The sequence below is a fragment of the Toxotes jaculatrix genome, chromosome 7 (assembly GCF_017976425.1).
Source record: "Toxotes jaculatrix isolate fToxJac2 chromosome 7, fToxJac2.pri, whole genome shotgun sequence".
Taxonomy (NCBI): Eukaryota; Metazoa; Chordata; class Actinopteri; family Toxotidae; genus Toxotes; species Toxotes jaculatrix.
The window spans coordinates 16,310,819-16,382,907 of record NC_054400.1 but is presented as its reverse complement, the minus strand read 5'-3'; the positions used below and the strand labels follow the sequence as shown (position 1 = coordinate 16,382,907).

The window sequence follows — 72,089 nt, the reverse complement described above, 5'->3', positions numbered from 1 at the left end:
TGCATCTCCCTCCTCAGTCACTTTCAGTTTTGCTGGGCTGCATGGAGATGCAGTATGGGTTGGCAGCGGTTTGCACAGCCTTCACTGGCCAGTGTGAGTAAATCTCACCAATTTGGTTCACATTAGTGCTTTTTAAGAACATTGACAACCACTGCTGCCACTAGTCCTTAAGATAACGAACTGTATTCTCTATGTGTGGTGATGCCTTGACCCCCAGATCTCTATTTCACATTTTCCTGACTGTGTAAAGGTGCATTTCTGTTCTTCCCTGTGTCTCTATAAATTAGGGTGAATAGTGTTATCCAGTGTGTGAGGTGGCCAAAAGAATCCTTTTATATTATTTATAGAAGTGTTCCTGCCATACAAGCACGCTGCTGAAAAAAAGGAACCTGCCATTTATTTCACAATTCCCCATTTCCATATATATATATAAAAATATAGGTGTGTGATTTGACTATGCATGTAGAAATGGGTGGTGACAGTTCCCTTTCCTTCTTCTTAGTAAATGGAGACTACGCGCTTGGCTGTGCCCTCCTTCTGCGCTCACACATACAGTGCACCACAGCCATTGTTGTCACGTGATTAGTTGAGTAACAAAACCATGGCGACCATGGAAGGCGTTTTCATATTCATTGGACGGGCAATCAGCATATTTTATGTGAGCGTGCCCGGAGTTTTCATGTGCTTCCTGTGTGCCTCTGTGCTGCGTATGGCAGGTGCAGTAGCAGGTTTATAATACGTGTCAGCCCAGGGAAATTTCTGTTCCAGACAAAGGATGTGAATATAGTCATCATACAGGTGCCATTTGTTAATGTATGAGTTGCACGGCTGTATTTTTTGTTGCTCATTGCGGCCTACCCCTAGATTATTTTGCAATAACAAAGTGGTGAGATATATGGCTTCTAATTTCAAATTATTTTATCCGGGTTCACTGAGCAGAAATGCAGGGCTATTTTCATGCTGCTGGGGCTTGTAATGGAGTGAGAGGCTCCATGTGCATCTATGTATGTATGTCTGTGTTTGCATGTGTGTATGTTTTTCCTGTGCATTTGTCTCCGCGATTAACTGACCTAGGCATCTTGGATAGCCAGTGAGGCTACTACATCATGTTAATGAAAGGGAACAATAGCTGTGTCTCAGTCAACAACGTCTGTCTGTCTGGCTTGGGCCATGTCTCTCTCTCTTTCTGTGTGTGTGTGTGTGTGTGTGTCTCCTGGACATGAACTTGAACTTGAGACAGGCAGCCAGACACCATCTGTGCACCAGGAGTAATGAATTCAGTGCATTCATGGCTGTGGAGCAAGCCTAGGCCACCGCCACCCATTGATGAGCAGATGACCCCTATAGTCTGAGTTAGCTCTTCATCACTAATAGAATTCAACAATACCAGCTGGTAGTAGGGCGGTTTATCTTGGCTGTTTGCCTAAAGAGAAATAAGAGTGGTGGTGTGCCAGTAGTGGTGGAGCTTTACATGAATGCGTGCTATATATGTGCTCACATGCATCTGTATGCTTGTCAGTGTTTGAGCATGTATGCATGAAGCCCTGCATGTTTTCCCTACTGTCTATCTTTGTCACAATATAGCTTATGCAAATTAATTGACATACAAGCTTTTCCTTCCTACATACTGACCCTTTCCCTATTAAAGCACTGGCCTGCGATTTTAAAGACACAGCCATGCCGAATTTATTGCCTTGATAATTGAAAGGGCCAGTTCAGTATTTCCCCTGGTAAAAGGTAGTAAGTGAATGAGGCATAAACCTTAAACAAGCGAGGCACAATGTGAATTCCTGCAGGCCCTCCTTCTCCTCCTCCTTCTCTTCCTCCAGCTCAAGCTTCTGTCACAATCACAGGCACACACGCACACACATACACGCATGCGCACACACAACAAGGCTTTTCCCTCTGGTTGGTGTCGCCACGGCAACGGTAGGTGAGATCACCGTGCGCATGGCAGCATCAGCCCCTGCCAATGCAGGACAGGTTCCTGGTTTCTGTGAGCGTGTGTGTGTTTGTGTGTCTGTGCATGTGTGCGTAGAGTGCTCTATGCAAGAAACTAGAATGCCACCTTCACTCTGTCTCCATGGGCCAATGTAGACACATATTATGGTGTTAAAATGTGTTTCCTGTCAGGTGACCTCATATGCATTGGTTAATTGATTTAGTGTAAGTTGCTTCAGTTTTTTCTATAGATTGAAATCATAATGTTCATCTAGCTGTTTAATCAGCTGTGAGTCTTAGGCAAAACAAAGTTTGAGATTGTACATTGGTCTTGTACACATACACATGCTGACACACAAATACTCAAAAAGTGTCACTGGCTTCATTAATGGTGTCATTGCCAATTACCGGTGATCTGATCGATCTCTCTCCACAACAGACCAGCCAGCCATAACTTGCCAATAATCCACTGAGGAATGTCATGGTTAGGCCCTTTTTAATGACATCATGCATGGCCACTTGAGCGTCTTGTGGGGAGCAGCGGGCATGCTGTGCTCTGCCACGCTGTATGGCCCTCCCCTTCAGCTAACTGCATAGATATGCATGGTCGACATGTTAGGCAGGCACCTTGCCCTGTTACGTATTGTCACAGAACTATTCCATACGTAACATAATGTGATTGTGTTTGAAAGTGCCAGAGTTCTGTTATCTGTGTGCTGTGGGTTTGTTGTCATCTGGCATGATGAAATTATCAACTCTTGTGGGATTAAAAATCATCTCTTTCGTAGTTATGACACAGAATCATATTTCAACTAATACAAAATTACAGTTTTAGCACTAAGTGAAACTGAGTGCCAGAGAAATTGTCAGTGAAACACTACTTTCATGACACAGATAATGCAGGACTAATTTTATGAGTCTCTGTAAATATAGTTAGCCTATTTAAAATTGTGAGCTTGTTTTTGTTCCCCTAATTGTCCATCAAACTGACAGCTGCAACATGTAAAGCAGGAACTAACGTGAACAATTTGGTTCTCCCAAAACTGATACCGTTAACACCTTAGTCCTTAGTCCTCAGTCCATGTTCTGCCCAAACCTGCCTTATTAATCTAAAATCTCCCTATCAGCATGCCTGCTAGTCTGCCACAGCAGTTCCCTTCATTTCTTTATTATTTTCACCACAGAGCCTGATCACTGTTTGGAAAAAAAAAGTCTCAATCTAAAGGTAAGAACAGAAAAAAAAGAGAAGAAAAGAACAGAAAAGGAAAATTTTGAGATAAGTCAAACTATCCTACACCTCTGGAGCTATTTGGATTTGTGGGGAATAATTGGCCATTTTATTATTTGAAATGCATACATCTGTAATAACCTCTAGACATCATTAAGATGATGTAGTTATCTTGTGTTGTTTCTATTTTCATTTTCTTTTTTTTGAGTCCAGATTATTAATATTGTTGAAATAATTTGTTGAATCCCAGTGTGTAATGCAACAAATTCTGTGTGCGCTGATAATGATGTTCTGTAAAACCCCCAAAATTTAAAATTGTGATTGTTGCTGAAATCATGGACGAATACAAATTATCATTTGATGATACTTGCAGTACACATACAGTATATAGTTTTTATTTTGATACAAAATGTAACTGAAAGTTCTTGGACTTTAGGTATAATACAATACAAATGCCAAAGTACCTATATTGCCAATCATAATAATTCTAACTGCCAGTACAGCATACATCATAGTTAGATATCAGTACTGTGGCAGCAGCAGTGCACAATAGGGCTGTGTACATAAATGCTATTTTTGCACTACAGGTCTAAAGCTGGCTGTCAGCCTGGCTTCTAGGATATCTGTGCTCTGCTGGCTTTTGATTATGCAAATACTATGCACTATAAATAAATTAGTATAATTGCATCTGAAATATGCTTTGAATCTTCCTCGAAGATGAAAGGGTATAAATAATAGATTTCGTGTCACTGCATTATTCATTCTCTATTAATTACAAACATTGTGGCCCTCGGTGTCAACGTGCTATATACTATACTTTACATTTAAGTGGTCTGGATGTTATTTTTTATGTACAATACACTATTATGTCTGTCCACGATCTGTCAGTATCAAGATACTTGCTAAATTATAATGCTAATTGTCTCTCACTGTATTTACTCTGTTTTCCATTAGTCAACTCCTAATACAATCCGCATAATGTAGTTTCCAAACCTTAATTACCTTTTATTGTTCAAATGGCAATTAATGTTTGAACAAGCTCTGACTCGGTAAAACACAAAGTCCTTGTGTTCACTGTCCGAACATCCAGATGTTTTCTTTTTCATATTATGCGTAAGCACAATTTGTACTACGTACGGATTCATAAAAAGGGAACGTCTTCAGAAAACATTAAATAAGCATAAATACTGAAGACTCGCCACCACTATAATTAAAATATGCCCATCGTCCCACTCTTTGTCAGGCATGGTATTGAGGCCTAGATGCAATTTGAATACGGCGAACCATTTGAAAAATATATGCTGTTCGGCAATTAAATTATATGGGCTCTCGGACTAGAGAGCTAGTACCAGTGCATATAGAATAGTGAACAGTAGTTGCTACGCTCGCATTAGCATCTGGCCCTTTTATGTAAATTTGATGAGAAAGGACTCATGCATATATGCCAAGGCTGGGGTGTACTCGCCTAATATCCTTATTAGAGAGGGGTGAATTAAATATTTATTAGGGGGGCTAAGGGTTAGGAAGGGGGGCCTGTCCTGTGTTGTCGTGAGGACCTGAGGTGGAAGAAGGGGGAAAGGGAGGAGGAGGTTGGCTTTCTCTATGAGTGTCTCTCTCTGCCTCAAGGTGCCACCATCTTAAGGCGTTTGGCAGTAGTGAGAGTGTGAGGAGGGTAGACTTAAAATGTCCGCTGGCATAGACACGCGCACGCATACACATTAATGCATACAAATTTCTGTGCGGTATGTGGACAAGAACACAGAGCTCGGAAAGTCAATTATTCAGTTACTGTCAACAGCAGCTATGCATGCTGAGCATTTCATTTGCATGTATTAATTCCCTCGATTACTGTCACCTATGAGATCGCCCTGCGTTTAGCTTTCTATTGCACGCCGTTTATTGGGTAGGAGCGCTAATATGATCATCATCAGAACTGAACTGGTATTTGCTAATGTTTTAAGAATTTCAATGTACCATTTCCAAGTATTTTCAGCCCAAGAAACAGCATGTACGTTGGCTTTTAGTGAGTTCAGTTTGATAAAACATTGTAATGGGACACACTCAGCATTTCTCCTTGAAAATATTTCAGGTTACAGGTAATGCAATGTTATGTGTTTATTCACAGTGTTAAACAGTTAATTAAATAATTTTGATAGCACTTATTTTCAACCAGAGTTTGCCACTTTGCCACACAAAGTTCCAGAAATCACAGAAACAAAAGTCAGCGTATTGTGTATATCACAAATGTATCAGCTTTCATTACCTGAACCTGAAGAATAAAGGTGAGACATTTCACCTTCTGTGATAGGTTGCATAAAAAAATGGTTCTTGTTGTGAGTATATAGATGATACCTGTAACATCGAAAATGGCAGTACAAATGCAATAGAAGCAAAGAAAGGAAGTTGATGGCAATATTGCCAATTTATGTAAATCAGCGCTATACTGATCTCCCCATCATTTTCTGTCTCCTCTCTTACTCACTCTCACTGTCACATACACACACCATTGCTGACCTCTTCTATCTGTTAATTATCACGAATGTGCATAGTGAGGCGGCATACACACACACACACACACACTCCCACATACACACACACACATACACGTACGATGCACAAACACACATTGTTCAGTGAGATACAGACAGAGCATTAGCATTCCCTTTCATCCTGAAGTGCTCCTGAGGCATAGCATGAAGAAGAATGCGCAGGAAATGATTCAAGATGAATTATACCACACATCATCCCCGTTTTTCGTGCATCCACACACACACGCGCGCGCGCACAGAAATATATATATATGCGGTTCACCAGTTTTGGAAAGTATGTTATATGAGGTATTTGACTATTGTCACAATTAGAGTTTTGCATTAAATTTGTAGTTGCAGTGTGAATTTGTTTCTGCAGATACATGTATATTGCAGCGTACGCATTCATCTGGAAGCCATCGTGTTTATATACTCAAAGTCTGTGAATGAGTGTGTGGAAATTACGTCTATGTGAGCTGTGTCTCCTTGCACAGTCAGCCTCTTGTCCCTTTATACATGCATAAAGTATGTATACAATATCAGCTGTTCTCCTTCCCTACCACCCTGTTTCCTCTGATGATTGGTACACCCCAGCGTGCTGCCAAAGAAGTGAGAATAATTAAACGGCTGCGTGTTTGAGCCTGGCGTTGGCTAATGGATTGTTACCGGTAGGAAATGAGACAGGCAGCATGGGGGAGCTGGGTGGCAAAGCAGACCTCGACTTTGGATAATGAAACACTGTAAGCCACCGGGGTGGAGAGTAGACACACCTCTCATAAAGGAAATGCTTTTGTTCTATGACTACTTCTTTTTGTCATATAGGCAGGTGCAGTTGGTGAGGAGTCACACAAAATGAGATCGGTGCAGTTAGTGCAGCATCCCTTAAGTCAAGATAAATGTAGTTTTTCCATTTTTTAAAATTTTCTTGCATTATAGTTCAAATCAGTGCAGCACACTTAAATTTAATTTCTATTTTGAAAATCTATAATAATAATCCTTGCAGGTCTTGTATATGTTTCTCTTCAATCAATCTTATATTGCATGTGTGATTGTGTGTGATATGTGTACACATGCAATTTGCATGCGTAAGATTCAGCAACCTCTGCATCACCACACTGCTGCTTTAGAGAAACCAGGGGTTGGTTCTTGGCACTGTCATCGTCAGTGTAGCCCACCACCCCCACCCACCCAACACACACGTAGGCTAGAAGCAGAGTAGTGGTGGGGAGAAGGGGGCAAGCGGAGCGGAGGAGGAAGATAGAGGAGCAGGAGGGAGATGGGATGAGACAAGCCACACAAGCCGCAAAGGGAACGGGGTGAAGGTGGAGGGGGAGAGTGCTGTATAGTTACCCTAAACCCTGCCGTAGGGCTAGAAACACACACACGTGCTCACACACACACACACATTGGTTTGCCACACAACCGCAAAACACGCTCACAACACTGTAGAACATTGCAATGGGGAATATGAGAATATACCCTGTATAAAGGTATCCTAATTGTTTTTACTGGTTCTTCTCATGTTTCCTGAGGTGTTAATTGAATATGTAGGTTATGGCTGACATTCACGTCTTTTTCAGGATCCTTGACTTTAATGAATTTTTGTAGTTTTGAAAAAATAAAAAATAAAAGAATTAAATCATAAGAATCTTGTGTGGTTGTATTATTATTATTATTATTATTATTATTATTATTGCCATGCAGCATCCTGACAGTGTGTGTGTGAGTGCAAGTACAAGCATGTGGTTATGTATGTGTGTGCTTCGATATGAAGCTCTAATAAAATGTGGCATCTGTCAGTTTGATATTGACATGCCAGAAGAGCCTCACAATTACTTGGGAACACAGCCGGAAAGAAATGCAGGCACAAGAAACTACATACAGTATATACAGTATATTCCTGTGTATATACTCCTAATGAGTCACAGCACACACACCACATGAAAATACCATTGACCGTACATTTTTTTTTTTTTTTTTTACCAAAGCACACAAAAAAGTAGAGGAATGATCTGTGTAATGTCAAAAGTGCACTTTTTGTCATTCTTGTTCAATGACAGTATTTTTGACATCTGCCCAGTTTCTGACTGGATTTTCTAAAATATATCTTCCCATGTGGAGAATGTCAACAGTCACATCTATTTACATGGTTAAAGAATCAAAATGTTTTTTAAAAAAATGTTTGAGGGCACTTTCACGTGCATCGGCACATTGCTGTGTGAGGTCAACAATTAGGTCTCAAACAAACCATAAACTTCTACAACCTATAATAGTTACCTTTGACCTCAAATGGACTTGTCCTTTGGCCTTGACATTTGACATCTGACCTGTGAACCCTCCAGTGAGAGGAGGCAGAGGTCAAGGGTGGCTGGGTTCAACAGCATGGCTGCTGAAACAGTGACAGCACACACCAGAATTCTTCTGGAAGACTTTACTAAGGAGCAAAATTATGATTCAATTTTAGAATCCAAAGTTAACATTTAAACAAAGTTTCTTATTAATATTTTGAAGTAAAAAAACACACACCCCCTGTGACCTTCAAATGATCTATAAACCAGCTGCTCATGTGCCATAAAGGTGCCAAGTTTGACTTGCTATTTGTGGCAAAGTGGAAAGGTTGAAACGACATTTGCACAAAGTTATTGCCAATTTCAATTCCTGCAAGTAAACTTAGCCATGGTAAATGCTACCTCTGTTTCTGTCTTCCACCATATAACTGTGCATTTGCTTTCCTTCCTTTCTTTTTAGTGGAAACATGTTAATTGTGATTTGCTCAAGAAGAGTTATTCAACATGTAAAGGTTACGTCTTGGTAAACGTACTCACTCCCTGCCTGTGTGTGTGTGTGTGTGTGTGTGTGTGTCTTCTTATGGTGCAGTGTTGGAGAAAGGGAGCTGTGGAGGACTGCAGGCAGCAAGAAGTAGAGGTCAACATGAGATCTCTGGGATTTTGCTCTCCACTGGACCCACATGAGGTGAGCTTGGGTTAATAAACCTAATGTGTGTGTGTGTGTGTGTGTGTGTGTGTGTGTTTGTGTTTGTGTGCATACAGCATTGACCTATATGGGCTGCATGTATAGGCATGTGCAATACCATGAAAACTTAGTTTTTGTGTATTTTCCTGCTATCCATTGTTGTATCTGTCAGAAACAACACAAGAATTTAGTCTAATCACAGCTAGACTGTACTATCCCCTATTTCTGTGACCTTTGGTAATTTAAGAACAAAAAACCTGAAAAAATGAAACTCACCCAACAAATGTTTTGCTATGTTTTGAATCAGTAGTGTTTTATTTTAATTTGTTTTTCAAATTTGCAAATTACAATTATGTATCTCTGAATTATTTACTGAACACAGTAAACATGATCTTCTGATTTGAAGATTTTGATATTTCTCAAAATTTCCAAATCCTTATACTGAATATTTTACACAAAGTGTTGAAAGATTTGTCAAATGCAGCTAAATTTCTTTGTTGGCAGGGATTTTGACTGTTTTTTTTTTTTTTCCCCTCTGAGCCCATCTCTGCTGATGTGTGTGTCTGTTTGCCTGCAGCAAAGTTAGCCCATGTGTGTGTTTGAAAAAGGCATAGATGTTAGTAGTGGTCCAGAGGACACAGTAAACAGAATAGCATTGGTTTGAAGGGAGTTCAGGCGATGTGATCATGGGCAATATCAAATCCCATGACCCATTCTTTGCCCTGTGGTCCATACCAAAGACAAGAAGCACAGGGGAAACAGGGGTTACTGTTCACGGTTCATCGTCACAACAACACAACACACACACACACACACACGCACACACGCACACACACACACACACACACACACACACTAACAGTAGCTACAACCAGGAAGTGATTGCAAAAATTTCTTCCAGCCATCGAAATCCATGCGGTAACAGTAATTGCCCTCCGCCCTGGCGTTGTTTGCATTGTGTGCAGGACATCTTGCTCTATCAATTAGGCCTCCAGCCATTATTACACATGACATTTTATGTTATGGAAGAGAGACAAACATTTTAATGAGCTGAGCGGGCTCTCATGACTAGGAAATGTTTATTATATTAACTGGCAGCAGATTTCAATCTGCGCTTTCTTCATTTTAACTTTGACCTCATTGTCCTTCTCTCTAGGTGACCTCTTGAGAGGTGGTGTAAAGTGTTGGGATATTAAGCATACACACTGTGCACAACTAGCTGCAATGACTGACATCTGTCACTGTCAGCAGAAAATATACAGCAGCACTTTGTACCTGTACCATGCTCGTGCTCTTGATGGTTACAATCAATACCACACACACAGCACACCGCTGCTATGACAGACTTTAAACAAATGAAAATGCCCCACATGTTCCATGTTGAGATTTCTCAGTGTTAAAAGTTTATTTCTCGGTGTTGCTAAAAAAAAAAAAAAAAATTCAAAAAAGGGGCTGAAGAGGAGAGGTGGTATGTCAGCGCCCATGGGCCTTAGTGTGTGGTGGCGTTACTCGTCCTAATTACTCCCAATACTCTCACACATTTGGTGTACTGCTCAGAAGGGCCAATTAGAAGGGCAGGGCAAGTCACTGGGTAGGAAAAGTCAGTGCTGAAGTCTGTAGCCATCTAGACTATACCACAGAGAGATAGTGTCTTATGGCAATCTCTGCAGTAAATTTCCATAAATTACTTTTTTTTGTATAGAATTAATGCTTTTGCCTCCATGGCACTGTTTCAAAAGGAATATCTTATAACTTGAGCATTGGTGTTTTTCTGTATTTACTGTGTATATATTGTCCAACAGAAGCTCAGCACAGCATTTAGGAATTGTGTTTTCTGTGATATTGATAATGTGTTAATCAGGTCAACTGAATACTTTAAAATATAAAAAGAAAATCATTGGCCCTTTGTGAAAAAGCAGGTTGTTTTTGCGAGAATTCAGAATTGTGTCACAGCATAATAAAGGTGGGTAAACAGCTTTAAATGTCATACACTTTGCTGAACAGCATTAAAAAGCTGACTTTTGACTTGAAAAGTTTGTTTTCATTAGTTTCAGTGAGTTTTCACCATTTGATCTAATGTGATAAAGACAAACTCTGTGGAGGATCTTTGCAAACATTTCTCTACATACAAAATTGCCTTAGATAGACCTCACTCTGAGCTAAAAGCCCAGCCCCTAAAGTGTGTCAGGGTTATCATACCCCTATATCTGACTTTGCATTATTTAGTTTGAAAGGTAGGCTTTTTTATGAGTAACATCTAAACCCCCATCAGCCATTGCCTGTGTACAGAATATGGCAAGGTCATGGGTTTGAAGCTGAAACAGGAAACCAGGACAGCTTTCCGTCTTTGCAGATACAGATGTACTTTGACAATATCAGGAAATGTTCCCTCTTGAAATGAGGACAAAAATCTTTTTTGTAGGGTTACCTTTCTCTCTCTCTCTCTCTCTCTCTCTCTCTCTCTCTCTCTCTCTCTCTCTCTCTTTTTTTTTTCTCTCTCGCTCATGATTAATATTTTCATAGCTCAGACAATACAAAAACATTTGCACTATGAATTTTGCCTTAGTACCATTTGCTGAATATGAAGATAAGCACCCACAGAAACCTACAATGTTTGCTGTACAGTATAGTTTGTTTACATTGCATCACCTAATTTTCTATGCTATACTCATAATCATCTATCAGACATGCATATTTGCAGTACAGCTGCTTACTATTAGGGCGCCAGAGGGAGTAAGTATTTATAATGTGGACGCTCGCATTTTGTGAATATAAACCCTCCAGTCTTGTAGGCCGGCTTCTGTATCATCAGTGCTAGCCCACAGCGATTAATGAAGTCGTCTGCTTGTGTCTGCATGATTAAGGAGTGCTAAAGCATCAGCTTGTGTCTGTGTGTGTATGTGTGTATGTGTGTGTGTGTGCATGTTGTCTGCCCAGATAAAACAACAACAGAGAACAAAAGATGCCAGCAAACAGGAAGAAGGCTTTGCAGTCGGTCCATTCACAAATGTCAAAATGACAATTTTGCACAGTAAAGATTGCTTAGTAAATGCAAAGGCTTCATTCTTTCTGATTAGGTAAAACAATAGCAAATAATTATAAATGATCACTAAAACCAGGGATTCAACTGAGGGAAAAAATAGTAAATTACTGATGAAAATAATGTACAATATGTGAAAGGTATTTTTTTTTTCTTTTCAGTGAATTAGTTTCCATCTATAATTTTTCCTCCTTCCTATTTGTCAAGTAATTCCATATTTCATGCTTGGATGCAATCCTTTCCCCGTGCTATACATTGCAGATGCTCATGCCTCTTAGCGATAGCACAATATGTCTTTTCCATGGTTGTTCAAAAATTCCACAAAACTACAACATAGTCATCTTTTTTTTTCCCTCATTCTGATGCACTACATTATCATGGGTGCACCGGGAAATGAGTCTGGTATTTGTGGAAATCTGGCTTTTTCAATTTATAATTAAAACAGATAAAACTACATGTTTTTTTTTTCAATTTAATATCCAAGTAGATTTCAGCGGGCTGTGTAATAGCGCTGCGTAGGGAGGGTTTCTTCTGCATCATCATACAGTCAGAACAAAGGATATGCACATCGTAAAATCATGCAAATGAATGCAAATCGCTGGTAGCAAGGAATAGCGAGGTGGCAGGAGGAGAGTTCGAATAAGCAGAAGACTTTGTATACAACACTAGCTGGACAATCTTCTGTTAAGTTGGGGCAGATAACTATATTGGTTTTGAATCTGCTTCTAAATCTCGTCTCAAGACTTTGTGGAGTTTTCTCTGCTTATAAATACAGGATACCTCTGTTTACCCACAGTGCCTGAGTGATATGAAGCTTTGTATAGTTTCTTTTTTGATGGATATTGTTCTTATTTATTTATTTATTCATCACTGATGCAACAAAATGCTTAGTGCTCATTAAAGAGGTGATTCAAAAACTGTATGTAACTGTGATACAGTGACTACTAACAGCATTGCAGTGTGTAAGTGTGTGTGTGTGTGTGTTTGGATGATGCAATACTTTGACTGTATCGCCACGGAGAAATGCAGACCAGATATTAGTAATTTCGACACTAATGAAAGTCACACCTGTCCTGCTCGCCTTCCCAGTAAAAACTTCAGCTTAATCAAACATGTGACATTTTTATAATTATGTTCAGTAACTGGGGGATTAGGTAATGACAGCCCAGGTCAGCCACAATGTTCCTCTAGAACTAAAAGAGAAAAATATGCTTGTATTATTTTCCTTGATATTTGATTTGGTTCTCACATGGATATTTAAAGCACCAGTAAGGTTACAGGATTATCACCAATGCATCAGCATAGATTGTGCAAAAAGGTTCACTTGAATACTTAAATGTTAAAAGCCACTTTGCCTTCATCCTAAATTATATATCATTATTTTCATAATTCATAATACAGCACAGTCCTGCACAGTGTTTCAAGTGCGTGTGTGGTGTAAAAATATGCCAGTGTGTGTTTCATCACAAATTAATTCAAAACTTCCATTCCATAATTTGTAGATAAACTCTGGAATTATGCAGTAAAATCCTTATACATAAACTGAATAATTTTGCAAAGCATGTATATTTTTCCATGAAATTAATTCCTGCTCCATCACTTCCCTTGACAAAATGCTGATATTAATGTGGACATGGTTTAACAATATCACATTCAGAGAGTCTCATGGCCGTCCAACAATCAGTAATTTGTCTCAACTTGCATACAGAAAAATCATATTTAAATAATGCCTCTCTCTTTCACACACGGACACACACACACATACAAGTGGACTAAACCGCAGACACAATATGGTAGGGGAGAAAAGGGGGAGGGCTCAGACAGACATTCACAATTGTGCATAATGATGTTAACATTCCTGCATGTCTAATGCAGGGGATATTGAGACAGACACTAGCTGGTCGGCGGTCTTGCTGCGTGTTGTGTGTGTTCATGGGTATAAACTGTAGCAGTGCATAATGATGTATTAATTGTGGCCCGCTCTCGCTTGTGGTGTTTGGGCTCCTTGCCGAGGTTACCACGAGGCCTTTGATGCGATCGTTAATCTTATCAAACATATGCAAGATCACACTGCACTTTATTTTCTAGTCTGCTCGCATGAAATTGTAGGCACACCCCAGTGGCAACAACTGTTGTTATTGCTCGGTACAAAATTGCAACCAGGACAAATGTTTATTGTTTCTTTTCTCAACTAATTGTTAATTTTAGAGTGATTAACCCAGATTTACAAAGGTGTTTCAAAATAATATTCTCAACAATGGAATATTAGTGCGCATCACTGGCCAAGATTTTAGAAGGTAAATGCTAAATTGGAAGAAATGGCATGGAAGCAATTTAAGTCATCCTCATCCTCGCAAAATGAAATTTTGTATTCAGTAGGAGTGGCTTAAAGGGGGTGCCTTCATTTCATACACATGTACCATCAAATGAGTCTCCAATACTGTTCTGTTTTTTTTTTTTCAACTTCCTCCCAAACAGAAAGACACAAACAAGGGAAGGGAAGTGGATATGAAAATGGAGTGCCTGCATCATAAAAGATGGAAACAAAGAGGGACAGACAGCATACACTGAGAAGGACAGGCAAAAGATGAAGCTCATTTTTCCGTGGGCACCCAGTGGTGTCTGCATTGCAGATCGCTGAAATCCCCCTCGAATGCGTCCCTGGGCTTAAGGGGGGTGGGGTGGAGAAGGGTGAACAAGGGATGGGTTTATGCTCTGCTTTGGTACACTTTGTTTTTTTTTCTCCCCCCACCGAAATATATTTTTTCTGTCTGCATCAAATGTCAAGTTAATTTCCTGGGTGCTATGAGGGATGTGTCCTCCCCTTCGGTATGTGTGGCAGGGTGGTGGATTGTGTCAGGGTGCTGTGCGTGCCGGTGTGTTTGTGTGTGTGTGCGTGTGTGTCTGTATGGGTGAATAGGGAAAGGGAAAGGGGCATGGCAAGGCAAAGAGAGAGACGAGAGGTGGTTGGGGGGGGGGGATTCAGTACAGTATCTATAAATTGGCTCTCTCTGAAGAGCTAGAGAGGTGTGTGGTTTTGTGCACGCATATATGTGTGTGTGTCTGGTTGTGTAAGAATATGATCCAATTGTTAATAGATGCTTTTGTCAGGGTACCTATGCCCATGTGTCCATCCTTATTTGTGCATTCACATGTTCAGCTCTTTTGAAGGTTCGTCCAAATTGAATACTAATGCAAAAAAGAAAGAAAGAAAGAAAACACATACTATATATTATAATAGATGCTTGGTAATTCAGTGCTGAAAAAAAGCAAAAAAAAAAATCTTACTAGACTTCCAGGTATTTCTCAACAGTATGGTTAAGTGTGGAGGGAAATTTGCTCTGACTCTCTCATTAGCTGTGCTGCGTTTCTTGGTCACTAACAACAACATCTAAAGCTCATTACCAACTGATCCAGTAGCATATTATGTTAAACATTCATGTGTATCAGTCCTCTTATAACCTTGTTGCTTGGCAATAGCAGTCTTTGTGTCTGCCTTTCAAGGCCGGGCCATATTTTATTTTAGTTTTTTATTTATTTCAGTTTTCCTCTGTTATCAATGAGTAATTGTGTCTCTCTCATATTCTCATGTCTACTACTTTTAGACACAACTCAACCTTTATTTTCTCCCTTTTTTGATAGTAAACACAAATGTACACTGCCCATCTGTCTCTCTGTTGATATAATAGCTGTAAACAGCTTTTAAAACAACTGGAATGTGATCCAGAGTTTACATTTATGTTCAAATGCACAGATTTCTTTTAGTGCCATATGCACAGAGCCAACGGTGCATGTCTATGCATGTGTGACTGTGCGTATGCATGCCTGTATGTGTATGTTTATCTGGAGGATTTTGTGCATTTTTGCATGCGGCTGTTAAGCGTATGAAGGCAAACTGTATATTTTGTATTGCAAAGTGTAAAATGCCTCATTGCAGAGAAAAGGATTATGCATTTGTCAGTCGTGCTTACGCTGATGTATGCTCCTGCCCCACAAATGTCACATCCCATAACCCAGAAAAATTACACCAGTCCCACCTAATTACGCATATTCATGATGCTGTTTTGCATAGTGCTGGTAGCATACTTCTGTTACAAGCCACAGAGCTGAGGGATATGGCTGAGTGAAAAGGCTTTCAATCCACTGATTCAGTGCATCTCCGCCACAAGCATCAGCTTGATAACACTACCTCCATGCCAATTTTTTTTTATGATCTGAGACCATTATGGAAAGAGAGTTTTCTCTTATTTCTGGCAGTCAGTCATATTGCCACTGCCTGCAGCATGCTCAACCCTTGTGGGAATTTTTAATAAAGAAATTAGCTTTGTCCTAGATTATGAAGGTCATTTTGAAAATAGACCAGATTCAGGGAAGGATTTTTGAGATATTTACTTTGTCATTTATACTCCATCTCTTCTCTGTTTCCTTTTGCATTTCTTTCTCTCTATCGTGCATCTCCTATAGTAAATGTGATTTTCCTGGTGATTGAGGATGAGCAATATGTAAATCGGAGGGGGGGGGGCATTCCTTGCAACTGGAGGCAATGGCGAGAATATAGAGAGAATCCAATTGAAATTATGACTGCAGAAGACAGACAGTGGAAGAAGTGTTGGAGAAAGAGACAGAGGTAGAGGGAAAAGACAGTGGAGAGTAGATGAGTTGCAGTGGCCAGCTCAGTGGCTTATTGTGGCACTTGTGGAACAGACTTAATCAGACCTGGCCCTGCTGTAATGAAGGAGAGGGTCCAGGCTGTGCCACTGCTTGGGTAAACAGCGATTGTTTCAGTCCAGGGTTCCCAAACACGGGCAACAATGGTACTATTGTCCCGCCAGCTCTCATTAAGAGGCGAACCAGAGATGGGGTGAGTAGCAGAAGCAGGGAAGGGAGGTGGGTGAAAAAGGGGCAAGAGGGGAGAACGGGGGGTAAAAAAAAGAGGTGTGGGGGAGAGCAGGAACGGCTGGGAACCTGACAGGAGCAGAGGATAGGATGGGAGGGGGAAGAGGAGAAAAAGAGAGGGATGGAGGGAGATGGCAAGAGGTTCTTCTCTGATCCTCATCTTTTTTTTCCACACTTTCATTGCGCCTTCTTTTCCCACCATCTTGTTTCCATATCCTTCTATCTTCTCAGCCATCATCTCTTTCCCCTGTCTTTTCCCCTCATCCTTTCATCCGTACTTCCTTCCTTCATCATCTTACCAGCCACCTACTCTCTTCCCTCCATCTGTCCTTTGTTCCTTTTCGTTTTTGCATTTGGGATGGTGAGGGATGCTTTGCCTGTCATACCATCTTTGCATCACCTTTCCCCATCCTGCGCGGGAGAGAGCGAGAGGCAGAGAGAAGAGGAGAAACAGAGGATTGGGAGGGGGAACAGGAGGAGCAGGGGGAGAGAAAGGGGGCAGGAGCGAGACAAAAAGAAAAGATCACGCTGCTTCCTGGCTTAATGAACATGGGCGAAGGATGATCACAATAGAATACATTATGCTCTTGTTAGTAGAGGCAATCAATTAGCAGAGAGCACACCACTGGCACACCATCTTTCCCGCTTGGGCACTGGCTCATTCACAGCCCAAACGAGTGACCCGGAGAACCCTGTCGCCTCGCCGTTTTTCCCACCCTCAGTGCCCAGCGGCCACAAAAGATTTGATTTTGTTCCTCAGTGTGAAAGGGGACAGTGCTGAATTTGCATTTCCGCCACATTCACTCCACGTTAGTTGGAATATTAGTCAGTTTCCGCTACAGTCAAAGGTCCTGGCTCAATGTAAAATGTGCGTCTTGTGTTTGAATGAGTGTATACATGTACTGGCATATATATTAACCAAAGTTAATCCCCCAACCCCCATTTAGTCCCCATCAGCTACACCACTAAAAATGATGTGATGCTGATTGGACTTCCTCAATTGAAAACTGTCCTCTGTACCCGCTAAAGCTTGGCCCCACAAGATGGGAATCAGACATGACAATCTCTCTGTGACCGGCCCTGGCAATTGCATACCAAATTGTCACTCAGGTCCCATCAGCAATTCATACAGCGGTTGGGTGAAATTCCTTCATCCTCCCCCCTCATGTTTTCTTCTTCTTTTTTGTGTCAGCTAGAGGAATAGCTCCAGATAATGGCAGCAATCTATATTGTGAAAGAGGCAAGGAGTAGTTCTGCCTTAACACAGGCACAAATCACCGCTGTCTGTCTGAGGATCTGTAAAAGTGTCGGTGATGAGTAGAACACACTGCTTTCACTGAGGAACTTTGCTGTGATTCCAGGCAGAGGCTGGAAATGGAGGAAACAAAAGGAAATGAAGGAAAAGGGGAGAAAGGAAAAATTGTATTACAAGTCAGGATGTAGGTCTTTTTTTTTTCTGAAGACAGTGCATGCTGAGAGGAAGATGGCCTCGGGTTTGGGTTCAAGGAATCTGTTGTTGCTGTGTTTGCCAGGGCATTCACACTCTACACTATGGCCATCTGGAGATTGTGTGTATGTGTGTATGTTTGTGTGTGCATTTCAATCACATTTCCCCTCTTGCCACAGAACATAATGCCATGTAATGTTGAACACATTTTGTTTTTTCAATCTGTGTACACATTTCCATCAGAATGATGTTTGATATTTGTCACGGTTTTCCACATTTTTACTTTTCTTACCTAAAAGTTGAAACAATGCATTTAAAGAATCATTTGATTTGATCAGCGAAACTGAAATGAATGCCACTAATAAACCACAAATGGCATTTGATTTCAATAATGAGGCATACAGTATTTACTGTACAGGACATTTTGTAGCGAAATTTAAGTAAGCTGGCGAGAAAAGCAGCATGACTGTTTTCTATCCAGTGCTTCCCTGATCAAATGTCTATCATATACTAATTTTGTAGTGCTGCTGTCTTTACAGATCCCAGTGATCTAACCTTAACCTTATATTTCACTTAAACTTGTACTATCATATTTGAACACGCACTCTCTACGGCTGATTTCAGATTAACATTATCATGTGCCAGTAATAGAATCTAGTTGTGTTAATTTGTTATGCAGCGAACTGAATTTTTTGAATAAAAAGGGCAATTTTATGTCAGCAGAAAAATGAGAGAAGGATGTCTCTCCACCTGCATTTACCTTGACAACAAGGCAAATACTTTGAATGCCACTGTACAGTGTGTATCTTGTGTTATGTACTGTGTGTAGACAACAATTGCAGTATTTACAATTTGAATAGAGAACAGAAATTCTACAAATACTATAATCTTCCTCGTCCTTCTTTGTGTGCAATAGATGTCTTCCTTGCCCCTCATCTTGCATGCAAAACCTTTGCCTTCCTAAGAGCATAAAGACCTTCTTTACATGTTACAATGCAGACCTGAAGTCAACACCACATTAAGCTCACGTCATTCATCCTTCCTCCATTGTATAATGAAAAGCTAATATTAAACAAAAAATATTTTCAGTATCATAATGTCGGATTTTGCCCCTTTAATTAGTCTTTGGGATATGAGCTTTTATTGCTAATGTCAAGTTGTCTGTTTAGCTGTGTGTAACCTTGAGACTGTTTATAAGTTTGTGTCTTCGTGTTTGCTTAAGTGTATTTGTAGTTCCGATGTGGTGTTTGTACCTATACAAAAAAGTGAAAAAAAAAAAAAAAACATGTTGATTGTATGGTACATGAAATCCAAGGCTCCTGGTTTTACAGTCCACATGCACCGTCTATAAGAGCCTCTTCACTAATGCATGGATGAATAGAAAATGTGTCTTACTGTGTATATATATATATATATATATATATATATATATATATATATATATATATATATATATACAGCACTTTCTGTTGTTACCTGAGGAGCTATGAAGTGAATTTTAACATTTTAACATTGAGTGCACATGTAGAATTGTTTTGTTGGTCTTCAGAGTGCCTGGGAATGATGCAGGGTTGTGTTTTGACCTTTCAAAGAGAGAGAGAAAAAAAATTATATTTTCCTCACAATCGCAGTGTATACTGTATGTGTGCTTGTATGTTTGTATCTGTTAGAATATTCAAGTGGAAGTGCAAAATGCTTATAATGTATTCAGTGTTTTTTAGGCTGCAGAGGGCATTGTGTCTCTCTCCACTTTGAAAGTTGAAATGTTCAACATCTAATGGATGGGGAGCAGGAGTGGTAACAGAGGGCATGAGAGGGAGGGGTGCACACAGTATTGCATCTATTTGAGTAATACATCTGGCTGTAGGGTGAGATTTTGGGAAAAAAAACACAAGTGTTGATGTTGCAAAGAGCTTTGCTTTAATGAGTAAAGTCAGATCAATTAATAGTCCACTAGTATTCAAATAAGTTAATAATAGTAACTTGTGGAAAAATGGAAAGACGTTGCTTTTATCACATCTTTGTCCCTTTCTGAAACTACACAAAACACGAAAGATGAAAAGACACAGTTTGTGTTCTGTACTGTGTTAGATCTTTTGGTTTTGGTCTTCTTTAAATCATTTTATTTTTAAGAAAAAAAAAATTCTTATAACCTGGTCTCAAAATACGTTCTCTGTATTGTTAAGATTTTCTCTCTTCCATAGGTAGTTCCATTTGTTTTGGCCTGTAATGTCTGTTCCTCTCATCTTTATCTGCTTCTTCTGATCATCTCCTGTGCTGTCACACCGCTGGGTCTCCATGTACAGGCAGTCATGCTGCTGACATTTGTGTCCAAGCAGGACCCAATGACATGGCCTTTACCACCCCTCGCTGGGTCTCCTTTCGCCATCCGTACCCCCTACCGCTATTCTTAACCCACCAAGTCCTCTTCATCAGTGTGCACATAAATGTGTGTCTGTTTGTGTGTGTGTGTTTGTATGCTTTGGGACCATCCTGTGTGTACAGTGTCTGTGTGTTTAAACCATGTCCAGATCAGCCACGTTCATGCCTGCTTGTAGCCCTGTGTGCACAGTAGGAGACATAGTATGGAACAAGCCTCTTTCTCTGCTGGATGCAGGGTGAGCAAATACAGTCGCTGCAGGTTGGGAGGTAGTGGGACACACATGTGACAGTGGATAGCTCAGTTTATTACAAACATATAAGGTCTATCCTAATGAGGACAGTAATTTGAAAATCTGCCTTAAAATGTCCATCTTGCTATGGAGTGTTTTTTTTTAACAGAAAAATACAAACTTTTTCTCAAATTTCGTGGCCATAAAATCTCACCTACATTATTCGCCATGGATTATTTGGAAATATTTTGACCCTGACTGTCTGTGTTATAGAATTTTGGAAGAGCTATTATGTGCGCAGACAAAGTGCAAAGGCTCATTGTTCTTCTTCTCAAACACACACACATGCACAGACATACAGACATGCTCACCGTCCCTGCAGCCATGGGAATGGAGAATGCTGAGGTTCAAGGTCATTTCAAGTATTCAGCAGCCTGGGGCTCTCCATTGTCAGTGCACCACATCCTTTTGCTCACACACGCACTCATACGCACACACAACACGCTGTAGGTTGGCGTGTATTCTACACACCGCATCTCACTAACACTCGCATCGGAGACAGCAAAGTGTCTGTCAGGTGAGAACATGACACCTCGTAAGTCCACTCACATACACAAACAGTCACAGGTGTGAATCTTCAATGGAGACACAATTATCCATGTTTCTGTAGCACAGACTGTCTAGACACAAAGGAATGAAAGGTATGACTATTGGAAAATTGCAGTTTTTTGTCATCATTTAGCTGTTCTATAGCACTTTGCCGTAATTGTTTATGCGGCGTGCTCTACGTCTACAGATTGCGTTATATTGTATAAATTTTGGTTGACAGTTCCTATTGTTTGGCGCCAACTGATTGCATACATTTGATTTGATTAAGTGAAGGAAACTTTGTGGAAATGGCAGAGATCAAGTTTTTACAAACAGAGTGAAGGTGAGGAAAAGAGAGAGAGAGCAGCAGTGGGTGTGATTAGCTCCTTTGTTGGAGGTCTGTTGAGCTTCATTGGCTCCAGAGAATAGGTTCCTAATGAACCCAGCCAAGCTTGGACCAAACTTTGTGCTGAAGACAAACTAAGTTATGGTGGTCTGGCAGAGCGCTGGGGGTGAGCCGACTGATATACAACGCCTGGACATATGGTCCCCCCATCAGGGCCTCTCCCAGCCACTTTCTCATGTCATGGCTTCTCTGTGTGTGTGTGCTTTTGTGTGTGTACATGTCAGAGGGGATACACACAAGAAGAATATTTATAGTGTGAATTTTTATATTTTGTTTGATAACTCATTGGACAGAGAAACAGAAAACTGGAGAAGAAACAGAGGGAGTGGGGGGGGGGTTGGGGGTTGGGGGGTGGAAGGGAGGCTGGTTGATGCTTACTGAAAGCGACAGAGGAGAGAGGGCTGCAGGCTTTGTCTTTCCAGCTGACCCCAATACAGAATCCTTTCTGACACGTCCTACAAGACATGGAGTAACTGAGTAAATCAGGCCAACATGGCTGTGGTGTGGCAGATACTGCACGGTAACAGATGTAATATGGAAACGGTGTGTGCATATGTCCATGCAAGCATGGCAGCATTTAAAGAGGAGGTGCAGGTGATCCTGAGTGTGGTTTGAGGCTAATTGTTTGGGTCAGGGTGGGAGCGTGGGGACGGATGGCTTCCGTGTCCCACCAACAAGGCTCTTGGTAACTGAGCCGGCGAGGGGGAGAATGGGCCCACTACAGGGCCACACAGCAGGCTCAAACAACACTTATTCTACTGGCCAAACTGTCAGCCAGAACAACTTCATTGTGCCCAAAATTCGAGTTGAAAGCAAGGCAGAGACTTGGGAGGGGGGGGGGGGGTAGTGGGAAGGTACGGAGAAAGAAGGGGAGGATGCAAAGAGAGAGAGAGAGAGGGAGAGGGAGAGAGGGGGTCTGTGGGAAACCGGGGGACTGGAAAAGGGGGAGTCCCAGAGAAAGTGCAGTATTGGGGATGAATAGGGTCAGACGGTGTGAGTTCATTTCAGTGAGGAGAATTCCCATAGATCCTACACAAGGGGCAGACGGCCAGGAGCAAGGCAGTGGCTCGAATGGAAATTTATTAAAATGCATTCTGGGATAAAGGGAGAAACTGTAGCAGTTTTGTATTCTACTGTCTGTTTTGTCACCACATTTGCTCATACTATCCAGCCACGATAAACACAGTTTTTGAGACAATGACCGTTGATAGTGCTACACATTTGACAAATGCGCATGTAGTGTGCAGTCACTTACCTACTGTCCCAAAGTTTTTATTTTGAAATTGTCTGTTTTTGTAGAGATGAGTACAATCGCAGTTTATCTTTTAAGTACTGGTTCTCCTTTTGTGTTGCCATTCTTTGCAGCCCCTCCCCCTTTATCTCATGCCAATATTTGAGAAATGTCTCGAGCCTCTGTAATAAACAATTGCACCACACACACAGTCTACCCACAAGTATTATACACTTTCCTTGCAGGATTTCCCTGTGTTGGACCCCAGGAGGGAGCCCAGCCACAGGCTTTGAACTGTGATTTGTATATAGTACAACAGAAAGCCCCTTTAGACTGACACTAAACCAGTTTAAATCAGTCCAACTCTGATTTACGTCACCATTCTCCTCTTTGTCTCTTGTCTCTTCTCCTGCTGGCTATTTCAAATTCATCTTCCTGCCCTCGGTAACTACTGCAAAAGGGTGAAGAAGTTTACTTAGTCACACTGAGTTTAGGGAGATGAGGAAAGTCTGTGATTCAGTGTGTGTCTGTGTGTGTGTGTGCGTGTGTGGGCGAAGGTGTGTGTGTGCACTCTCGCGTGTCAGTCCCATTTACCAATGTATGTGTGTGTGCATGCGCATGTGCGAAATGTAGAAATGTACACACACACACACACCCCTGTTTGATCCAGAGCTAGCCCTGCAGCTCCCAGAGACTCAACAAAAGGCCTCCTCTATCCATTGTATGAGCTGTGTGTTTCCCAGGAGAGCTTGGGCTCAGTGAGAGAAGGGCCCCAGATCGCTTTCTCCTGACATGGATGTTTATTCGCTCTATGGTCCAGCAGAACACCCTCAAAAGGACTGGCCTTAGCATTTTGACGTGCATGACACATAGTTTTGGAAAAGAGAAGAGGAGCTAGAGGTTGTGAAAAAGAAAAGGAGAGAGTGAGTGTCTTGACAGATGAACAGACATATAAGACAGACAGATAGAGAGCAGTGCTGTCTATGAAGGTGTTCTCGGTGCACTCATATGAAAAAGAATATTCAGGGTGTTCTCCACCATTTTATTTGCTCCTTGTCTTTACACTAGTCAGCTTTCTTGTCAACCTTGTTCATGAATGTAGATCCACCCAGTAGGTGGGTAGATTTCCCCCCCTGATCTTGACAAGCTCTCCCATCCCTGACTGCATACTAATTTCTCCAGAACTACTGAACCAATGCAAAACAAATACAAATTGTCAGGGCTGCTGTTCATTGCTTAAGAAGCAGGGTCTGAGAAGGTTAGCAGATAGTAGCTGTCTATTGTTGGGTCTGTGATTAATCAGATTGTCTGCTGTGGACAGAGAAGCTTACAGGGACGGCTGTTGTGGTTGGCTATGTGATATCTTTAGGAATCCGTCAGTATGTCAGAGCTTAAAATCCCGAGGTAATGAATGGAAGTGTAAAAAAAACTGACTTATTCATTCTCCAGTCAATTAAAAGTCAATCATATGTTCAATGCGATCAGTGGGACAATAACCGATTTTGAGAATGGCAGGTTTGCAGGTTTTAAAGATGTCTCAGTGTTGGTAGACAATGATCTGTCCTCAGCTGCTCTCTTGTCACCAGTTGTCTTTATCTAAGAGTTTTGAATGCTATCTATCACAGTGCTTCACTTTCTCCAACAATATCTAAAGGTTTCCTTGAGATTGAGAGTGCCTGCGGGGTTGACCATAGATCTCAGCAGAGCTGCAGTAGACGCTGACAGTTGAAAACAAACATGGTAGGCTGATACCATCTAATCTGCTGAACACCATTATCGTCTAAGATATCGCTATACTTCCCTCCATACCCACATACACCCACCCTCCAAACCAGACTTAGGCTACTCTCTCCCTCCACACTCTTTGAGGTAAAAGCTTGTGTGTTGAGGCTGAGAGTGAATGTAAGCCATTGTTATGGTGTAACTGGACTCTACAGCAGGTTGTTTGATCCTGTTTTGGGCCTGAAAAGCCGTTTTTTTTTTTTTTTTTTTTTGCTTGAATCACCACATCAGCTGAGAGGGTCAGACAACAGACTCTATTTGTAGAGTCCTCTGTCTGTCTGCTTCTTTTTATTTCTTTCTCCCTTTTCATCCTCAATTTTGTCTCTCTTTGTCAGTCTAAATCTCTCACCCAGACTCAGATTTGAGTCTGAAGCTTTAATTACCATAAAGAGGAGTGTGCGCTCATTCACATACTGTATTTAGACACGAACTTATGCTTTTAGGCACACGCTGTCGCTCTCGATTTCTCCCTCATTCTCTCTCCATTTCTCTTTAAACAGGATCTTCTTGTTCCTCTCTCTCTGTACAGACACTAGGATTATATTTCTCGCTTCCACCTCTGGTATGGCAACAGCAAAAGAGAATGTTACTGGGAAGTGTTTAGATGACAAAAGCTTTAATAAATTGTTTTGTCGGACCACAATGCTTCCCATGATACAGCCAAGCTCTTGTTGTGTTCCTGTTTACCCAACATCATTTCATTATTTACATTACAACATAGAACCATGCCTGTGTACTGTCGAATGTTTTGGGCGCTGACTTGCAGTTCTACACCTTTGTTACTGTTTTTGCATTGTACTCTCAATATATGATCGGTTTGGCGTTCGGTGTGGACAATGTGCATGCAGATATCCTCATCCCATTATGCCAGCTGTCTTTGTATGTCAGCTTTCTTCCCTAAGAGGTATAGATGAAGAGTTGGGAGGGGGGTGGAGGTGGGGGGTTGGGGTTGGGGGGGTGGGGGGGGTGAGTGGAATAGCGCTGTATGTTTTGGGAGGGAGATTTGTGCATGCACACTCACACAGAGACATAAACACACGCACGCCATCTGTGCCCCCAGCCCATTTCAGACGTGAGAAACTGTAACTGTATTTGCATAAGAATAATTGACACTTCAAATTAGCCTTCCAATCAAAGAGGATTATTTTTTTCAGCATATGTGCAGGCAGTGAGCACTGCCATACTGGAGAATATGAAAGGGAGGGCAAAAGAGAGCACGGGCGGGAGGGGACACGTCATAAAAGATTAACCCTTTCATTTCCTCATCTTGGAGCAGAGGATTTGATGTGCCTTTTTATTGCAAATATAACTTGATATACAGTAAAACAGACTTTTGTAGGGAAATAATAAATGATTTCTTCTCTAAATCAAGGGATCCTTTGCCTGCCCGGTAGGGCGAAATGGTGTTTCTGATTGATAGGTATTTTACCTTTGAAAGCTTTAGGTGCAGCGACTGTGTTATGTGCACGTTTACACATCTATATTCACCTCAGTGGCACTGGGCGCAGGCCAAGAGACTGAGTGCTATTAAGTAGAGTGTGTGAGTGTGTGTGTGTCAGTGTGGATGTGTGTGGATTGAGGGTTTGCCCACATTAAACCATTAAAGCAAGTGCAATGTTGAATTATTGATAACGGCTAATGAAAAGGATCAGTTCAGGATGAACTACAGGCTTAACCATTGCCCTGAGGGCTAAGACACACAAACCCATAGACACACGTATACACACAAGATGTCATTTATTTTCCCTGTTCAACATCTATTTTAGCTTTTGTTAGACCAGCAAGAAGGCATGACATTCTCTGTCAGTATCTCACTGTTGATTGTTCCATCCATGTTCCGGTTACATTATAACCCAGTTAAGAGGAAGGAAGACCCCAACACTGGACAAGATAGCTGCTGTGTGCTGCCAGGTCTACCCATCTGACAAGCAGAGAGCCTTTTTGAGGCTGAGGAGGTTTTCAGGGAGAATAAGGGACAAGGATTCAGTTTTGGGGGAAGGGGATAGAGAATAGGGGTTGAGGGTTTGGGGTTGGTTGGGGGTGAGGGGGGCGGTATTCGGCGCCAGCCCCTCTGAAGCGCTCAGCATCCCCCCGCTTATGGGATGGCGGATGTGTCTGGGGGTATCCATGACAACACTGCTGCATGCCAGGGACATACCACGGCAACATGGCCAAGTAGAGTTGGTGTCGCTGTGTGTGTGTGAGTGTGTGTGTAGATCCATTAAGGCCCACATATCTCTGTGACATTAATATTCACTCACTCAGACGGGGAGCTGCTGCAGCCTCAATCAGTTTGCAGTTAGACAGACATGTATCTCAGACACCTTTATTTCAGCCTTTGACTCAGCAGCTCAACATGAATATGTCCACTGAATACATACCTCTCTTGTAAGTGAATGTAAGCCAGTTTGTGTAGTTTGACACAGTTGTCAAGGAAAATGCCTTCTTGCTAATGGTTCGGCATGGCACAGTTTTATGGTTGTACTATACAATATATTTTATGCTTTCACAGACACAGAGAGGTGCACCCTCACATTCACTCAGGTCATGAAGCACAGGTCAGGACCCGCTTACTGTCTAACAAACATGCACACTCACTAACACACACTCTCACACACACACAGCCTCACACAATCACACTCCTAGCTCTTGCACAGATCAGGCTGTGTTATAATAATCCCATCTGGGACGGCCTGGATTCTCACTCAGAAAGTACCCACATAATGATGCTCTGATGAGTTCCTGTGTGTGTGTGTCTTTGTGTGTCTGCAAAAGAGAGAATGGAAGATGTCTTATGTGTCATGGATTATATACCGTTTTATATTTTAAACCCACATCCCTGCCCACACACATGCACGCACACACATAAGCTCTCACACACACACACGCTCGTATGTAGAGTCAAACTCAGATCCAGTGGGAGTGTATTTTTAACCCCGACTGCCTGTGCATTTGCTGAGGGGTTAAAGGGCTGAACAGTGAATCAAGTAAATAATTCACAATAGCTGAAACTCTTTCGATGTAACCTCTGAATGAATGAGGGGAGGGAGTCCAAAGAGACTTAGTTACGTAGTAGCACACTATAGTCCAATTTTACCCTCTGTTTTGTTTAACTGTACAAAATATAGCAAAACAAATGGTCAAAAAACAATACCCAATAAGACAGAGAAGATGCTCATCGTACAATAAAGTCTGATTCTACGCAGTGTAAAATGTAAAATGTACACAATGATACATATACCTTGTATGTTTATCCACTGTATAAGTGCATGCTTGAGTGTATACGTACATCTACAGCTTTAAACATTATGTCTATCCTGTGTTTTTAGGTTGGATGGAGACCTCATACGTTGTGACCCAGAAACAAATGGCATAATGACTGGAGTCTCCAGGCTAAAGACGTCAAGGATATTCAACTGATCTCAGAGGTGACTGCGCTCTCTCCTTTCAAGCATAACTGTTTCTGCCCTCTTGTTATATGGGCTATATTTCACAAATTCTTTGCTAGGGATCAGCAGTCTCTGCGTTCCTTTCTCAAAGAATTCTATATGAAAGTGTCTGTAAGACATTTTGAGTGACATTGCTTCTGTCAAACGGCTGATTGAAGAAGACACAGAGAGAAATGCTGTGCTAATGAAATCGTCTGACCCACATCCTTTAGTGCTATCCATTTCTCCAAAGACACAGAAAGGGCATTTATACAGGTAAACCATGACTGGTCCCTGAAGTGAAAAAGGGGTTTTTCAGAAGGAAGGGGAACATCCATTATTTACTATACTGGGGTTGCTAGACACTTAGGAGATAATGCAGTGCTTCAAGCATACAAAACATAGAGCCTCCTTGGTGCTGGTGCGGCCATTGTTGTGTGTTTTGAACATGTCTGTTTCTATCCATACTGACAGATGAAAAAGAATATGTCTCCCCAAGGTTCAGAAGCATGGACAGAGATAGATAGAGAAAGAAGGAGAGGGAGAGAAGGGGATGGCAGAGAGATGTGTTTGTGTATGTGTCAGTCATATCTTTGTGCATCTGTGCATTTTTGTACATGTGTGTCTATTTATTGTTGCAATCTGTATGTACAGTGTTAGGTGTCCAAAACTACCCAGTCCAAGATTATACAATGTAAATTAAGGAGTCCAACACATCGTTCAACCATGTGTTTGTATCTGCATGCATGTGTATGCATCATATTTCTCCTGCACACAGTCTGTGTAAATAGTTTCTTCCAGATCCGAAAGGCTTCAGTCAAGGCTTATTCTCTGCAGATCAGCTGTAGCATCAGTTGCCTTCTCATGGAGAGTGGAGGCATTGGACTGCAGTCTACTGGGAGTAGTTAGCAGAAGGAGAGCAAGGCATACAACTCCTCCACCCTGTTATCAGACTTGGGGCAACACCACACACTACTTTCCGCCTTTGTCAATTTCCTAAGGGACACTTTGACATGAAATCCTTTTTTTGTGGATGAAGGGAGACCACTCCCAAAAATTCCTGTATTTTTCCACATAAATGCACATTGTGATGGAGAGTATGACAACTATCCATGTTTATGGATCTGGTCTGAGAAAATCTGGGTCTACTGGCATTGAAGAATCCCTCAGATTAATTTTTCTCATTCAGCTGTGGCTCAGGTGGTAGAGCGGGTCTTCCACTCATCTCTGGGTTGGGAGTTTGAGCCTCAGCTTCTCGTGTACACATGCTGAAGCGTCCTTGGGCAAGACACTGAATTCAAAGTTGCAGCACCTTGCATAGCAACTCCGTCACCATTGGTGTGCGAGTACTTCACATCCATTATCTTGCTCTGAGATGGCTTGTGTAAGGCATCTTGTTTATACCAACATCTTTTTGTAACATTTTTAAGTACTTTGAGAGGTAGTATGAGCTGCGTGTAAGTCTGAAATACATGAACACGTTACATTTCAGACCAGATATTACAAATGTTAAAGCAGATGTTTTGTTGTTGACACATGATGAAAAACTACAGTATTATGCTTACATGTCCACTGTTCTAGGTGAGAAGCTAGTTGAGCAGGTTTGAGAGCAAGAAAACGTAAGAAAAAGAAAAGCTAAGCATGGACTCAGTGGGCAAAAATAACAACTACTTGTTGTATGTATGTTCCAACTTTGTTTCCAGTGATTTTTCTTGTGTCTCGCCCAACATATCTTTCTAAATATAGAACATTTGTCCTGAATTGAAGTAATTTCCCACAAGCTATCCATGGTAAACATGTGCTTTTACATCTTTGACTGATGCATGGCCAAAAATGTCATATCCTTAAAATCTGTTGTTACAACTTTTTCATTTTGCCAGATAAACATCAGGCTATAATCTGTCTGCTCAGTTGGTGAACTGACAAATTCTTTGTCTGATGTAATCAAAGTATCAGAGATATTGAGAAATATCATCAAAGCTCTGGACCCACATGCATGCACACACACACACACACACACACACACACACACACACACACACACACACACACACACACACACACTGCGGACATCATCCTTATATATAGGCATTAAACTGCAGTGTCAGCAGAGAAGATGAGGAGGATGCAGAGAGAGGCACATGTAGCTTTGACTAAGATCAGCTGCCACACATAGACAGGCAAACCAGGCAAGCAGTGTGTGCCCTTGAGGTGCTCTGAGCAGGCAGGGTGGTGTGCTTGAATTGTCTGAATCCACCTCCCCTTCATCTTTTGGAGTTGGGCTGAGATTGGCTGTTGATGGCCCAGGGACCCGCTGCCAACCCCAAACTGTTCTGTACTTTTCTGCCAAAGATCAGAGAAATTTGTTGTAGAAGACATCCTGGCCAAACCAGTACTTTTGTTCACCGTGAATTCCCTGGAAAAACTTAAGGGAGTTGCTGACTTGTAGCAACTTGCAAGGGACTCGTCCCCTTTTAAGACATTTCAAGTCTATGACAAGATAAATCAGCAAATACACTTAGAGTAAACCTTTAGGAAACACCTCGGTTGAAGTCATGGGATGCTGGGATGTCTTTGTTGTCGGATGCAGACAATGACACTATACACTGAGGATATAACTGAGTCAGTCAGGCATCCTTACTTTTTCAACTGACCCCAGCTGTTCTGTACAGCCTATACATTCATATTGGGTCCCAGAATACCTCCCATGCTTGTCAACGAGCTCTATAGTTTCGTGGAAATGTAATACCATAATGTCTGTGTGGAGGAAGGGAGTGTCAGGTATGGCGGGAGTAATAGAGGAAGGGCTGGAGGTGCAGGTAACCCAGGTTAGGCTGGGTGTAAAGGGGATCCGATAAGGCGTTCCCTAGACCCTACAGTCTCCCAGTCTCTTCTATGAGAGAATAATAAGCAGCTGTAACCCTGAGACACTCCCAGGCCTGTGTCCTCAGCTACAAAAACCTTCACTGGGCGTCTTATCAGGTTCTAAGGATATCATGTAAGACAATACATGTGAGAAGTGCAGGGGGAACAATGGGAGGAAAGTGCAGTGTGATATGAGGGGTACTAATGTCAGCGACTATTGTTGAGGTCTTTGTCGCCTTCGAGTACACTGGGAACTCACAACTCACTGAACTCCTTTCATTCAAGGATCTTGCATTGGGATGTGATGAAACTCTACAACAAGTGCTGTCCCTCACGTTTTACCAAGGACAAACTATACACACAGAGGTTATGTGTTTGTTGTGGATGTGTGTAACTAACAGGTTGCTGTGAGGTGTCAGCTTGCCCCCTCTAGCTGGGAATATGAGATAAATTGTTATGCTAATTGCAAACTAGGCTGAACTGTATTCCTTAGAACAAAGTAGTTGTTGAAAGTTTTCTGTCATCCAGCATTTGGTGACATTTTCCATTAAGCATTGATGTCATAAAATGTACCACGATGATGAACATGACAATGATAATTTTCATATTTCTCTTTTTTAGGTCAGTAAGTCTTCAACTAGAGAGGGGAATGCATTTCACCAGGAGGAGAATTTCAAGTTGTCCACCCCACAACATTTGGACCTGCACTGTATTGTCTATTTCTGTATTTCTGTCAACTGGTTAAATAATGTTGTTGACCAAACTGACAAATATGAATAGTGACTGGAAAAAGTAGTTCCAACACTTACTGTGACCTTGCACTAATAGGCATCTATATATATATATATATATATATATATATATATATATATATATTTTTTTTTTTTTTTTTTTTTCATTTTCAAATGGGAGATTCCTTTCAAAAATAAAATGTTAAATATCCTACACAATGAAACTTGTTTTTATTTCATGTTATTGATTGAATCTAACCAGTACATCTTTTGACAGTTAAATAAAGGTATTTTTTTCCTTTAAGTGATGTTTTTAAGTGGAGTTATTTCCTCCTTTCTGTGCAGTGCTTTGGCACCCCAGGTAAAGAACAACGTGCTTGACATAATTGGGTCCTATTTAGTTGTGAAAAGAGCATGCATGCCGATAAAAGCTGACAGGATGATCAAAGCACTATGCGTTCTGATCAAAATCATACGCCTGACACAGTTGTAGTTTATCCAGACAGACTTATGAAACGTGGAGGAAACAGATTTCAGACGGTACCAAGAAGCCTCCCTGTTTAAAACCAGCTCCATTCCACAGTGTGTATTGTTTGGTGTACCGCTGTGCGTCATTCAAATCAAATGTTACTGTATGTGCAAAGTATGAAACAACAATTAAAAACTAAAATGATTCTATGCTTTTTTTCTGCACCTACTTGACAACTAGAGGCCAATTTTGTTGCCTTCTCCTGTCCAGGTTTACGTTTTGAAAGAGAAATAGCATACTGAATTTTGTTTCCCAGTCAAAGTTTTCCTATCATTCTATTCAGAGTACAACAAGAATGATCAAAAGTAGGATGCATAACTTGCATAAATTGTTTTTTATGGGAAAGAAGCCTAATTTTTCTCCCTTTTCTATCTTTCATCACCCTCCATTCATCTTTATATGCCTCTCCATTTTCCCTTCTCCTTCCTAATCATATTAACTCTCTGTCTCTCCCTGCTTAACGTTCATTCTCACTATTTTTCTCACGCTTGCCCCATCTTCATTTCCTTTACCAGCATCACTCTTCCCTACAACCGTCTTTCAGACCTGTCTGTCCCCCCTCGTCCTCCCCCACCCTTACCCATTCTTTTGCTGCCTCTCTCTCTCTCTTTTGCTCTCTCTCTCCCTTGTCTTTCTCTCCCTCTCAGATGTCAGATCACAGTCTAGTCTTCCGCTTGCCCTGTCATCACATTTTTCACACAACCCCATCCCTTAATTGGGCCTGTATCATCATATCATATCATGTAGAATACCTGATCACAGCGAGAGATGAAAGATAGCCTCCACCTATCCCCTCACAGACAGACAGACACTCGTATACACTCCAGACTCACACACACACACACACACACACACACACTCTCTCACAAACACATACATCAGTGGTCATATGGGACAGGAATCCAAGCTGATGGCTGTGTCTGTGTACATTTTTACACCTCATGTTTGCACCAAGTTGTCAACGTGATTGTTACAGTGTGACAGGTGAGATGGTGTGTATTCTGAGAGTGTCCAATGATGTTTGTATCAACTGCTAGTGGCTTTTGTGATGAGACAAAGGATGCCCTGGAGCCAGCAGTGTCACATCTACAGGTAACTAGCAAAATAAAGGCAACATCAACAAAAAGTGTCTCAGGAGAGCTAAAATAGCTCCAACTTGCCTTGGCATCAACTTGAAGGATGTAACATGAAATCTTGTGCAAGATATCCAGTCATTCCTGCTGCTCATGGAAATGTTTAACTTCAAAAATACACTGTAACAATTATCAGTAGAGTGAAATAAATTGCCGTGGATTTTTGGTTTAAACTGTGTTCCTATTCTCCAAAGGCCACTGCCATCCAGATAAAAGTCGTGACGACAGATAAGGTCATGCCCATATAAATGCAGGGGGAGACTGAACCTCTATTGACAATAACGGAGGTGGATGTGGTGTGAGTATTTGCTTACAGGTCTTTCATGACTGTTACACAGCTGCACAGTCCTGATTTCTTGTTCCTTAGGTCTCACATTCCCACCAAATCAAACTTCTGGCTAATAAATTATATTAGCATTTTTAAATTTGCATCTCATTAAATCTTATTGGTCCTGTCATTTTGGACAATCATGAAATGCATTTGAAAGGGCAAATGTTTGCACTATGTTCTTGAACGCTAAAATAATTATTAAAGCATTTGCAGAACATATTGGTTCCACAGTACTTAGGTATGGCCTGAGTCACAGAAATGCTTCACTATGAGATGAAGGTCATCACACAGCTCAACAAGCCTTCATAATGTATGTCTTTCCCTAAGAGCACATCACACCAATGCATTTCCATTGTTTTCATGGGTTGATTAACACAAGGACTCAGGACACAGTATAGGTCACAGATCTGTTTTCACATTACATTTTACTAGCGATACAAGTTTGCATAATGCAGCCCAAGCTTACATAATTATGATTAAAATAATGGGTGTAATTAAGCTGTTTTGGGTTTCTAGGCAGTTAGACACTGTTACGATGATAATTTGTTTAATTCTTAATCAGAGCCTAAAATAAGTTGCAAGCCAGGTTCTGTTTTCTCCTGATATCACAAGAATACTAATATGCTGTAATGAGCCTGGGTTCAAACATGGGGATAAATTGCTTATTCGGATCCTGAGCTGAAAAACATGCAAAATTATTCCTGTACTTGTATCAAATACTTGTACTTGTAACAAATACTTCATCCACTGACTGGCACTGACTGACATTGTCCATAAAAGAGAATATTCACCACAGATTATATTGTATTACACTGACTGGTGAATGAATGTGCAATGAAATCCAACAGAGACAGATTCAAACATGTGAAGACATGGATCACAGTTTAAATAGGTCTTCCTGGGATGATAATGCAGCTGTCTATATCTTTCAGTACAAATGAATTGAGCCAAGAGCATTTGGGAACCACAAAGATCTCAGATGACTTCACGTGGCACTTACTTAGGATTGATCTCTTGGAGGTACTAAAAAAATAAATGCCAGAATTCTACTATTGATGCAGAACTTTGAAAAAAAAAATCTTTTTTACATCAAGGTGTTTTTTCTTGTCCATGAACATGACCTTGGTATCTGCTGGCGAGGAAAAGTAAAGAATAAAACTTCTAAACTTCATTATGTGATAGAACTTTTTTGCTCCTTCTTTTGTCTCCCTCCTCTTTTTTTCCACTAGACGGCACAGTATTTCACTTTTATCTACAAATAGCAGGACTTTGTGTTATCTTATTTTGTTTGGGAGAAGATTCACAAGTACTATCCGCCCCGTGATCCCAACAGACGACAAGATACAGAACTCCAAGTCTGGAAACTTCACAGTGAGAAAAATGAGGTCTTACTGGAACTACCTTTGGTGTGTGTTAAACTCTCTGGTTATTCCCTCACAAGATCAGGAAACCACAGTGGCTGCTGGCTGCATAGTGCTACAACACCATAAAATAAAATAAAATACAGGGAAGTGTTTAGATTTGAAAAAGCATTTTGTTTAAGATCACAACTGAAATCTGGTGATAGAAACCCGAGTTCAGTTAGATTATTCAAGGTTAAAGGGACTTTGATGAAAAAATAAGTTTTCAAATGACAAATAATATCACAAATAAACTATAAAACTTTTTTTCTTTATGCTTTTCAGTCTCTATCAGATACATCAGCCAAAATGACTTAGTCTGGAGATCAGTGTTTCCAAACCTTTTTTGACTGTGCACATGTCACACTGATGGAAGCACGACTGGAGGGGAGGACCCCAAAAGCAGACACACAGGCAGGCAGGTGCAGTGAAGTGGCTGTAATGATGAAACTGATCATGAATACAAAATTTTGCAAATGGATGGGTGGCCAGGCAGGTAAGAAGGTAGACAGGCAGGTAGGCAGGAACAGACCAACATGTTACTATGCCTTGGTAGAATGCATGTAGGATACACAATACACATAGAAAAGCAGATGATCTGAGAAAGGAGCTGGTGGCAACAGCAGGTCTAAATAGGGGCTGGAGTGATGAAGAAACTGACAACAGGTGTGTGAGTGTGCAGGGTAGCTCAGGTGATTGAAAGTGGACATCTGTCCAGGGACATCTAGCGGGTGGATGAAGATCAGGCAGGCCTTTGACAAGGAAAGCTGACTGGGATTCGGGCAGGATGTTGGTGGGGGCAGCTGAATGAAGATCAGTCAGCTGGGCCGCTGGGTGGGTGTCAGGAACAGACTTGGGAACAGGCTTGACTTCCACCCACTTCTGAACAGCCTTAGAAACAGGCGGGACTCTGGCCAGGACAGCTGACTCAGGAACAGCCTGGATGGCCAACTCAAGAACAAGTGAGACACTAGCAAGGACCCTCAACTGAGGAACTGACAGGATGCTGCGTGGGACCCCCCAGAAGAGGCTTGACATTGGCAAGGGTGGCCAACTCAAGAACAGACAAGATGTTGGTGAGGATGGTTGAGGATGGTTTAGCTAACTGTTTCATCTCTTCATTCACTACTTTCAGTTGTTTATTTTAATCATTTTCCACATACCTCTAGCTAATAGAATTTTTGTTGTTGTTGTTTTCTTTTTTAAATAGTTTTTTTTTAAATTAGTTAAGCTACTCCACAGTCTTTCCATGTAAATCTGGCAACTGCAGAAAAAACCCCTGGTGTACACGTATGCTTGATTGGGAAACATGTAGATTCTCTGCACATCATTTGATCATGGAACAGGTAATATATCCCAATAGTACATCATTGTGTCTTATTAATTTTGGGAAATGTTGGTCATCTGATGTCTTCTCTCCTCCTCCTCCTCCATAATCATCACATCACAATGGCCCGCAATCACTCACTGCGATGACATGCTGATGTCGCCTTGTTGAAGAGGACAGGCGACATAGCTTGTGAGATGTTGTGTGAATGTACGTTTGGTTTCGTGAGCGAGCATGCACATGTGTGTCTTTCTCTTTGTGCCCAGTCGAGAGTGACTGATTTTGAAGTGTGGGATCTTGACAGAGTATTCGGCTATCCCAGGAGGCACGAGACCACAGGGCCGAAACAGACGAGCAGGCTTCACTATCCTCCAGCTCCCTCTCTCTCTCTCTCTCTCTCTCTCTCTCTCTCATGCACGCTTTCCGTACTCCCACCTCTGCCCTCTCTCAATCCCCACATCCATCCCCCTTTCAATCTAACCCCTTTTCCTCCCCGCTATTTCTACCCTCCTCTCTGATGGGTTTATTGATATGTAACATGATATTTATTGCTGGCTAAAATGAGCTGCCGTCTTGCAGGTGGTGGGTGGGAATTCCTTATGTGGGTCAATAAGAGACGGACATGCCTGGTGATTTGCTTTGAGGGAATTCACAGCTGCTGTAGCTTATACCTCTGAGATATAGACGGTGTCAAACTACCATCCATAGGAAGAAAAAACAACAACAGAGATGTGAAATGGAAGGGTCTCAGGGAACATCACAGATTTTCAATATTGCTTAAATAGAATAGCTTATTCACGCTCTACAGTCTGTGCTCTCACCTACCCACTTACTGGCCACAGCTACATGTGTATTTACAGTATATAGATACTGTACAAAGAAGGAAGTGTGGAAATGGAGAGGTTCTAATATATGTGCAGCAGCAAACAAATCCATATGTGCTCCCTCTGCCCTTGTATCATATATTTGTGGCAGCCTGGAAACCATATCAACGGTAAAAATATAGAATTCAATTACACCAACACTTACGAAGCCATCATGATAACAAAATACAAATGAATCGGTTTTTGAACCAAACGTTCCTTTATACTGATCTTTAAATTACATGGATGTGTGGCAATATGTTTCCATTATAAAAGGAAAATAACTCTAGCACCAACACCCAGGAGAGTCCTGTTAGATCCTGGTGAACCAACTCAGTTCAGTTGTGCAAACTTCAAATTTAAATTCTTGAATTGTACTGTGTAGTGTCTTCAACCTGCTGGTTGTCACAAGGACTAAGGGTAACAAAACAGAGGCAGTGTTCCTCTCTGCTCCGCCATTAGTGATGTCGTGTCACCCACTCCTGGGGCTCCGGCTTTGTTTTCCCATCATGCCCTCACTGCCTGCTGGTTGGTTTAAACAAGCAGTATTCTTCTTCAGCCTTTCAATTATTCCATGCCCCGCAGCAGCACCCTGCACCCTCCACGTTCACTGAGACGGGAGCTAAGAGAGTAGGAGGGATTGATTTGAATTTGTCATTTAATGGCTGTTTTGGTGTTTCTGCGTATTGGTATTGTCATTGGTTGGTTTTAACTCCTTACTATGATTTGATATTTTCTGTATTAGGTACTGTTTAGAGTGACGCGCCCATATAGATAAACTGGAAACATTTAGAAGTTAATCCTTGAAGGAAAACCTGAAGTCAGCCAGGTCAATTTTGTGGGGAACCCCATGCTGTGAAAGAAATTAACTTAATAATCAAAGAAAAAGAAATAAAATAAAGAAAAAGAAAAAGAAAAAGAAAAAAAATTCACAGTATTGAAGTGAGCTACAGTAAAAATCAAAAAGGACATGACATTTGCAATTTCAAAATCTCCTATGGTTTACTTGGTGTTCCATTTAGGTTTTATCACCCTAAATATTTAAAAGGTCCGCTACTTAAAAAGTCTCCACTACTTAATTGCCAAAAACTTACTACTTCCACTGCTGTGCCACTGTCTCGTCAGTCCATCTCTCTCTGTTTCCTTGTCTCTGAGTCCCACGGCAACTAGACATGGGTCAAGTTCTCCTTTTGAAAGGGTGAGATAGAGGTTGAAACCCTGCAACCACAAAAGCAGGCCGTCTAGACAAGGCCCCACAGTCCTGACCCCAGTTAGACCCTGTCCCCCCAGGGGCCTATAATACCTTTGTTTCCATGTTGATAAATTCTATTTCCTGTCATACTAGCAGCACAACAAACACTGTGACATCCAAACTTTGAAACTTGGACCACAGGCATGTATGTAGCAGTAAGTGACTCTGTGACTTTCAGAGCAGAAATAAATGGAGGCTGGATTTTACGCATATGGTGTCAAAGAGTAGCTTGAGAATATTATTATTTGCCAGGGGTTAAAATTAATCAATACAATGAACCACATATTAAATACTGTTTATTTAGTGTACAAATGTTTTGGAGAAATTTGTTGCAGTAAGTGTTGATGTTAAAGAATAAAGCAATCTCTGGTTAAAATTATGCTTCACTTTCTTTTACTTTGGTGAACTGAGTAAATTTCTCTTGGTGTAGGTGATGTGAATATGTCTGGTGTTCTGTTGACTCAGGGGTCCTCGGTTCCCATAGATGTATGTCTGGATTTTAGGTTTGGGGGTGCAGTCTGGTGATTTAAGCATGAATTATCATCTAGTCACACGGCGCAAAAATTAACATACAGCCTTAGACAGAGTACACAAGAGCAGGCCACTTCTATTCAATGGCCCACAAGGGAACATGGTCTGCTGCCCTGAGACTCCTTATAGTGTCTGTTTTAGCACATGGCCTGCTCATGGCTAGGTGTTATGCTAATTAGCTAGTGTTTGCACATGTATGTGTGCACTCTGACATCAATACGCTGCTATATTGTCTACATGCCAACACTGATCATCTGACCAGGAAAAGAGCAGTTTAAAAAGACAGGGCTGTGAACAAAAATATTATCAGTAACAGAAAAGGTGAGATATTTTTGAAAAGAGTGGAGATATTCGGTGTAAATAAATCAGCCACAACATGTCATCATGTCAATTGAAATTTGTGGAAGTATTGTATCATTTCCAGTTAGCAATCTTTCCATGTTGGCTGGAACTATAGTTTCACTGACAGCAAAGAAAAAAAAAGAAAGAAAGAAATCAAATTCATATTTAATAAAGCAGATAATGAAGCATAACATGGTGGTTTATAATCACGAATCTGTAATAAACGGGCAAAACAGAGATCACATTCATCATGTGAAACACATTTTTAGAAAGCTTTTCTCCTTTTTTTATCTTTTATGTTATTCATACTTGATAGTTTCAGTAATGTGCTCAGAATAACAGACTGCCATGTGGAATTCTCAATCAGTTCCACACAAATGTCACCCATTTCAAAACATCATGTGGGAAAGCCTACTTCACTTCCTTTGTCCTCCATTTTCTGCCATGCCAACTCAGAGCTTGGAGCTAAAATGTACACACTAACACTTGCAACACACAGCCTTGCTAGCTTTCTACCATTGTTCCTGCAGACTCCTTGTCCTCCCCTCTCCATCTTTTGCCTCCCCACAGAGAGCCATGAAGTGTCTGAGTCATCCTCGATTACAGTATGTATTTATAGACAGTAGAGTCAGGACCCAGGGCTTGTGTGAGTGCATGTGCAAGAGTGTATATGTGTGTGTGGGTGGGTGGGTGTTTCCAATTCAAGCTACCTTAAACTAGGGCCCAGAGTCTGATGACTCACCTCGGCTACTGGACATTGCCACCAGGAGACCTGACGTCACTTGTCCTGAGACCGAGAGTTACTGCTCCCAGTGACCTCACTCTGATCCAGGTTAGAGGAAAAGTGCCAGAGATTGTCCGTCATGTCGGAACTTGAAGACACTGCCTCATTTCTGAGAGCAAGTCAAAGTAAATATGTGGCACTGAAACAAAGGTGGCAAAGCTGCAGTTGTTTCAGGAGCCAGGAACAGTCCAGTAAAATAGTGCATCACAGTTGTTTCTGTCATTGTCTTCGCCCTCGCCCACATACACATGCTGTCATTCACTAACTGTGTATTTCAGTATGCGTGTGTCCAGACTCCAGATTTACACATGTATGAATAGCCCTCTGTGTTGTAGTTTGGAGGGAAGACAAAAGAGTGGTTCATACCAGTGCATATGCACACACAAACCATACAAACACATATGCAACACACACCCACAAACAGACCTGAGGCCTTCGAGTTGTTGATGTTTGAACATTTCAATTGAGAAGCCTATAAGACCTGCAGCTGCCTGTCTCGCCTAGTTGAATAGGGGGGGTCTTTTTTTAGGCGGGAAGGCAGTGAATGCTTTCCCAATGAGAGATGAGGCATATTGAAAACTATATTAAATTACCCTGATTAACAATTTAGCCACGATCAGGATAGCCATGGGGGTGCTCTATGGGGAGGCCTAGAGACTATTCATCCCCAGAGCGCCAGGGTCGAAAGGTGCCCCAAGTTCACAGGCTCAGGCCCTTTGTTATGCTAACACCCTATCCCAAATCAGCTGCCTGCTCCATGGCCAGACACAAGCACTTCCCTGAGAACTTTCAGGGAGTTGTCATTCCACTGTTCATCTTAAACCTCCACCCCCCCACCCCAACAAACACGTAGACAATCCCTCTTGCCAAATTCCATGCACAATTCAACATTTTTTGAAAGTGGAAAGGAGGTGGGAGATGTGGGGTCTGTGTGTCCTCAAGATGGACATTACACGTTGGCTTTTCATCTGTAATATTTGTCTTAGTCTGAGAAACAAAAAAAAAAGTATCAATACACAAAATCATTTTTTGGTACATCTTTTTTTTTAAATTAATTTGTACATTTTTAAAATTATTTTGCACATTTTTTAAATTATAAAGAAATGGGGAGGAATTTTGTTTCTGTGCATGTCTAAAAAGAAAAAAAGGAACTGCTACTTCACAAAAAAAAAATGAAAATTATTTGCTTCAACCTTTCTGTCTCAAGGGAGGGATGATCAATACACATTAACACGGGAGTTGATAAGACACGTATAAGAGGTCAAGAGTCAAATGCTGGTCAAACACCCTTGACCTAAGGTCAAAGTCTTTAGCGTGAACATGCCTTTGGTGCACAGTCACACATGTGGCAAATCTTGAATCAGTAATGACAAAAGTGCATTTATTTGGATAAGAATTTTCACAACCAGATGTAAAATGAGACTTTTATTTTATTTATTTTTTTACACATTTTATCATATAAGAATAACCAGTCATGTTATTTTACAGTATTTCTTATCACATAAAGACATTTTGATACCCTAAGCTATTTTAGTGTTTTTAAGACATTGTAATTTAAGAACTTTAAAAATTAAATTATTACAATTTTAGAGATAAAGCATAAAGGATACACCAACACACATTCACACTCTTTGTTACTGACATTAACAACAACATCAACAACAGCAGCGATGCACAGACTATACCACATGAAACTGAATAAAATGTCACAAAAAACATGCAATATTTAAATTTTATACCACTATTTAGAAGACACTGATTGTGTACAGCCATGGTCCTGAGTTGTAGGCGTGTATAACTGCCCTCGTCTCTCACTCACTATCGCTGAGCCAAAACCTCAACCAGGAGAGGAAGGGAAAAAAAAAATCCTCATCAATGCAAATTAGAGCCCACAACCTGGGGAGCCTTGCTTGACTCACCGGTTCTCCAAAAAGCCAAAATCACAGGCTTTCACTTCCAAATCTTGTTGTCATACACGACTACAGATGCTCCATATTAACACAGGATAGTCAGTCATATCCATGGATTAGTCTGCAGTCACTTAAAAAGCCGTCTCCACACTCAGGCTGCCACAAGAGAAAATAAGGACGCTTCTAATTCTGCCAGCATAATTGCCTGATTATAATGAGCTTCTCTCTCTCTCTCCCCCTCTAGCTCTGCCCTCATTTCTGAGTGTGTCTTTTGCTGTATGCACACACACACACACACACACACACACACACACACACACACACACACACACACACACACACACACACACACACACACACACTCACACACTAATGCCTAATTCTGATATAAATCAGTCTTCAATTGAATAGGGAAAAACAATCTGCATTAATATCTTCTGCTGCTGCAATGGTGCTGTGCAGTGTTTGGTGAAACCTGGCATTTTCCTGTGACTTCACCAGATAACAGAGCTTTTGAGCTGGAAATTAAATATACAATAAAACAGCAATGAACAGTAAAATGAGCTGAGCCAACACTTAAGACGATTAACTGATTTTGTAGACTTGAGACCATTCAACTCAAAATCAACTCTATGGTCACATCCTTTTTTGATAAATTCTCGAGCGCCCTACATGAGGGCCCCAGAAGAGATAATAACCTTGCTCAGGCTTTTCATCTAACAGATTCAATGTCTTGGTTTACAAAGCAAAAACCTCCCAAAAATTATGATTTAATGTTGAAATTTTATTAGCAAGTCAGCATCACCTACACCGCGACAAATTAATTACATTTCCACAAATCTCCCATGTTTAAATGAGCATAGAGCATCATTATGTGAAACTGTATTGTGACATTATTTTTCAGTCTTCTTCTGACTTGTTACTTTTATAAAAATCAGAAATGCTAGCAATTTCTATTTTCATTATTACAATTACCCCAGTCATGACAATAATGACAGCTTTTAGGCATGAACAAATGCATTTAACAGGAATTTCACACATAAAAAGAAAAAGATGATGCCGATATACTGTTTTTATGCAGAATAGGTGGACAACTCAATTTTTTTTGCTTCAAAATAATGAAATATAATATTACAATTCTGCTGCTGTCACAGAAAACATTGCATACTCCTGTAAGCATATTAGTGTTTGTGCAAAGTAAAACACATCAGCAACAGAAAAGATATCCACTTCCCATGATAAAATAGTCAGAGGAAGAAGTATATATTGCAGACTACATAATGTTGCTAAAAAAAGAAAAGGAAAAAAAAGAAGAAAAAGAAAAAAAACATGCATTCAAACTTTTAGAGTAGTTGTTATTCTTGCTGCAATGTTTTCACTTTGGCTATAGCATACATTGCCTTGTTCCACCAAGATTTGTTCTTCCATCCCTCTAAAGCTGTCTAAGCCCAGACGCAGGCTAAATGAGCATGCCCACTCATGAATGCTGTTGCTTAATTACAATCCCTGATGGAAAAACCGCTGAGGGAGAAGCCTGAACACAGCCACGTGTGAGGATAGAAACAGCCGCTTTTTTTTCTGTAAAGAAAAAAAGAAGACAAAATGTATGTGTTCAAGTGTATATGAATGCCATTAATTGTAATAGATGTAATTTTTCCCAGCCTCAATACAAAAGACAAAGGCATTCTGCTTGTGCTTCAATTTAATTTACAGAAATTAGATTGACATATTGAACGGGGACCTTGAAAGGCCTTGTTACTATAGTGGATGCAAAAGCACTGCAGTATCTGAGAATGAGATCTAATGTCAACAGTGGTTTGGATTGACATTTACATATAGTATGTAGGGGGTATTTAAATATCAGCTGCAGTGAGCATGGGAATAAATGAATGTTGAAAAAAAAAATAATTCAGCAGCTATTGGCTATAACTGACAGTAACTTCAAGTAAAATGTGGTTTGCCATCGCCGACTCATTAGGTCAGTGTGAGCCAAATTACAAACTGAGCTTAGAGACTCTGTATCTTAGATATTTCATACTGATTCCTGTAAAAAATGCTTTACTGAATTTTACATAGTGATTTTTTTTTTTTTTTTTGTGTAATTTCTGTGGTAAACCAAACGTATGCTCCGAATGCCACATTACTCTAAGCAAAAAAGCTCCTGGTTTCTGTAAAGGAACTCTATGCAACACATAAATTATTCAGTAGTATTTGCATTTGCATTGTAATTTGCATTCTTGTAGATTACAGAGAATGGAGAAGGAGGCACTGCACCAAAGAGAATTACATTCTGAACCATTTTCAGTCTTACTGGTGAGAAGTTGACATGGATTTTTGTTCTATTTTCCTCCTCTGCTTCGAGGTATACTGCTGAGATCAGTGACACACATTTCAAACTGTTGTTTGATTAATAAAAGAAGGAAACGATGTATAATGCTCACCAGCACTCACGCACAAAAAGCCCTGCCATTAAAAATGAATCGTGACATTCAACAATGAGTCTATTTGATTGACTAGGCTGAGATTTTTACTGTAATATTCTCATCATCTTTATTTATATTGTAAGGCTTGTGAGTTGAAACTCAAAAGAACCAGTAGGCACCGAGGAGATGTCATATGGATTAAACACTAGGAAGGGGTGTGAAACTCTCACAGTGCACTGAAGATCCTGCCTATTATGTTTCATCTAAAAATATCAAGCTTGACTAAAAAGAACAGACAACACTGAATAAGAAAAGAAAAAAAAACACAGGCTCCAGAGAGAATAGAGTTCAAACAAGCAGCAGTGATAGTGCTGAGTGTGATATGGAATACAACGAGGAGAATGTACAGTATGAGACTCCCTTCAATTATAAATGAAAAGGAAATCAGTGTGAAATATATGGAATAACCCAGATACTGAAATAAAACATTGTCTCTGTCTCTCTCGAGCCACTTTTGTGAAACGATCTCCTGTTTTAAAAATTGTAAGGATTTTATGCGTCTCGATGTAATTGTTTTTTCTCATGTGAATTCCTGCATCACTTTCACTTAATTGCATTCATTGCTGACATCATCATTAGTAAACAGCAATCTTTATTGAGATACCACCTAGACCTCAAAGCAGAATGGTGATTTTTTTAACAGGGGAAATGTGCAAGGGAGTAGATTGAGACAGTGTGGAGGCACACTCCTGCAGTGTGTGTGTATGTGTCTACGTGGCATGAGAGGCTGGTACAATGCATCAAGGGGGTGGGGTAGGTATCCCTGCAATAAGAGAGGAGGGCTTAGACAATCTATGCGCATGTGCAAATATAACCTAACCCTTGTATACCCACATGTTGATGTACATACCACTCTGTGTGTACAGGTGCAAACACAAATGCGCAGACCTATACTCTATATTTTAGTGTTCAATGATTGCTTTTGTTCTGAGCCAAGCTGTAAAATGAATGTACACTCAATATGTTATTCTTATGTATATATAAATATATAAATATATAGATATTTTGTTAATGCAATTAGGTTTTGACACTTGGTGTGCCTAAATGCAACATACAAAAACTCACATCTAATGATGCTAAAAGCAAAACAAAAAAGGTTCCTAATACTGAATTGATCAGGAAAGTTAATGCCGCTGAAGCGCTTCACTGTGAATTTTAATTTCTCAGGGTTCGTTTTATTGGGATGTCAGCTAATATACCACCTCAGAGCGCTGTGAAACAGACCAAATCTCATCTGAAGTGATTTGAAAAGTACTCAAAAAGTACTCAGAGTGTTTACTTAGGAGAAAAATACTCCGTACAAAGTACATAAATTTAGGTAAAAATATACAAGTATGAGCAATAGCCTACAGTTTTCCATCCATCCATTTTCTATACTGCTTAATCCAGACGTGTCCAAACTGTTCCACAAAGGGCCGGTGTGGCTGCAGGTTTTTGTTCCAACCAAGCAGCAGCAGCACACCAGACTTGACTCATTTAATCAACTGATCTTCTTCAGACAGTTGATTGGTCACACTGTGTGCTCTTCATTGGTTGGAACAGAAACCTGCAGCCACACCGGCCCTTTGTGGAACAGTTTGGACACCACTGGCTCTATCCATCAGGGTCGTGGGGGAGCTGGAGTCTATCCCAGCCTATCCCCAGCTGACTACGGACGAGAGCACTGGACACCCTGGACTGGTCACCAGTCAATCGCAGGGCTGACACACAAAGACAGACAACCACACACACACCTACGGGCAATTTAAAGTAGCCAATTAACCTAATGTGCATGTTTTTGGGATTGTGGGAGGAAGCCGGAGTACCCGGAAAGAACCTACGCAGGCACAGGGAGAACATGCAAACTCCACACAGAAGACCGGGGTTCGAACCTGGAACCCTCTTGCTGTGAGGCAACAGTGCTAACCACTGCTAACAGTGCTAACTACAAAAATATTATTTCAGAAAATTGTCTCTTTTAAAATATTTAACAGATTTATTATATAACAATACATTGTTTAAGTGCTTTAAGGTTGAAGTTTCCACTGTAGACTGAGTTTTCACCACCTGTTCAGTTAAAGGAAAAGGCGACAAAAGAAAAGCTAGAAAGGAAAAAAAAACACTTCTATTTTCACTATAGTAAACTGAGCCTTTACCATATCACACTCATAAGCATGAAAACTCCTCGTTGATCAAAACAGTGTAAACTATGTGCATTATTAAGATGGAGTTTCATGGTAAAATACAATCACTACAAACAACCTCTGAGTTTTCTGCTAGTTTTCAGAGAGCACATGTTTTAAGGTACATGGAAAGCGTTTCAGTCACTTAGTCAGGCTTACATCACTGTAGTCTGCTGCATTTTTACTGACTTGCCTTATATTTAACAGCTTACTTAATAACACCACATTAGTAAAGTCTGTAGGGGACAAACATCCTTAAACAGTCAACTTAATAATGACTAAGAGACAGCTAATTGTGTTTCAAACTGATACAGACACAAAGCACAATCTATACTGTCAATAATAACACTCTGGAGGCAGATTACCAAATGCAAACTGTGTTGTTAGCGTCTCCTCGGTCAAGTCCCCACTGTCACTCATCTGATGCAGGTACTGGTCTGTCATGTGTGGTGGTGACTCTTTGCTCTCTTCCGCTTGCGGCGGTCCTAATGCATTCTTATAGTGGTCTTCTCTAATCCTGTACAAAATTGCAAAAGTCTGTCATCGTCAGCTGAAATTTTAAATTGTTTGGCCTAAATGTATTTTTCTAACATATCTTATGACCACATTTTTTATTTAGACGCGTGAGACTGTGAATAATTAAATCCTCGTTTTTTTACTCTCCACGCACAGGCAAATCTGCAGACACCTTCTTACCCAGAGTTTTAGCGTGACCTCTATTGCAGTTGAAAATACTTGGGAGCGGAGGTTGAGTCCATTGATTTTTTTTTTGACGATGTAACCCATGTCTGTACGGATACGGTGACAATTTGAATGAGAATCCCATTCGTTTTGTGCATAACCATCGCAAGAAGGGCTTATGTGCTCCTCGCCGCTTGATTTCCGAGTCGGGGTGCTCAGTGTTGTCGGGGTAGAGTCCGTTTCACTGCATCAACATGGTGAGTCTGACAGTGAGCACCTGAACGCAACGCTTTCTCTCATTTGTCGCAATTCGCTGATGCAGCATCGTTTTTTAACGGATATCCACTGTGATGTTGCTGACCCGTTTATGTTTTCAGACTATTTTGTATTGTGATGACAGCGTAACGTTAGTCTAGCTTGATTGCCAGAGCAGTTGCTCGTAGCCGGCTGGACAGTGTAGTAATCTAGCTAGCGTTAGCTACACACTGACTGCAGCCTAGTGATGGTAATAATATGTAATCGTTGCTGTTTTAACACTGTTAGGGTTACACATACACTGTTTGGGGGCACTGTCAATAGCTAGACTTTTAGGATAGAGGTTGATGATAAGCTACATATCAGTATGAACCATATAGCATTAGCTGTTAGCATACCATCCATCTAGGAGCAGGGCACCTTTGGGAGGAGACAAGGTGTGTTCAAGTACCTGACCTGCTCAGTTTGACCTCAGGGTGCCCTTTAAGGAGCCGTGAAGCTTAGCGAAACAGCAGTGTATTCAAAATTTCACAAGCTGTTGTCGAGCACTCTGGCAGTTATAACTAATTTCTTTACAAGTGGTTTAGCACACCTGTCAGAAAAATGTTTGCATCGTGAACCTATTAAAGAGACTTGATGGATGTTAACAGCATGTTGGTCATCACTTCTGTGTTTAAATACTAGTCAAAGAATGGGTTGTTTTGAGTACATCCACGGTACTGCCATTCTGCTGTAGCACCTATAAACCCCTATGTGCCCCTTCAAAACATAGTTGGTGACTTGAGTCTCAACTGGCACAAACACATTTGACAACATCTCAGTAAGATGGGATCAGAATGTCCACAATCTGCATCTGTTGCAGCAGATGCTGTAGGACAGGACAATAATGAGAAATTTAAAAAAAAAGTGTAAGTGATTAGCAGGCAGGTAGTTATTCATTCTTAAAATCAAGTAGGCAGAACAATCTGGTCTGAGTATTTCCGGTTCATTGTAGTATCACCAGGAAAAACTTAAGCTACAGTACATCACAAAATGACAAATACCGTGGAGGCCACCTAGTCACTTACTACAGTCTCAGTATTTGGCATTAGGTATCTTGATATGTCAGTGTGGCCTTTCTGTAATCACAGCTGTAATATTTCTATTAAATACTGTAGTCTTGGATTTCCAAAACTCAACAGTTGAACAGGTTACAGCTAGAGATGGATTAAATACACCCAAGAGTAGTCAAGATGAATGAAACTGGGGAAGCATTGGTCAATGAGGGGTTTCAGTGCTTCAGAGTTAGTTTCATGGCAAAATAGTTGTGAGGTATTTGAGCTCTTATGGATGGTGGTTATCACTGCAGCTCCCACTCCCCACCCCCTACAGATTTCATTTGGTTGTTGTGTGGAGGGGGTGAAGCGGAATGGGCAAGATAAGAGAGTCCATGCTGGCTCAATTTCCCCCAGGCCTGAGATCCTTGCAGCTCCCCTACAGAGAATGGTCAGCATCCACCAAACTAAGCCTGTGTGCTTTTGACCTATATAACATGACCATTACTCACATGGAGAAATGTCTTGAGTCAGAGAGGTTGTGTTTGGTCACGCGTCACATCTTAGTGAGTGTAATTGCCAAATTAATGGCACCCACTTTCCCCCTCTGTGACTCCAGAAGAGGTATTGACTTTAGCTTTTGGAGCTTACCTCATGCTGGGTGACACTGGGGATCCCCATGACCAATCCAAAATCTAGGTCTAGTGTGCCTCATCACCTCTCTTGTCTTGGTGTCATTCACTTCCTCCTTCAGCACCTACAGTTTGAAAGTATGATGCACAGGGCTGTTCTTGACTTATTGTCCAGCCATATGTTAGAAGCATGTTATGTGTAATGTAAAATTAGCATGTTCAACTAGTTCAACAACCAAAAACATCTTCTAAAATTCCCTCTAATAAAGATGCTGAAGGCTTCACTAACATAACAGACTTTTAAAAGAAAAAAAAAATTCAGATGAAGAATGAGCATTGCGAGCTGGGGCACCATTCTAGTCAGTGTTAGTGGTTGGAGGGAAAGACGATTGTGTGGTGCAGAAAGACAAAATAGAAAAGATAGACACTATAAACATTACCAGTAACTGAGGGACGTAGGGTATGGTTCATGATAGCCAGGATAGGCCAAGCACCCCCTAGATGATAGACTGACCCAGACGAGACATTGTCAGAATGGTCTTGTCAGCAGAATCAGTTTTTTTTTTTCAGTTTTTGGAAAGACTGAGTCTTCTATTAATTTTGCATTGCATGCAAAACATATTTCTTAATGGACCAATCATTCTCACAATTGCCAACAGGACACACATCAGACGAAGTGAAATTAGCATTCTAAATTGCCCTTTTAGGGTGAATTCGAGGCTTTATTGATGAGAGTTGAGTTTGGGCAGGGAGTTTTGTTTAGCTTAATATTATTGATGTGTAAACATTATGTTGAGTAAACAAACAAGGCCATAGGAGTTTTTGGTGTATATTGAGGTGATGAGCTAGTGAGTATAGATTCACTGGTACATGCCCAGGTGCTAGACCAGACATAAGTCTGCTGTTGGAAAAGAGAAAAAATATTTTATTGGGGATTAGTTAGCTAATTGGTTCTCTTTGCTCGAGTGTGTGCAGGCACAGATATCAATGATTCCTGCTGATTGCCAAAGAGATAGGCCAACCCACAGACCTTACCCTACAGTGAATGGATAAAAGCGCAGCACGATGGGAATCATTGTGGCCTCTTAAGCCTAAGTGAATATTGATCTAAGTGTGCTGGGCAGATATTGAGCTCCTTATGTTGCTAAATCTTTGGGTACCAACCACAGGAGTGCTGGTTGTTCATTCTCCTGGGCACATACTAGCCGACATTGTGACAGAGGTTCCAGACAGAGCGTAATTTAGGAAACATTGTGTTTACACCACTAAATTTACTCAGATTACAGAAGTTGGTTAGTTAATAATTAAATCCCTTATGATTAAATTTAGATAACCTAACTTATTTATAAACAGTTACTGTTACGGTCACCTCAAGGTGTAGATTCTCAATAAATCTGGAGGTAGCAGCTACAGAAAATAACTTTCAAGTAAGGTTAGAAACACCAGCAATATACTGAAACATCTTTCTATGCAACACAGGCTAAAATTCCAGAAATGCAATGTATTTGACTCAGTACACGCACATACCATTGCTTTTCAGCTAAGCAGCACGTCCTTTACCGAGGGTAAATATCCTATGTTATAATAATAGTAGTGCCATGTAGGCAGGCTTAACAGATTTTTTTCTTTAACCTAAATGAAAACAAATGCTGTACAAATATCCTCTGAGACCCAGAGATAATACTATAACATAATAATAAACAGTTGCATTGATGTTGAAAACCTGTGTAAGCGGAAGAAACATAAAGGGAATCAACAAAGAATCGAACTGACAAGCAGAAGCAGAATAAAGACATTGGTATCAATAAAATCTTTCTAGTCATGTGATTGAGAGCCACCGTAGTCACATGAATAAAGTTTTGAATTATTTTTTTAAAGGAAATGTATTACACAGATAGTGGCTTGAGGTAAAATAGGAAAATTGCTTTGAGGAATGTGACATGGTCTAATTTATGTTTTTTCTTGGTTTGACTGACGAACATTGAAGTGATTAACTCCTGGGCTCTACAGGATGCAATCCCCTCTATATATGTTTGTAGGAAAATGAAGGTCATTCTGTGTTTGAACTCTTGGTGTTGTTACTCTTAGAAGACATGCCTCTCTATAAGTTAGTCTATATAAAGCTATACTTAATATGTGTAACTGCTTTCTGACATGTATAATTATTATTTAAGTGTGATTTAAACCCCCATCCTATTTCCACAGGGTGTAATCGGTGTGCAGCTGGTGGTTACCATGGTAATGGCCAGTGTAATTCAAAAAATCATACCTCATTATTCCTTCGCAAGATGGCTTCTCTGCAGTGGCAGGTAATGTAGAATCCTGTACATGCTGTTTCAGATAGTTTCTCCAAGTGCCATAGTTTCATTTCCCAGAACTTTATTTCGAAAAGAGTCCAGAACAATGGGGATCAAAATGTTTACTCAGACGCCGAGTGTTCCAAAGGGTTTGGATAGGAGAAGAAAAAGAATCATTAAACCACACTCCAAAGACCAAAGGGCATGGAAATATTGGGATGACCCGAGAGGACGGTACATAAAAATAAAGTGCACGCCTCATTTCCTCTAATTAGTGTCACATTTGTTTTTCAGTAAACAGCTTTTTGGAACACATTTAATAATTAATTCATTTTTCTTTTCAGGGCACTGCTGAAATGTGTTTTTTTTTTTTTTTTGAAAACTTTTGCCATAAGCAGGAGCCCCGGAGTGTCCCTCCAGAATATTTTGTAATTAATTTTCCAAAATAAATAAATATACAAGGGAAAAACGAGCTGTGCTCTTTCGATCTTCCTCTACCACACAGAGCGCTTCTCAAGATGCTCTGACAAGAGGGTTTCTAAACAAAGTTAAGGAGGTTTGTCATCAAAAGAATGCTCTTAAATTACCTCTTATTTCAAGCTCAGTCCTTAAGGACAGATAACCTTGCTGTTGTAAAGCTTCTCACAAGTGCTTTTTAGATGTGTATCAGAGTTGCTGGTGTGAAATAAAGCTTTGAGGTATGTCTGTTTTGTGTGTATGTGTTTGTTATTTGGGAGTTCATCATAAAGCTCAGAGCTGTTGCAAATTGAGGCTTTGAATCATGTTCATAGAATCAAGGCTTAATGTCACTGCTTTCAAGAGCATGTTTCAATGAGATTTCTGATATTATTCCTTTAAGAAGTGATGAAAAGGCTTAAGCTTTTGACAATAAGTGAAATTCCTTTATTCTTACATGAATTGGAAGTGAACAGACAGTGACTATATAGTATGTCTCAGTATTTATTCTACAGCATGTTGAAGTACACATCTCTCAGCTACTCTTTCCAAAGCTGAGAACCAGCATCATTGATTATTTTATTCTGTATGTCTCAATTATGTAATAAGACAGCTAATCTAGTTTTAGCCTATTAGTTTTTTTTTCTCATCCCCAAATTTGAAATGTTTATTTTATTATGTCCTCTTTCTCACTGCTTCCTCCTCTGTCTAAGTCTGATCCTGATTCGGCATGTCTTTCCTTTTCTTTGTTCACAGTCTGCGGTGGTATCAGCACCCTACGGAAGATGAGTTGAGGAGCTTAGCTGGGAAACAAAAAGGACAGAAGCGGAAAGACAGGTAGGTTGGGGAGGGGGGGTGGGGATGGGAGGTAGAAATGAAATGAAGAAGGGCTATTGTTTGGAGGTTGGGGAAATGCAGTGGCATGGAGCAGGTACGAAAGGCACCCCTTTCATCAGAGAGGAAAGAAAAGATGAGAAGCAGACGTTTGAGATGGATGGAGACCACAGGCATGTCGGCAAAGAGATGACGCTGATGTGTTTATGTGGCTCATTTAAGGCCCGTTTGAAGTAAGGTGACAGAAGTCTATTTTTGTTGTTTTGTTCCTTTATGGCTCTTCATCTGGGCTCAGAGCAACTTGGCTTAGAAGTGGCCCCGTCTAGTGGATGTAAGGAAAGCTGGGCCTGTTTTTTGGAGCCATGACTATTTAGGCTATTTTAAGGGATGACAGTTTAAAAGGATTGCATTCACCACAGAATCAAAGTTTCCCAAACAGCATTATATCTTCAAAGTGGTCAGATGTCAAGCTTTGATTCTGGAAGATGATTTTCCTTCAAGAAGCACTTTGCAATTCAAAAAAAAAAAAAAAAAAACTACTATTCAATCTTAAGGGCTCCAGGTGGAAGTTGAGCCATATGTTGAACATGCGAATTTAGTGCCAGTTGCTTTGTACTCTCCATCTAAAAGTGAATTCAAGTTGAAGCCACAACTGAAAGCTAATCCTTACTGTTCCACATGGTGTCCAGCTCCTAACTTAAGGCGGTTTTGTAGCACAGTCCTTTCTCTGACCCCGTATGAGGCAGGTCAAGGCTCTCTAGCACCACATGTTCAGTAATCCCTTGAAGAAAAAGATGGACCACTGTCCTTTTGCCAGCTCGTGCCGTGCTGCTCCGTTCCTTTTGTTAACCGTCTGACTCTCTCAGTGAGGGGTGAAGCCGAGCCCCCTTTTTGTCAGGTGCCTCAGAGATGAAATCTGTCCAGGGCATGTTTGGCTCTAAAGTCTTACAGTGGTATTGTCCTGTGAGTCCAGCAGACACAAGGCTGAACAAACAAAGCCCAGAACTGAGGAGGCCCACCAGATACTTCTTCAAACCTAAAAAAAAAATAAAAATAAAACAGCTTTCCATTTGCCTGCTGTTAGTGATTTAGCACTGCCTATGCCCTTGGTCATGGAAGTCCAGTAGTATTAGTAGCCAACTAATGCCAGCTAATGAAGTAGAAGGTTCAAAGTGTGCTCACAACTTCAGTTCTGCAGTAACACTAAATTTGCCAATTCATACAGACAATATATAGGATTAACTTTTATCTGTGATGGATTAACTATCTCAGTGGCTTTTTGAAAGGGAATCAGCTCGAAAACATATGTTGAGCTTTGTTATATTGTCAGCTGTAGTGAAAATCACATCATTTTTATTTTTAGTTCTCAAACTAAAAGGCTAAATGGCATCAAAACCAAAACAACTCTTTTCAACATGATGCTGTTTTATCTACACAGGTTAAAAATGTTAATGGTCTAAAATTGCATTTTGGAAATCCTTTCTTTGTTTTCCTGACCCTAGTTGTTGTTTTTGCTGCTCTGTCCTCTTTGCCCTAGGAAGTACAATGGTCACATAGACAACAAGCCGCTAACAGTTCCCAAGGACATAGACCTACAGCTGGAGACGAAATGCATCACAGAAGTCGACACATTAGGTATAAACCTAAGAGGACAAAATGTCTGCTGGAGAAACTTTTCAGTCACACTCACCTAATGTTTGTGTATACTGTGCTGTTTATGTTTTGTTATTGAATATTTTATGGATTTAATTGTACTCTTTATGCCCCCAGCACTGCACTACTTCCCAGAGTTCCAGTGGCTGGTGGATTTTACAGTAGCGGCAACCATTGTCTATCTGATAACAGAACTCTACTACAGTGTGGCTCAGCCCTCAGGAGAGATGAACATCAGTGTGGTCTGGTGCCTGCTTGTACTCGCCTTTGTCATGTATCCTTACAGCAGTCACTCTTTACGTCTTGGTTTGCCTTTTTTCTTATCAGACTGTCAAATCTCATCAGCGTTGTTCTATAAACTACAACAACAATCTGAACTGGCAGCTGATAAATTAGTAACGTATTAGTGCTATACAGCACGTCTGTGGGTGGGTTGGTAACAGTTGAGGTTTCCGCTGCAGAAACCCATTTTCTATAGACTGTCCTCTGTGCTCAGAAATTTCAATTATTTGCGCTTTACATTCCTCACCACCACCCTGTATATGCCATAGGTTAACATCTCTTTGTCTACAAGAGAGACCAAATCATTTGAGCTTGATTGCGCGGATGCAGCAGTGGTGGTGAGAGGCTATAAAATGACTGCTAAAGCTCCTGTTGGCTTGACTGTCAGCACCTTTATGCTCCACAGCTACCTGCTATTTTGCTACGCTGAATGATGGTTAAATAATATACATTATCCTTGCCACCAACCACAGGGATCAATCTTTCCAGTGGTCCTGGTCTGGCACGGCTTACCACGGTCAGATGGTGTGTCATTTCCTGCCTACGTCGGAGATTGGAGGCCCAATTTTCACAGCCCAACAGCCTGATATGCTTGGGGAAAAGGACAGACTTGGGAGCAGATGAAAATGGGACTATGACTATGAGGATGAGGGAATATGTTGGCTCAATATATGTGTTAATGGGGCACTTGATTTCAGGTTTCCTATTTCCGCTCTGATAACATGTTTTAGACTCTCTCTCTGGAGATCAGCTCCACTGCTCTGTTAGCTGTTCACTGGTAACACCAGAGAAACATGCCCTTCAAGTACCTGTATCTAATCATACCTCACTTTTTTTCCTACCTTGTTTAGTGAAATTTACAAACGTTACTGCACATCCTCACCTTTCGCCAATGTTTACAGGCCAGCTCGACGGTATATTAATTGTAGGCCACGATGTGATAGCTCCAACATGGCTGTGTTTCTCTTTTCAGCATCATGCTGGCTCTAACTTGTCTGGTGAGTGTTTATACAGCTGTCTTCACAGCACTGAATAAGGGTTAGAGGAAGAAAGAAGACTCTATTGGATTGAATGCCATTCTAGAAATGGACTGAAAGGGAGTGAAAAATCGGCTTGCTGTCACCTGAAATGTTGCAGGAACTGAGAGTTTCATCTCCGTGGCAACTAAAGTTCACTTTAGAAACATTCTCTGTCCTTAGCCTTCTGATCAGTGTCGACAGGGGCAGAGTAAAATACTATTGCGACCTCGATGGCATGCACTGGTGCCAAAGACCCACACATTCTGCGCTCTCACGTGCTGCGTAGCAGGGTTTGTGTGGCATTGAAGGGTTGAGGGTTCACATGGAGCCTGTAAATATGCACAAGCTTGCGAAAAGACGAGAAACATTTTGTGCGGTGAATAGCTGTGTGTTGCTATGTTCTAAGTTTTTTGTATTGGTGGATTGCAAAGACGTTCTGTTTCCCTTGAACCCTTAAAAAGTAATGAAAATGCATCTGAAAAGCGATGTGGGTTTGCTTTAAATGCCAGTGTGTTTCTGCAGATTCTTTCCCTTGACTCTGTCCCCACAGTAAGACCCTTTTCTCTCTAACGGCCCACTACTTCAAGCTTGAGGAAGGAGGCGAGCGCTCACTCTGCATTACTTTTGCTTTTTTCTTTTTTGTCAAAGCCATGGCCATTCTCATCGTCACTGAAAACTACCTGGAGTTTGGTCTGGAGACCGGTGAGTGCTCCACCATGCTTTTCTTACAAATGACCCTGTTAGTGCCAGCCAAATTTCTTTACTTTTGCCCCCAGCGAGTGAGCTGCTGTTGAACATTTCTTCACTTCTAGGTTTTGCAAACTTCTCTGACAATGCTCTACAGTTTCTGGAACACCAGGGCTTAGAGTCCCAGTAAGTACACTATCAGTATTCTCACAGTATCATTTTTGTTTTTTCTGCCTTCATGAATTCTTTATGACTCATGAAACTACAGTCGTATCACTCAATGTGTTTTCTCTTTCACAGGGGTCCCATATCTAAACTCACCTTCAAACTGATCCTGGCCCTGCTTTGCTCCCTGATTGGAGCATTTCTAACTTTCCCTGGTCTACGATTGGCCCAGATGCACCTAGATGCACTCAATCTGACCACAGCTAAATTTACACAGTGAGTTCACAGCAGTGATTGTCTTTGCTTCTGTGTTCACTAGTTTTTTGTTTTTTTTTTTGTCATTGAATACATTTGATTTCCTTCTTAATGTTGAAAAAAAGATGGAGAAGTTGGAAAGTCGCAGCAACCTTTGTTGAGACACGACCTTTAAGATCAGTTTCTTGAGGAAAAAATATAAACCTGTCCTGTCTTTTATTTTATCTTTAACATCACACATTTTGTTGACAGTAGTGTCTCAAGTGACAGCATGTAAATTTCATGTTATCCCATGTGAATAAATGAATTGTTCTTACATGGTTCAGCTGATATTGGAAATATAATCTGGGGTGTTCTACCGGGTTCTAGACTTATTTGATACATGTGCTCAAATTGGACGCAAATGCAGTACTCAAATGTCAGTCTGTCCTATTTTGGAGTACCGTGAATCCAAGTATAGCGCTGTTGTACTTGTCTCCTACTATTCAGTGTGTCAGATATGTGAGAGCACCCCGTGAGTCAGATGAAGACTTCCTCAGCTGGGGCAGATTTCTGTTTCAGAACTCACTGGGTGGCATGTCTCCAACCATGATAGGGGGTGCAGAGCAGGGAGCACATCGCATCCAGATAATCCACTTTGGCATAGCAGACTCTCCAAAATGGCCTCCTCTTCCATTCCCCCTCTTAGCTGTCATGAGCTTACATCCTCAGACCCTGTCACTAGCAGGGATTATCTCCAAGCACTACAAAATCTGTGCTTTGGTTATCTTCTCACCCCTCTCAGGGAAAGTTGCATTGATAGTATGGACCATGTTTTTCACTACGTTCACTTCAAATTGAGATTAAAAAAGCAAAGATATCAGAGAGTTTTCCTCTAAAGCATTGCTTCATCAGTAAAAGCAAAAGTTGCTTTTACTGATTATTATAGATTTTTTTTTCTTTAACTAGATGCCTTCTCCTTCACCTCTCCTTTTTCTGTAGGACTCTGCTTCATATCAACTTCCTGTCCCCTCTTATCATGGTCCTGCTGTGGGTAAAGCCCATTACCAAGGACTACATAATGAACCCCACTCTGGGAAAGGAGAGTGTGCCTTTGTAAGTACAAGTAATGATCTGTTTTCCACAATCCTTTAAATGCCTGATCCAGATGTGCACTGCACTACAAGTTCTGTTTCCAATATGTCACATTAGGTGTATGCACTGCAATTGGCTTTATTACTAACATTTCTTCTGCTCATAAATATAATATGTTGTACATGCTATAGCTCAGTGAATTATAGCTAAAACTGTATGAACTTGTGCTGTTTTGCACATGAGTTCTTTCTTTCTTTTCAACCAGTATCCGTTAAAGGGAAATACATATTCTAATTCGGGCTTTAACCTCCTCTTGGACTAGTTATATGTACAAAAAAATGAGCTGTTTAAATGACTAATTCAGAACAGAACTTGGACCGAGGTAAAATGCCATGTAGCATATGCATTAGATTGCCTGAACATTTCATGAAAACAAAAATCTACTAAAGGTACATGTCCTCCTATTGATTGATCTGTACTTGATAGGCAAGCCAGTTGGACTCCCTTGATGTCTGGTAAGCTAATTACCTGTCATTCAAACAGGAGGGATGGTACAACATTTCCAAGCTGTGAAAATAAAAGTAATTGTGGCTTTTGTGCTGGAAAATGGATGTAAACAATGCAGCAGCAGTTATGAAAATGGAATTCACGACGGTTCAGTGAGATAAGGAATGTATTCAGTTTGCAGATGAAATTACAACAATATGCACGTTGTCTACTTGGGTTAAAATTAGACTGTACACATGTTTAGTCATACCTGAGGGAAAGCTCTTTATACTGTCTCTAACTGCTGTCATTTGTCAGCTGGTTATTCATTCCAAGATAGCATTTTTCCATTTGTTGCAGAAGTTTGAATTCTGTCACGTGTCGAACTTTCTGCTGCTGCTTGACAGTGACTGTGATACCATCAAGGTCGAGCCTGACTACGTCTGATTTCATGTTACAGTACCCCCTTTTTCACCTTTTTATCTCTCAATTTCACCCTCTCTTACTTTTTATGCCACCTTGCCGGCGAAAACTGGCCACTGCTGTTTTCGGGTTGTCCGTCCATCCATCCGTCCACAAGTCCCATTCTCATCAATGCTACATCTCTGAAACACCTTGAGGGAAATTTGGCACACATGTTCAAGTGGACTCAAGGATTCGATTTTGGTGGTCAAAGGTCAAAGGTTAAGGTCACTGTGACCTCTTAAATCGCGTTTTGGGCCATAGATCAAGAATTAATTCTCTAATTTTGACAAAATTTCACACGCATGTTTAAAAGCACAAATTGAACAGACATGGATGTAAACTTCTACTTGACCGATTGGCGGAGGCATACAACTGCGAGGCGGTAATTCAACTTCCTCTTGAGTTGTCCATAACTCTTTTGCTGTTACTATCTTTCCTTTCTGTCTCATTGTCTCTGCCCCCCATCTAAGTGATGGAGCAGATACATGATGTGTTGAGTTAGCGGGCCAGCAAAACCGTCATCCCTTCATCATCTCTCTCTTACTCTTGTCTTTCTATTGACATCAGGATGACTGAGCAGACGTATGATACGTTGCGGTTATGGGCCATCATACTGATGTGTACGCTCCGGCTCGCTATGATGAGACATCATTTGCAGGCCTACCTCAACCTGGCCCAGAAGGGTGTGGACCAGATGAAGAAGGAGGCGGGACGGATAAGTACCGTCGACCTGCAGAAGATGGTGATTATAGCCTCCTGTAATTCTTATAATATAATATAAAAAATATATAACTTTACCCACAGTGGGGTTAAGATCTGTAATTCCGTAGTAAGCACTTGGAGTTGGAGCCACATAGCTGACTTTGCAGAGGTGCAAAAATATAGGAGTAAACCCATTTCCCTTCGTTAATACCGATATATATGCACGGGTATGACGCTGTTTTTATGAATTAAGAAACAGATCACAAAACGCAGTCTTCAGTGCACTGTGGTGCACTTGGACATTGTACACGTTATCTGTGGCTGACTTTATTCTTCTTCCCCTCTTCCATCATTTCACCCAGGTTGCACGTGTTTTTTACTACTTGTGTGTGATCGCACTACAGTATGTGGCACCACTGGTGATGCTGCTGCATACAACTTTGCTGCTAAAAACCTTAGGTGAGTCATGTACAGCACAATGATTTTACACTCTAAAACATTTATTTTGCCGTAGTTAGTAAGTTATTTTCTCTCTTTTCTCTCTTTATTGCAGGTGGACACTCCTGGTGGGTCTATCCTGAAGAAGACCTGCCTTGCACCCACGAAATGAACTCTGACTCTGGGATGGGGGCAGCACCAGTAGCAGTCCCGACACCAGCTTCAGTGGTAGAAACAGGTGCCCGGGCGTCAGTAGCCCAGCTGTCGGTGGCCCTGGGAGGCCTGCGGACTGTCTTCAGCCCCTTGCTTTTCCGGGGCCTCTTCTCCTTCTTTACTTGGTGGATTGCTGCCTGCCTCTTCTCCACCTCCCTCTTTGGCCTCTTCTACCATCAGTATCTCATGGCGGCATAGCATCAGCAACCCAGAAGTGGCAGCCAGACCCCCACAGGGCTGCTGTACGTTCGTGTAGCCTAATCAGAGAGGACTGATTGGGGGCAACAGAGGCCTATTGATAACTCTGCTCCACAACTCCTCCTTCCCTTCCTCCCTCTCTTTGACCACCTCTCAGTGATTGACCATATCATCAGAGCTCCTGGTTCAGCTTCCAGTGCTTCCTTCACAGATGACTCTGTGAACTCATCAATGTTTTTACTACTACAACCACTGCATTTAATTTGGAGAGCAAGATTTATAAACCTTAATAATGGACAGACTAAAGTACGAGTTAGAAGAATATTAATCAGTGTCAGTGGTGAATGATATGAGGTAAAATACTGTATCTCAGATACTGATTACTGTTCATTTTACATGTTGAAATGTGGTGGCAGTTCTACTCAGTTTTGCCATTTTTTTAGAGGAGCCAGTGGAGAGAGTTTAATTAATGTTAATACGTGTTCACAACATCACATGTAATGAGTTTGATCCATTAGCATCTCTAGATTCAAGATATCTTTTGATTACAGCCTCTTGATATCAGACAGTTGTCCTTCTGTTTAAATTCCTTCTCACTGCGTTTCCTGTAAACTAGTATTGGCTATGAATTATATCACAAACTTATCCTGGAAAAATCTGGCTGACTGTATGGTTTGAGTTTTCTTGGTTGGTAATTATGTGCACCACGCTGACATTAAGAGTCATACAACCATCTATTTTCCTGTCTGTACCACAGTCAATAAGAGGGCTAATTTCCCTCAGTGATACTTTGCAAGGAAGCTACACTTCACAGAATATCATTGAATCTGGAGATGTTCATGGAGGCTAGTGTGTGACTTCATATTAGCCTTAAATCATCTTAACCTATTTTTTTTTTTTGTGTGTGTGTGTGTCTTTTGGGAGAAACGGATAACTGCCGTACTTGGGCCCCGGTTTGTCTTTTGATCAGAACTGTAAAATATGTGTGCTAAAACAAAATCAGCTGTTTTTCTCAGACGTCTAAATTTCATTGCCACGGACCACAAAACCGTCTGAAAGAGTCTTAAAATTTTGCCAGTGCGTTTCTGTTTGCTGGAGGAGGAGGAGGTGGAGGAGGAAGGGGCCCGAATGGGAGGATGGGATGAGCTGTCGGCTAACTGGGGTTTGAGAGAGGACAGGAGAAGAGTTTTACTTGCAGAAGAGCAAGAGGAGATGTTGAACTCGTGGGGAGACATCTCACTGACTTGAAGCTGATGTATTTAAATGTGTCTAATCGAACTTGCCATTGATGACAAACCTAGGTTTTTAAATGAAAGGCGTTCCAGTAGATATGTGATGTTTAATTTGCAGTGTAACCTCCCTGATTTTAACTGAGCCATTTTAGAAGCTATAAAAGAATCTGAAGCTCTTTTTTTGAGAGGCAGTGATGATTCAAAGGGAGGACGGCACGTAGGGCTCAATCAACGTATGTGCTTGTGTCCGTGTGTCTGTCTGCATGTATAGGATCTCTGCTGTAGGTCAGCTTGTAATCTGAAAGGGCATTATAAGCTACCGCCTATATGTTCTGCTTTTTTTTTTTTTTTTTTTATTAACTTTTACCCAACCATTGCTTTTAAACTCATTTGAGAACAAGCTTTTGTTTGTTTTTATTCTTTTTCTAATGGATCAAATTTTGGATTTGTAAAATTTTTGATTTTAAAGTGGTGCCAAGTAAGTCGGTTGCCCCGGTCTTTGAAACCACAGCTGGGCTACAACACTGCTGACTTCTGTTTTCTGTAGATCCATCTTGATAAAAGAGGGAATCGCTAGTTCTGGTACACAACAGGACACAATGGTATTTGCAGCATCTTTGCAGACTGTAATTCTTTTGTGGGTTAATATACGCACAAGCAGTGACTGTGCTGGTGATGCACTGGGCCAACATGATTGTCCAGTCTATTCAGGAATGTAGGGTACGTGCTGCCAGATTAATTACATTCTTGTGGTTCTCTGGCATTTCATTTCTTCATTACATTTGTTATATCATAGAGCTGTAATTTATAAATTCCAACTCTATGCATTTTGTACAAAGCCAGGCAGCACCATATCACATTTTTGAGATCCTGATGTCGAAAGTCTTAGCTTCAGTTTGCGTCTGTTTGAAACGATAGGGAATATGCACATAATGAATGTATCAATCCTGCCTAATTTCTAGATTGTTTTGATGAGAATGATTTGTATGGTGAGTTGATTTAACCCCCCCACCCCCACCCACTTCCTGAAGTCTTTGCTTCTCTACCACGTTTTAAATCTACCTTTCAAGCAAAATCTAATTTGTCCTAATGACTATATTTACTGATTGATTTATCTTTGTTTTTGTATTTATTACACATGTCGAGGCCTGTAAACATTTCTAATTTTTAACAGTACACACTTTATTTTGTTATTGGAGTGCATGGTGGCTTAAATCAATTTTAAAAATGTGTTTGACAAATCAGTTACAGATTAACCTTTTTTTTTGTAATGGTCTGTTCTGGTCAGGTGAGAAGTAGCTGGGATACTTTCAGAATTCATTGGCCTGTGGTGGCATTTCTTCTGTTTGTTACCATTGAAAGTGTTTATTATTCACTGTTGGGTTCACAAAGTAAATTACACATCGTTCTTTCATGTATTTATTTCTGCTTTAGATTTTGTCTTAAATAAATTATGTTCTTTACTATGTCCTTTTTTTTATTTTATCCTTATGCTCTAGTGGCTTCATATATGGCCTTAGCAGGCTCACAACAGGGAGGTGGGTTCATTTATGAAGCCTGAGATGCGACTGGCACTTTAGGTATGTATTTGTTTCTCATAAACTCAAAGCAAGGATCTGTAAGCTTTGTGTTTTCAGTGTTAAAAAAAGAGCTCATAATTTTGTCAGCTTACAGTCCTAAGAAGTTGAAAAATCACAGAGGAATTTGTTGACCGCAGCCATTTAATGCTGGTAATTGCTCCTAAATGACCAAAGAGAGAAACTAAGTGGGAATATTTGATACATCCATATTCATTTTGATTAATTTTATAAGTCAATAAATTACCAAAATGACAGCAAGTCAGTATTCCTAATGAATTTTGATGATTCTCTGGTCCAAATGAGAGAATGACAGCAACTTCAGAAATGATGCCTCACCAAAGACTTGTTTGTAAAATAGTTCATTAACCCAGTCTGTCTCTTCTTGTTGAACCTCCTTTTGTCTCCCTCCCTCCACATCAAATGTTGTGCAATGCAAAAATTGCTCACTTTGTTTTAGCTAGTTGTGTGCTTTAAAAACAAATCAAAACAAAAAGCTACCAAGCAAATGATGACATTTTTACAGGGATGAAGAAAATGTGAAAGATTTTATACAGTCAGAGTGTGAAAAACTGTTAAATAACTTGAATAAACTGGTGTTGTTCTATATATATATACAGTATATATATATATATATATTTTTTTTTTTTGTTTGTTTGTTTTTTTGTTTACTGCAGTGCTGCTTTTTAATGGTATGGCCTTGTCATGGAATTCATGCCTGAATGTGCTTGAAGCAAACAGTGATATGCCCCTCTCAAATACACGTTGGACCCTGAGTTCAAAATAGTTCCACACAGATTTCCCTTTTTAAAGCCTCACTGCTTTATTCTGTACTTGTAGACTACAAGCAAATAAGGTCCTCTTTCTTATAAGCTTTTGGCTCCTTTCTGGGTCTTCAAGGTCTCTGGCAAGATTTAAAATTGTGTCTATTTTACTAGATTTAATAGTCTTTGTATGATGTAGTACTGTAATTGTGTTTCAGCATCACTCTACTTATGAAATATGTCCTCGTGCAAACTGACATTGATTTAGGCAGTCAATGGCCATCGATTTGCTTTTCTTAGTTTGGCACCTCCAAAGGAAAGGCTAGTGGAGTAGATTGAGGGATGAAATGACAAACGTTCCCAAACTCCTCTTAATGCACTCCATTCTTTGGGAGTAACATCAGGCCAGTTAATACAGACCTTGAGTGACATTGTCCATATGAGCAGGAAAACTGGGCCAATGCATTCATTCATAGGTAGACCAATCAATAAGACAGCTTCCAAAACAAACCAGTGAAGAGGTTCCTTTATTCCTTGGAAGAGGAGCAGAGACCCACCACCCCACTACGCCCCCCCCCCCCCCCCCCCCCCCCCCAGCCCCTTTCCACCATCCGTATTGAACACAGCCAGAAGAACGGAGAAGCTTCAGGCAGGGTGACGCTATAATAGCGAGCCTTCCAGAGCGGTGATCCCACCCTCATGTCCATTGTGAGAAGAAGCATACTTCATACTTCATGACTGACCTAACCTTGTATCCTGAATGGCTTAAAAGAGAACACTTTACATTGCTTGAACTCCTCTGACCTGTTTTTAGTTTTTTGTTTTGTTTTTTTTCTTTACAATTCCGCTTCCTAATTATGACAAAGACAGGAAAAACAGAAAAATTCCTTGCTGAATTGAGGGACCATTGCAGATTGGTTGACTGAGATCAGCATGTAGCAATCAATTTGAATGTAATACATGCAATTATCATCTTTTCATTACCATGACAACCGGTGAAAAGGTAGCACAAAACATTTTATGCAAGCAAACCAGGCTTTTGAAAAAGAGACGTTTCAGAAAAAGGAGATAATAGTCATAAATTTAGCGCATAAACAGAATGACCAATAAATTCCACAAAGCAGAGTTAAAAATATTTAACAAAAAAGAGACACATTCATTGACACCATTCATAACTGATTCAACAATTTTATTGACAGTTGAGATAAAAGCGCAATTTAATAGGTAGTAAAAATGTAGGAACGATTCACAATGTATTCAAGCTTCCTTTGAGCAACACACAGAAATCAGGACACACTAAAAGTGTATTGAGATACAACAGTTAAGAGGTTATTTAATGAACAATAAAGACTTGAAAATTATGGAAACGAGTTTTTGGAGATTTTGTTTGAATCATGTAAAACAATCATACAGGGTCAAATGTATCATACAGTGTTATAGTAATCTGGGTTTCTTTGTATCAGTTACCATTATAAATGCTATGAACGTAATATGCATTATTAAGATGAAGAAGCATTGCGAATGTCAAATTTTATTTTTACTTTTGTTCATGTTGTCGTGTCATCCCACTGATATATAGAGTAATTATGACCCAATCGTCATTCCCATGTCCACAATCTGGCGTTCATTGATAAAGCTGTCTGTGTGTTATTTCGAGTTAATTGTGCATCAGTTTCCAGTGCAAAACAGGGAAAAAATGGGGAGTCGAAATTTTAAAAAAAGAAAGAAAGAGCGAAAGAAACAGAGATTCGCCTCTCTCCATGCAAAGTAAATTTAAATCTCGTCATGGTTAAAATTTGAGGTCCACTGCCTCGTGCTGGAAATATGGAATGGCTGACTGCACTCATGGTAATCACTACTGCTCTTACATTAATTCATCTCCAGATGAACATTGTTCCATTGAAGTTTCCTTGCTTCAGTGTTGTAGGCCTTTAATTAGCAGCCTCCTGATAGACACTATACCACAGACACAGTGCTATAACTGTGTGTGTGTGTGTGTGTTTGCAAGCATTTATCCACAGATTTAGTGCTTAAACAAAATGGCTCTCTTAAAAGCTTAATGTAAACAGTGACATTTCCCCCGCTTTGTAATTTAATATATATCACATTTAGTTTTATTTCTCCTAATACTTCTCAGCCTTCTTTGATACTACTGAGGATTAAACTGATGTGAGAGTGCAGCTTATCATTCTCTCAAGCATCGCACAAGGACAAAAGCTGCATTCAGAAACACTTGGCTGCTCATTGCACAGTTTTGGTTTGGCCTTTTTTTTTTTTTTTTGCTTTTTACAAAGAGCTACCAGACGTGTTAATATTAATCATCTCATGTTGTATCATTGAGATGCATTTAACTTCTGCCTTTACACTCTTCTCGAGAGAAATGTCCACCCACCAAGACAAGTGAATTTCATATTTTGTGTCTTGTGTATGTAATCCATGATTTACTAGAAAACCTGTGCTCAACTGCTTAACAGATTAATGGTTCATTTAAAAATTAATTAGAGAAAGCAGTAGAACTGAGCACAGCTTAATGTCTTTCTCATACTTTGATGGTGAAAAAGCAAAAACATGAAGCTCACAGAAAGCTAATAGATTTTTCAAGTAATCCACATGAATGAATCAATGAATTATATATATATATATGTTTTAAACTCTGGCTGTGTCCCATTTCTCCTTATGAAAATCCTACTGTAGATGCCTTCTTATCAACAGCAACCAACAGAGTGGACTGCCCCCTAGTGCCACCAACTGAGTGTGACAGCGTATGGAGGGGGATGGGGCAGAGCCTGCTTGCTTTGAGCATTAGCAGAGTGCCAGCTTTTCAGTGCCATCCAATCAGAGAGCACCTTGGTAACGCATTCATACATCCAGTGGAACTAGGTGGCGAATGCAAATGCTCCGAGATCAAGGTTTCTCCTTGGCAATGGTGCAGCACTTGTTTCTCTCCTTTCATGTCCGAATGATGATGGTGATAATAAGAGGGGAGGACAGGCCTCAGATTGAGCCAAAGGGGGAATGAGAATCGATGAGATCTTTGATATGGCATGCTGCATCATATAATATTAGTGTCATTCACGCAGTAGTTTGATTGACAGTTTATTAGAAAAATTGTGAGAAATGCACCATTGTCTTCATCCATTTTTCATGTTTGAATTGCTGACAATTTGATGCACTTTGGCGAAATGTGGTGCTCAAACTAGGACAAAGGGGACTGCAGCCTACATGTTTTCTTCTCAGGGTTTTTCTCCTTTCTATTCAAATGAAAGAATTGATACACTAACAAACATATTTCTGTAATTGCTTCCCTTTGTGGCTCTACGCTTTAGCAAATGCACTTAAACACACACATATACCATATCCACACGCATACACATGCACACACAGGCAGCTGCAACCTGCATCATTTTGCTTCAGGGATCCTGTTGTTCTGCGTGCCTCAGGTCCAGCAGACTTAATTTTCAGTGTTATATTTTATTAGGCTGATGATGCACATTGCATTCACGGAGAACTTCAACCTCCAGGTCCTCCCACGCATTGCTGTAAAGCCAGCCTATGTTCCTAATTAAGAAATTGTAACTCTGCGTTGTTTTCAGGAAATGTAAAACTGATTGGAATGAAGGCGGCAAATTGTGAGCATTACTCTGGAAAAAGGACGACATTTATTTTAAGCCCGTCAATTAGCTTGTACCTTAAATATGATGAATGGTTTCTGCATGATTGTATCTACTTTCCTCACAGATCATTTCTGATTATATTCATATACATGCAGCCTTTATTTAGTGATATTTCTTTTGGGAGATTAAAAACCAAAATAGACGTGTCTGAAAATGTTTTAAAATCATGCACAATCACAGAGCATTGTTTTTGTCATTCACTGGCTCTTGGTGTGATAATATAAGGGACATTTCAACAATATTGTCCAATCTGTGTCTCATGTTTGTTCACCTTAATTGTTTTTACTGTGACCCCTACTCTGCTTGATTCGACCTAGTAAAGAGAAAGAAAAAAAAACACTCATTATACCATGTGTATATTCCAAAAATATATTCACTTACCTTTGTATATCTTCTTGGATTTATGCGAGACGACAAACAAAAATAACCATTGTTATGTTTTGTCATCAAATTCAGAAACTAAATCACCGCGAATGAGGTCATTTCCATAAAATTAGGAATCTTTTCAATCTTTCAGTCCACACTCAAAACATGACCTTGTTCAGTGAGTTAATTTGCTGTTTGATCCTGTTTGTGAGAAGGTCACATATTGACACCCTGTTGCTTCAAACAACCTCTGACCTCTCGCTGCGACCTGCTGTAGCCCAGGCCGACCACCGAAGAGGCCGGGAGGTCACTGGAGTCATTTAGAGTCGTCCCGAGGGAAACCGTCCCCTGGACTCTTGCCTCCAGCTTCTCTCAGTGCACATACACACACATACTGTGGCTATGACTCTGTCTGCAAGAGAGACACTGCAGTGTAAATGCAAAAAGAGAAACAGCTGTTTGTGACTGAGATATGGGAGACGTATTTATGCTGCATGTACATCATGAATGTATGTTTTTGCAAAAATTATTTGTGTTCGTGCCTGCACATGTGTTTTTTTGATCCAGCTCTACACTCAAGAGACATACCTATGTGGGAAAAAAAAAAAATTTCACCATGCAATATTTCACTCTAGAATATGAAAAAGGAACTGCTATAGAAAACCTGGAACACTTTCATCATTATCAATTTTGTTTCTAATGAAAGACTGAGAATTATATATCACTTTTAGCACATTAGGGAGAGAATATAACATAAAAGTGCTCAACTCCTTTTGAAGGTATTTCTTTCATTCTTCCTACAAAAAGACTATTATCTGGTAGGGTGTATGCATATTAAGCAAGAAAAGCAACTATCATTCATCTTCTACAATGCATAGCTGTAAATTATGGCATTATCTCTGCTGGCATAGAGGGAAGAAGTGGCGGAGGAAAGAAGGGCCAAGGTGGAGATGAGGGAGGGTTGTTGAAAATAAAGAAAAGGGTGCGTAGAACAGGACAAACCCAAACACACACACACACATACACACACACATACACACACACACACACAAACCCTTCAGCCTGAAGTCAGTGAGAAAGATTATGCTTGGCCTTATCCAGTTGGGCCTGTCAGATTTATTTCCAACATCAAGGGGCTCTCTGCTGTCTTCAGCCCCATCCATCAGTCCCCTGTCTGGGATTCTGTGTGGTCAGAGTCCTGGGCCGAGGTTGGGAGTGGAGAGCTAAAGGAGGTTGGAGGAGGTGTGTGTGTGTGTGTGTGTGTGTGTATGTTGGAGGGGGGGTATATTTGAAACAGGAATGGTTGCCAGGGCACACAGGCCTGTGGCATTCTCCACCGTCTGGCATCCCAGGGTGCAATGGGAGCACTAGTCCTCGGTAAGTCACCAGTGCAGGTGAAAGGCACTGTCACAGAGATGAAAGGGGGCTTCCCCCCGTCCTCTGATCTGTGAGAGAAAAATGAAAAAGACAGACGAATATGGGGAGAGAGCGAGGGAGAGAGAGCGAGCTAGAGAGAGTTTTAGAGAGCGTAAAATCGCTCTCACTGTATTTCATGTCAATATGTCTCACATTTGAAATCCTTATTATAGATTGGGTGTGGAAAAAGGGATGTGCTTTCATTGTTCAGGGACATGTCCCCTCATACACACACACACACGCAGTCATACACACCAACATACACACACACACAGACATCATTCCCTTCGCCCAGGCGCCTGTGCCACACCACCCACCCCTGTCGTTCTGCACGATGTAACCTAGCAACTATTTAATTAAAATAGCATCAGCAAGGATAGAGGCTTTTTTCCCTCCCTTGCAAGGATTTCCTCCAATCTCAGTGCTTTTCAGCACACCATGAATCAAAACTGACGCCATGTCTGCCACTGTATTGTACTCTTCACATAACGTTCTTTGTTTCTACGTTTGATTAGTTCCAAAAAAACCCTATGGCTTGCATCATTGACACCTGATTGATAGAACGTAGCCGCTGTCATATATCTGGTGTGCCGGCACTACATCTGCTGTATGCTTTAACTGGCCAGAGATTTAATGCAGGACATTATTATGCCACAGAGTTGTACAAACAAGGCCATCACCTCTCTGTCCTTCAGACTGGTCTATCAGGAATAATAGAATGCCTCCTCAAGCCCTTCTCCTCTTCCTGCCCACCGCCCCCCTCACCAACCCCCCCCCCCCCCCCCCCGTGCCTCCTTTTCTCTTTGTATGCCAAATCACAGCACCCTCTGTTTCGACCTAAAAAGAGGCGCCTCTTACCATGCTCTACATGTGTGCCAAGCCCGGGCACTACAGAGCAATTAGAGGAAATGTGAAGCAGCTCCACATGTCAGCGTACATCGGACTCACTGTCACTCAAACCACATCCATGACTTCTCTGCTCTGAGAAACAAACAATGCAGCAATATTCTGGTTCAGGGCTGTCAAAACAGAAGGCCCCAATCTCTCTTCCTCTCTCCCACTCTCTCTGTCTTTCTCTCACTCACGTGCTCTTCCTGTAGCTAATGGATACCCTGATGTGTCACAGAGCAGTGAAGTTATCTGTCCTTTCTCGATTTTCCGTAATGTAACGTTCTGTATGGTACAGGTGCAGCAGAAGGATACACATAGCTCTTTTCAGTTGCTCTCGATAGGAGGACCTCTGTCATTACTTGAGAAGCAGCGTAGTGAAAGTCATGGTAAATGGCTTTAATGATCCTCCCTCCAAATGGATACATTATAGGGTTGACCTCTGCTTCAGGTGCTTTCATGCTTCCCACCAAAAATGACATATTTCTGCCTCTTATGTCCCTCTTCCCCTCTTTTCTCACGCACACTATTTCCATTTCTGCAGAAACCACTCCAGATATTGCAGTTCAAACACAGACATTTAAGACCAGTGAAAGAGTTAAGAAATGTAAAAGAATAAAATCACATATGCACTTCTATCTAATAGTTACTGAGAAAATCACTTTAAACCCAATTTAAGTGGGTGCTGGCATTGGACCTTTAAGTATCATCTTTTCAATAAAATGCATCAATGGAGGAAAATCCTCTTAACTTGAGGAATATATTCAAAATTCGAGCATGTGTCTGGCTGACTTGAATAGGACTCGAGGCCATGAAGATTTTGATTCAGTCATGTTTCTATTTGCTTCAAATTCTTCTTTAAATAGTTCATGATTTGGATATTTTTTAATTCAGATTTTTGTTAAGAAAAAATTTGTATGTTGAAAAATTAAGACTAAACATTTAGCAGAAACCTGGCAAATTACTGTACTGTGAACATGAATGTTGAATTTGAATTAACCAGTCTTACGAGAATGAAGAATGAAAAACAACATTTTGTTGTTAAAAATGATGCATGTTAATGCAGTGACGATGTTTTAACCTTCAAGGGCAGATGTAAAATATTCCCTCATTTTCATAAATGTACATACGCAATATGTATCTCAAAGATTAATTCCGCAATCATCTGAATTCAGCATTGCCTATAGCCCATATAGCCTATGTAAATCTTGGAAAGTGTGTGTTCACACAGTCATTTGCATAATGGCACATGATTTTAACAGGCAGGACGAGAGAGAGGGACCCCTTGACATTTTTATAATGGCACTTTACAGGGTGGACAAGGTTGGGGGTAGGGTGGGATATAGGAAGATGTACTGGTGGAAAAAAAAATACATAGGAACCTCCAGTGCACCTCACTCATGAAACGAGACAGCGACCTACAGTACGTCCTGTTATTCAGGACACTGTGTTTTGCACAGATGTAGCTGCCTAAAGATGGACTGAACAGAACTGCATGCAGCGTGTTGCCACCAGTAAATGAAGGGTCTTTTATTTTATAACAACAGTACTCCACTATTTCATCAAATCAAAATTTTTGACTTTGGTGTACCTTTTCTGCAAA

At 40.7% G+C, this 72,089-nt stretch overlaps 1 protein-coding gene across 1 annotated transcript; it reads left to right on the top strand.

The window, feature by feature from the left end:
* The first annotated feature begins 47,452 nt into the window (after nucleotides 1–47,452).
* Nucleotides 47,453–63,892, top strand: tmem161b (transmembrane protein 161B). Its single transcript, XM_041042428.1, has 12 exons — nucleotides 47,453–47,681; nucleotides 51,551–51,654; nucleotides 52,855–52,935; nucleotides 54,470–54,567; nucleotides 54,703–54,859; nucleotides 56,437–56,588; nucleotides 56,699–56,759; nucleotides 56,874–57,014; nucleotides 57,975–58,088; nucleotides 59,586–59,760; nucleotides 60,083–60,179; nucleotides 60,274–63,892. The coding sequence occupies exons 1-12, from the start codon at nucleotides 47,679–47,681 to the stop codon at nucleotides 60,567–60,569; spliced, it is 1,479 nt and encodes a 492-aa protein (XP_040898362.1). The 5' UTR covers nucleotides 47,453–47,678; the 3' UTR covers nucleotides 60,570–63,892.
* The last annotated feature ends 8,197 nt before the right edge of the window (nucleotides 63,893–72,089 follow it).

Bases quoted from the DNA above. Each gene is read 5' to 3' on its own strand.
- tmem161b (XM_041042428.1), top strand. The intron at 51,655-52,854 runs GTAATGTAGAAT...CTTTGTTCACAG, and splicing joins TGGCTTCTCTGCAGTGGCAG to TCTGCGGTGGTATCAGCACC. The intron at 52,936-54,469 runs GTAGGTTGGGGA...TCTTTGCCCTAG, and splicing joins GGACAGAAGCGGAAAGACAG to GAAGTACAATGGTCACATAG.